The sequence below is a fragment of the Mytilus galloprovincialis genome, chromosome 10 (genome assembly GCF_965363235.1).
Source record: "Mytilus galloprovincialis chromosome 10, xbMytGall1.hap1.1, whole genome shotgun sequence".
NCBI lineage: Eukaryota > Metazoa > Mollusca > Bivalvia > Mytilida > Mytilidae > Mytilus > Mytilus galloprovincialis.
In genome coordinates, this window is record NC_134847.1 from 26,053,738 (window position 1) to 26,115,642 (window position 61,905).

The 61,905-nt window shown below is 31.1% G+C and overlaps 1 protein-coding gene across 15 annotated transcripts; it reads left to right on the forward strand.

The window, feature by feature from the left end:
* Positions 1 to 279: 279 nt before the first annotated feature.
* LOC143047268 (uncharacterized) lies at positions 280 to 57,984 on the forward strand. 15 transcript variants are annotated; one of them, XM_076220301.1, is made up of 20 exons: positions 280 to 377; positions 13,202 to 13,444; positions 23,948 to 24,022; positions 24,451 to 24,585; positions 27,310 to 27,418; positions 29,574 to 29,786; positions 39,332 to 39,442; positions 40,118 to 40,336; positions 42,105 to 42,128; positions 42,683 to 42,703; positions 43,508 to 43,624; positions 46,315 to 46,436; positions 47,276 to 47,447; positions 47,969 to 48,283; positions 50,116 to 50,169; positions 51,975 to 52,045; positions 52,588 to 52,692; positions 54,178 to 54,272; positions 54,993 to 55,062; positions 55,610 to 57,984. In XM_076220301.1, exons 1-20 carry the CDS (start codon positions 300 to 302, stop codon positions 55,838 to 55,840), a joined length of 2,580 nt encoding a protein of 859 aa, XP_076076416.1. In that variant the 5' UTR covers positions 280 to 299; the 3' UTR covers positions 55,841 to 57,984. The 15 variants fall into 15 exon arrangements, with proteins under 15 accessions (XP_076076416.1, XP_076076408.1, XP_076076411.1 ...); XM_076220293.1 differs by lacking the exon at positions 280 to 377 and adding an exon at positions 4,079 to 4,546; XM_076220296.1 differs by lacking the exons at positions 280 to 377; positions 50,116 to 50,169 and adding exons at positions 4,079 to 4,546; positions 51,130 to 51,147.
* Positions 57,985 to 61,905: the final 3,921 nt, after the last annotated feature.

The window sequence follows — 61,905 nt, forward strand, 5'->3', positions numbered from 1 at the left end:
ACTTCATCTTAAAACTCACTAATCATATAGTAACCGGATGTTTTATTCGCATAGAAACATTAGACAATCAATGTCTTGAATCTTATATGTATCTGAGATATGTCAACAAATTTAACAGTTTTCACAACATCGATCTTTCGTTAAACTTTCACCATTCAGGAATAAATCGTTAAAGTAAACAGTATTTGGTATTAAAAAGATTTACACATATCTACAAATTTCTCCCATTACAAGACAATTTAATCCCTTACTTTTCCATTTATCCTAGTATATCTTAAAATAGTCATAGCCGGCTAGTAATGGCCACGGAGGCTTGGAAAAATCATCTATATGTCCAGGATTTAAGACTTGCATCTGAACTCTTCGCACTTGAACAGGTATACTTTTTATCTAACATATTGACATTTCAGAACAAGTCGGTCTTTGCAACACACAAGGGTTCGCGTTTGATGTTGTTTCCTCTTATTAGTTTTGAAGTATATGTGGCCGTATACACAAATATACAATCTAATTAAAATATATCTCTGATTTGTAGTATTACGAAATCAGAAATCTATATTTCAATTAGATTGCACAAATATACAAATACAAGAAAATGAAATGCTTTTCACACACAACATCGAGAAGTTGCCAAACCTATTGGAATCGAATATTTTAAGAGTCTGTATTGCATACTTAGATATTTTTCAATTATTTTACATATTTCTATAAGTCAAAATATAGTTTAGCGATTGTTATTTTCGTACAGTAAAGTATGTTGAAAATATTGACAAAGTCATGTTTAAGTACTAAACACTTTGCACGAAATCACCCCTTCCCAAAACAAGTTCCAAGCAACAGAATACAAAGATTACTGAGGTTTTGGTTTAGAACATAATTCCTCATAAAGCTCTTTCAACTTTTTTGAGTTCTTATGTACATCCATGGCTTTCAAATATCCGGCGTTGTTCGTTCTTTGGTGTAGGTATATTCAGAAAGCGCTTCGGACGTATGACATTTATAAAGTGTTACATGTTTTCATTTTTTTAATAATTAGATAAGTTTTGGATTTTATATAGATATTGCAGGTTTTAGTCGTAAAAATGCATTTATAATATCGTAAGATGTTCGAATACATATATATATAAAAAAAAAAGTGATATAATTGCCAATGAGACAACTCTCCACAAGAGACCAAAATGATACAGAAATTAACAACTCATGATAGGTAGGTATTCAACAATGAGCAATGCCCATTCAACATAGTGTTACTTCAAAAGGCCCCGAAATGACATATGTAAAACAATTCAAACGAGAATTTTACCGGCCTAATGTATGTACAAAAAACGAACGAAAAACAAATAGGTAATATAAAAAAAGAAGATGTGGTATGATTGCCAATGAGACAACTATCCACAAAAGACCAAAATGACACAGACATTAAAACAACTATAGGTCACCGTACGGCCTTCAACAATGAGCAAAGCCCATACAGCATAGTCAGCTATAAAAGGCCCTGATAAGACAATGTAAAACAATTAAAACGAGAAAACTAACAGCCTTATTTATGTAAAAAAATTATCGAAAAAAACAAACTTAATATGTAACACATAAACAACCACTGAATTACAGGCTCCTGACTTGGGAAAGGCACATACATACATACATACAGAATGTGGCGGGATTAAACATGTGAGCGGGATCCCAAACCTCAACCGAACCTGGGACAGTGGTGTAACAGTACAACATAAGAACGAGCTATGCGTATGCCAAAACAATGTTCAGACCTTATATATAGACGGTACTGACCTTATAGAGTACTGATATGAATATTATGATATTGTGCAATTGATGCTCGTTCACACATACGTTTAACTCGAATGATTTCGAATTAAATGCGAATCGACTTCGCTAATCGCATTCACATTCTCTTTTTTTTTTATTCGTTAAAAAGAATTATAGTTAATTCGCCGCTTTATTCGAATTAAACTGTGGAATGGACACATACTTAATTGTAATTCGAATTAAATTTTAATAAATAAATTGATAATGGGAATTTAAAGTTAAACGGTGGTTCAGACAGTAGCGCGAATTTCACGACGCCCACTGCAATTTGCATTAGAATCTACGTTCGGACGTATTTAAATTTTAACGTTTCGAATGCGAATTAAACTTATTCGAATCAATTAATGAGAATCGAATTCGAATTACGTGTAAACGCAACAGTAAGGCTGATTATACTTTGAGAAAATCGTCGTAGTGTGAGATGTATAAGAAAAAAATAATCAGGATTACCAGGATTATGAATAATTTTGTGCGTCAGCCGCGTCAGGTTTCGTCTACAAAAGACTCACCAGTGACGCTTGAATGAAAAGAAAAGTTAATAGGCCATATAAAGTACGAAGTTGAAGAGCAAATATACTGAGGACCAAACAAATCCAAAAGGTGTTGCCAAATACAGCTCAGTAAAATTCAGTGTGAAATATTCTCGTACATATCGTGATGCCCTGGAAGGTCAATGCATCCACGATAATTAACCTTAGTGTTTACAGAAACATTGAAAAAATCCACCAACATATTAAGCTGTAGTCTAGAGGTCAAAATTCTGACTACATGTTACATACATTATTTAATGTATAATATCTCTGTACCATAGATTTTTGTTTGTGAGAATAAAAATACATATAGATCTACAATGACAGATGGTCAAACTATGTTTAGCTCTAAATAATTCGAATTAGTCTATCGTCGATTGTGATACGCCACCAATAACAATTCTACATTTGAAATAAAAAGTAAAAACAAAAATTAAATATGTGATATAGTCAGAGCAAGCCACAAAAACGTTTGCGAACTTGACGTGGAACAGACTCAGTAACGTACGTGTGGACCAGTTTTTAAGGAACTTATACTCTTAGTCATGATAGATTCCAAATAATGTAAAGAGTCACATGATTATGTCTTTTAAATAATTCTTGGTGACCGAATATCATTTCATTGTATAAAGTCCTGGGTTTATATTCTTATCAGGGGTTTGCTTCAAATCATACAAACTGGATCTCTTTTTATTCATGCAAATTATCAGAAAAATATCTTGCCCCCATCAATTCATATCAAGTTCTGAATTTCCAACGGCCTTTTCTTTGGATTTCCAAAAAAGTAAAACTATTAATTCCACGTTTGGCCAATATAAATAATTGTATTTCTTTTGACAGTTGTATTTCTTACACCAAGTTGCTTCAATGTGTCTAGTGGTTCAGTTAATTTTAATATTCAGTAAAATAGTAGCAATGTACTATATAGTCAAGATACTTCAGTTACGTTCATGTATACAAGTCCTATACCAGAAAGTAGTATGCTGGTACACGACAAATGATGAAACAACATTTCAAGTTACTTGATACTATTTTATGGATAGCAATGGACCTAAATGTGAATTCTATTTTTCTTAAAATCCATTTACATAAAAATACTGCGAATTTGGCTATCCATTAAAGGAACAATATATATTGATACAAGAATAATTTCAGCATATTATCACTCAATTGCTAAAGTAAACGGCCATATTTACGTTCGTACAATCTCAAAATTTAAATTTCACGATTAATTAAAAGACATAAGGGAGCTACCATTTAATTTTATGGGGGGGGCTAGGATGAAATTTGAAAAAAATAGGCAGGACAGGAGTTTTCAGTAAAAAAAAAGGCAGGATGAGACACTTGCAAAAAAAAAAAGTCAGGACGACAATTTAGGTAAAAAAAAGGTCAGTATAAACTAAAAAAAAAAAAAGGCAGGACCGAACAGAGTGAAAAAAAAAGGCAGGACAGAGATTACAGCTAAAAAAAATGCAGGACAAAATTTTTCCTCCTAGCCCCCCCCATAAAAATCAAATGGTAGCTCCCTAAGTACCACTTATTAAAGTGTGCATAATAATTGCAAAAAACTTTGTGAAAATTTAATCACTATTGATTGCGGATTTCAAGGCCCATTAACGGATAGATTACTTGGCTTATTTAATTTCTTTTATCACATTTAAAACTTTTTTCATTTTTATTAAGTTGTTTGGAAAGATTATAAGTAACATAAATATTTACAACTCAACCGATTGAATACTGAGATTTCGTTAAAAAGGAAAAAAGTATTGACATCGTTCTTTTACTGAACACCATTTCCCCGCGGAAACGTCACAGCACGCGATGAAAAACTGGAAAATCTAACCGGAAGAGGAGCACGTTTTCACATGTCACCTTGGGAAAAACGACGTTAGAAGATGATTCTGTGTTATTTTAGATGAGTGAAAAAGTTTTATAGGTATATGGCGTTCATATCAGCACCCACACTTTGTGAAATAACTTATGATATATCCGAAGAAGAGAAACGTTACACACCTTTTCGATATCAATGCCGGTCCGCTCCTGGGACACGGACAAATGTTCAAAGCCCTTCAGGGTACAGTGAAGTAACTAATTATAGTCTTCCAACAGGATTGACCGTAACCTACTATGAATATCTTCGTTCTCTCTATGATTCAAGGATACACAGTGCAAACAAGGCAAGTAAACGACAGGTTCGCTACTAAAATAGTTTTTACTCAATACTACAATAAGATATGACTGTCCACTTTCAGTTTTATGAATGAACTGCATTAGATAATTTGGGATCATTTGGGGGGAAGAAGGAAATTATGACGTAACGGGGGCGGATCCAGTATTTTAAAAAAGGGGGAATTTCCAGCCCAAGATAAAAAGGGGGTGTTCCAACTGGTTCCAGAGCATTTGTCCGAAAGTTTGTTGGTCCGAAGGGTCAATGGTCCGAAAGGTCATTGGTCCAAAGGGTCATTGGTCCGAAAAGCCGTCTATTTACTATAAAGATTTGACAAATCCGTAGAGGGGAGTAGGGTATGCAGAGAACAAAATATTCCGATTTCTCCGGTTAATTCGGCCATAATTCGGGATTATACGGCCTCATTTCGGGTGCATCCTCATTTCGGCTCAACTCGGCCAACCTTTCGGACCAACGAACTGATCCCGTTCCAACTATATGTTTATGTCCCGGTTCAAATGCATTGATCCTCCCCCAAAAAAAAGGGGGTCGGACTTCAATCCCCAGTCCCAGAATCACCCCCCCTGGATCCATCACTGCATCATTTTTTGTGGGGAGGTGCTTAATTTTAAGGACTCTTCACTTATTCTAAGAGTTTATTAAATTGCGATACATGTAGTTTAAGAGTTGATCTGACATCAGTGGCGTATCCAGAAATTTTCATAAGTGAGGGCCCGCTCTGGTCATGCCTCAGTGATTCCCTTTATAATAAAAAAAATATTTCCCAGAAAAGGGGGGCCAGGCATATTCAATTATTTATATGATTGTTTTGAGAGTTGATTATGATAAATTAAATTAACAATCTCTTCTTGTTTTAGATGGTCACAACTGTATTGGTCATATTCAATTTTCAATCATACTTTTATAAGGGCTGAACATTTCAATCAACTGTTTAAATCTCATTTGCAAGACTCGGTTATATATATAAATACCATCATATTAGGATCATTTGAGAGTATATCAATCCAATGAGTTGTCAGGACAGATAAATAAGATACTTTTATTTTATTTGTTTGTGTTGTTAGGTTGTATACCCATCAATGTGCATCTAAAATATCCTGGATATGAAATTTTATATCAATAGAATTATCAAATTGTTGACCTATGAAAAAACTGATATTGAAATTTTCAGGATTTGTTTGGAAAGAGCAAACATGGTTTTATCTTCTGCCAAATCATTAATTTAACTTGCATGTACAGTGTTTTTAGACTTCTTATCAATAAAACCTTTTGAGTTTTTACAAATGTGACTTGCAAAAGTTGAAAACTATATTTAATTATAATGAAAAATCAGATAGTTTTATTACAGCAATATTAGGATTTTGCTTCTCATTTCTAAATTAGACATATATATATATATCATGTAAATAAAATATTCAAGGATCACAAATCTATGGACTCTACGGTTATTTTTGAAATAAGCAGAAAAATTAAATTCATTTGACTTGATGAAATGTGTGTTCACATTTTTATATTGACTACATTGTATGTTGCTTTGGACTGTTCATTTATTCTTAAGTTATTAAGAACATCATTTTGTTTTATTGAAAAATCACATGGCTATGAATTTGAAAAAAAGATACAATGTATATATATATTGCCTTTTATAGTTTGCTGTTCGGTGAAAGCCAAGACTCCGTACTTTGACCTATAATCATGATAATGGTTTACTTTTACAAATTGTGACTTGGATGGAGAGTTGTCTACTTGTCACTCATATTATATATTCTTATATCTACATGTATTATATATAGACATCTAACAAATAATATCAACCAGCAAATTTAGTGTGTAAGTAACTGACTGAATCATCTTGAATAGACAATACTTTGCAGATAAGATTTTTTTTAATAAAAGTCTTAGTCATTTTCTATAAATATGTTACATTTTAATTCTATTCATGTGCAAAGGCTCCTAGCTTAGACATGTATTTACATTTGACTTTAAATTCAACTGGACAGTATTCATATATTTAATTGCAAGTTGTTCATGATTTAATATCATATATGTACATAAAGTCGGCTTAAGAAGTTCTTACACCTTTCTTTAGGCGCTTTATGATTGAACAATGGTCAGATTTAATACATTTACTGTAGAATAATTGTGTAATGTTTAAATAAAAACCTTGAAGTGCCCTGTAAATATTTAAACTTTTAAATTGATGTGATTATAAATGAAAAAGCAATGAATTATATGTGTAATTATCAAAACAAATACACCTTCTGTATATTTTAATGTTTAATTGGTGTATTTGATTTTGAACATTTTTAGTTTTTATTTAAAGTTCGTGTTCAGTTTTGAATGATCTTGTAGTGCTTTCATTTTTGGTCTTTTTTTTATTATTATGAAATTGAATTTATATAATGAAGTGTCACTTTAATTTTTAGTCTGGTTCATATATATGGTGTGGGGTAAAACATGTCAAATGGTGCAAAAGATAATATCAGTTTTCAGTTTTAATTAAAAAATATCCTTCTGATTTCTTCTTTTCTTTAATGAAATACATTTAGTGCATTAAAGATGGATTATGTTGATAGTACCGTACCGTCTTGTAGTCTTTCTGATTGTAAAAAAAGAAAAAAAAAGAAAATGAATTTGTGACATTTAAAGAAACAATAAGAAATTTTAAAAGTTTAAAAAATTTGTAAATTGAAATGTACTTGTTTTCTATTATCAGGTTTGATTGAATAAGATTAGTTACAAATGACAAAGTATTTTGTAGTATATCCCTGTTTACTTGTACCTACATGAAATAGTTGATATACATCCTGGTCTTTGTAGAAGTATTTTGACTGTTATTTTAATTTGATAACTGAGGTCATTTTTCAAAAGGCTGGTGTGAGCTAATATTGCCTTTAATAGGTTTGCATAGATCTATAGATGGAGCTAGGTTATAAATGATAGATGAGAGAAAACTGTATAAACTTATGACTCTACTTTTCATCTTTGAATTTATACTGTAGAGACAAAAACTAATTATTAAATGGAGGAAAAATTAACAACAAGACAAGATTTTGGCTCTCATGCAAGTTCACAAATATTCTTGTTGCACTGATTTAGTAATTTTTGTTGTTGCAAAAAAGCTTGGTGAGCAACCAGCTTCATTTTAATTTCTTCTTTAATCATTAAATCTAGAACTTAAAATTGATAACTACATGTATAACTACAAGTCAGAAAAGCAATCGTTAAGGAACAAAATAAGCTATAAATATTGAAAGGTTATTGCTCTTATTATTCTTTTGAGACATTTAATTTTTTATAGGACCTCAAAAATTAAAAAATAATTTTGGACGTATATTGGCATCATATTTCGACAGCGTCCTCAGCATCGTCAGCATCGTCCTAAGACACTTAGTTTTCAGACATTGACTAAATTAGTTTAAGTGAATATAGATCTCTATGAAATTTAAAGACAAGGTTTGAAACCACAAAAAAAAAGATTGGGATTGATTTTGTGGGTTATGGTCCCAACAGTTTAGAAACAAGGGGCCCAAAAGGGTCAAAATAAGTATTTTTCTAGTTTCCAGACAATAACTTGTGTGTTAGTGCATGGATCTTTCTGAAATTGTACCACAAGGTTCAATACCAAAAGGTTGGGAATGATCTTGGGGGTTATGGCTTAAACTGTTCAGGAATTAGGGGCCAAAAAGGGTTCAAAACAATACTTTTGAAGTTTTCTAATACTTTGTATTAATTGCTTATTTCTTGACCAATTTCAATGGGCTTTTATTCTTGAATTTTTTGGGTTCATTGTTAGATGAATCTTACTGTGTAGAAAGTTTTTGGAATTTGGGCCAAGTTTTTAAATTGGTCCACATGAGGTCCGAAGTGTCCAAAATTAAACTTTGTTTGATTTCATCAAAAATTGAATTTTTGAGGTTCTTTGATAGGCTGAATCTAAACATGTATTTAGATTTTTGATTATGGGCCCAGTTTTCCAGTGGTGTTAAGTGGGGTCCAATATTAAACTTTGTTTGTTTTCAACAAAAATTGAATATATGGGGTTCTTTGATATGCTTATTCTAACCATGTATTTAGATTTTTTATTTTTTGGGCCCCATTATTAAATTGGTCTAAACTTTAAACTGAGGTCAAAAGGGTCCAATATTAAAGTTTGTTTGATTTCATCAAAAATCTAATTTTTGGGGTTCTTTGATATGCCAAATCTAAACATGTATACAAATGTATTTAATTTTTTGATTATGGGCCCAGTTTTCAAGTTTCCAAATTTGGGTCCAAAATTAAACTTTTTGTTTGATTTAAAAAAAAGTTGAATGTAAGAGGGTTCTTTGATATGCTGAATGTAAACATGTATTTAGATTTTTGATTATGGGCCCAGTTTTCAAGTTGGTCCAAATTGGGGTCCAAATTTAACTTTGATTTCAACAAATATTGAATGTATGGGGTTCTTTGATTTGCTCAATCTGACCATATATTTTGAATTTTGATTTTTGGGTCCTGTTATTAAGTTGGTCCACATTGAGGTCAGAAGGTCCAAAATTAAACTTTGTTTGATTTCATAAAAAATAGAATTCTTGGGATTCTTTGATATTCTGAATCAATCCACATGTATTTAGATTTTTGATATTCGACCATAATAGGTAAAAAAAAAACAATTTTAAGTTCATAAGACCTCATTCATTCTGTGCCAGAAACCTATGTTGTGTCAAATATTTAATCACAATCCAAATTCAGAACTGTATCAAGCTTGAATGTTGTTTCCACACTGGCCCCAATTGTTCAGAGTTGGACCTCTGCTGTCATATCAAGCTGTGCCCACTGGGCATTTTATTTAAAATGGCGGGAAATTGAGGCTGATTCAGACTTTTACCTTATAATTTCCATTTGTATTATTTGGGACTCAAATCAAAAGTAAAGTAAAAAAATAATTTGCGTAAATTTTGGTAAATTATATGAACTTTTATTAGCTACTATTATACAAAAAGAAAAATGGGTATCATGGGGCAAAGTATTTCACCAATATAAATATATATCATAATCAGGTTATATAAGAAAAAAACAAAGAAGTCAGAACATTTGACAAAAATTCTTAAACCTCAACTAAGTACATCATTAAGTCATGTTCATTGCCTCAAGATAGCTAGCTGTGAACACTGTTATGGTTATACATGTCATGAGAATTAATTATTGTATTTATTGAATAGAATAAATGAAGGTTGTAGTTTTTTTCTTGAGAGAAACTTCATGTACAGAAGAACATGATTTAAAATTTTTCTCAAATGGAAATTCTTAATATGTAATTTTAATTGGACAATTTAGCTTTTGAAGTAACAATGAGTTGAAAAAGGAAATAATTATCCCACAATTATGTTTGTCATTGTTAAAAATCTTTAAAAATTTGTCCTTTGTTTAAAATGCTTTTGACTTTAAAAAGTGAATAAAAAACATTTTGAGAAACAAGACATGATTAGGAGTAATACTTCGCCAAGCTTTCAATATTTTTATATAATAAATCCTGGACATATTGAATTTTGTGCCGATCCTGATTTTCCTCAGTTTGAAACAAAGGTAAGAGACTTCTCCATTTGAGTTCCACATTAGACCACATGTATACATGTACAGTGTATGTGGTTGTCAATGTTTTCTCCATTTGATTTCCACATTAGACCACATGTATACAAGTACATGTACAGTGTATGTGGTTGTCAATGTTTTCTCCATTTGATTTCCACATTAGACCACATGTATACATGTACATGTACAGTGTATGTGGTTGTCAATGGTTCATGTCTTATATTTGTTTTATGTAAAGAAAATTTCTATAGAGTTAATTGTCACGAAATAGAAGTTCCTTCATAATATTAGTTCCGAAGGGAATAAATATTACAGTAGATGTTCCTAACGGAATAAATAGTATAGAATATTTCCAACAGGAACAGGTATTATGACATTGTTTGTAACAAAGTTTCCACTGGAACTTAGTTTTCTTGGTTAGATTGTTTCATGTTTATATGTCACATACATGTGATGGACTGTAAAATTCAGATCAGGAGATTTGGAAATTTTGGTCAGGAGATTGGACCTCAGATCAGGAGGTTTTTTATCGACATATTTTTCGTTGTAAAACTAACCGTATGATGTGTTTTTTTCTTCAATCTTCCTTGTGAATGGCATTAGTTAAAGTCTGCATATATTAAGGAATAATTGAGAAGAATCTTTTTTTCTTTTATTTTACATTGTTGATTGCTGATGAGAATATTTTTTTCTTTTGTTTTACATTGTTGATTGCTGATGAGATTATTTTTTTCTTTTGTTTTACATTGTTGATTGCTCATGAGAATCTTTTTTTCTTTTGTTTTACATTGTTGATTGCTGATGAGAATCTTTTTTTATTTGTTTTTCATTGGCATTGGCTTGAGATATAAGAGAGATTTATGCTATACATTTATTACATAATAAAAATAATAAATTAACAAACATTGTTGAACTTTGTCAAATATTTCTGTTGTTTTGAAACTGGTGTCTTTGAAGATAACTGTCGTTTTGGCATTTTGAACACATATAATGGTGTACAAAATAATCAATTTTCTTATATAATTTTTCAGTCAGCTTGTGTAGCAAACAGCTCACATTGAGCTGAAACCATTCCTTTTTCCAGTATTTTCATCTCGAGATTTGCATATACAATAAGTGTTTTTCTCGGCATCAAAAAACTTCCGATAAATTTTTGGACAACAACATTCCATTTTCCATCAATGCCGGTATTTATCGGTATTTGCTTTTAATCATCCTTGGCGTGTGCCATAAACAGAAGCCACATCGAGTAATTGATATACAAACACCTTATGATTGTTCGATCAAACTATTATCACTTGTTAATTAGCCTTTAGCAAGAATTAAAATCTCCACATGTTGCGTAATCAGGTAATGTCAGTTACACCGGATACGTTCGATAAACCTCGTGTTTTTACGACTTAAAAAATCTCGGGTTTTTACGATCTCAATGATAAATTTTGTAAACAAAATAGTAAAAATGGCGACTGAAAATTTTCATTCATGAAATTTTTTCTACACGGGATTTTTTTCTCTTCGACGGGAGGACGGGAGGGGACCCCTGAAAACGGGAGTTTTGTACTCCCGTCGGGAGGTTCACATGTATGATGTCAAGGCTATTTATAGTCATCTGTATGGTATGGGTTTTTTCTCATTATTAAAGGCTGTACATTTGTTATTAATTTTTTACATCAACTTATTTGAACTTTTGGTGGTTAGTTGTCACATTGGCAATCATACCAGTTTTTTAAATTGTTATTTGGATGGAGAGTTGTCTCATTGGCACTCACACCACATCTGCCTTTATCCAGTTATCCTAGTTTTAGCTCACCTTGGCCAAGGGTCAAAGTGAGCTTTTCTTATCACTTAGCGTCCGTCACAATTTTTGACTTGTTTCTCTGAAACTAAAGCAAAAGTATAATGATTGCATCATTTCTAAATAAAAATATCAGGTGAGTGACACAGGCTCCTTGGAGCCTCTAGTTACACAATGTGATTCAATTGAAAAACTTCTCTTTATGGTGATTTATTTAAAGCCCCCCCCCCCCCTGAATGGTGGTTGCCCTATAGTGATCATGGTGAGACTGTCTGTCCATCTGTAACAAATTGTGTCTGCTATATATCTAGAGAACCTTTATAATTTCATACTTTATTCTTGACATGTATATTAACCAACACCATGAGAGGGTGTGTCATAATGTCTGTACAACTTCCTAAGTCAAAGTTCAAGGTCAAAAACTTTGGTTTCAGTTGACAATTCATATCCTATGGGAAAGTTTGTGTCCACTCTATATAGTGAAATCGATTATGATTTCAAAGTTAATACTTGACATGTATATCAACCAACACCAGAGGGTGTGTCATTTCATGTATGTATGTACAACTTCCTAGGTCAAAGGTCAAGGTCACAAACTGGGTTCAGTTGACAACCCCATGTCCTATGGCAAAAATAAAAAAAAATATTACCACATTTTATACACAAAGAGGCCTACAGAGATGTCTAGCATAGCAGTGTTATAAATCAAAGTGCCATAACTCTTAATTACTAACAATTCACTCTGGTTCACAGTGATTCACTCAACACCAGAAAGAATAAATACTTGATTTAATCCTCTTGTGTCAACTGTACATCACAGTGATAAATCTTGTAAGGACTGATGGTATTCTTAATGAAAAATTATTAAGAAAAGCAGTTTGAAAATCAGGAGTGTCCAATTTAAACGCTTTGTCTGATTTTGCTGCTCAACATTATGTAAGACATATTTGAATTTAAAATCATCAATAAAATTGAGAATGGAAATGGGGAATGTGCCAAAGAGACAACAACCTGACCATAGAGCACACAACAGCAGAAGGTCACCAACAGGTCTTCAATGCAACAAGAAATTCTCGCACCCGGAGGCCCATCTTCAGTTTTCCTGAACACATCTTTTGAAAGATGAATGTGTGAAAGTGAAAATATTTTGTATTTATATCCACAGGTTTTCAGCTTCAATAACTAGTCTGTTCAGTTTGTCGCTGGATATGAAACAGTCATCCATGAGATTTCATAAGTTTACTGTTTTTGTTGTATCTAAAGACAATATTGTTTTTTTTTTAATTACAGAAGGCATACAGACACAGCAGTGCACATCCTTCCTCAGGATCTCATGTAGGAACATCTATAAGTGGTAATACCACAGATGGCTCACGTAGGACTGGACGACCTAAGACTGCTCTACCTTACGTATCTCCCACATTACCCACAGTTCCACAGTCTCCTTGGAGAGAAGCATGGGAAGATGGTCATTCACAAGATGATAAGCTAGTGTGGTCAGATGCCCTCAATAAATGGCTGCCAGAAAACCAGGTATGATTGAGTTGTAATTCCAAGCAAAATTTATTTTCTTTGACTCAGTCACTGTTATTTTTGGCTAAAAGATATATCCATACATTTAATCATGTTTAAACAATATTAAATCAGTGAGAAAAATAAAAAAAATAAAAAGTCTACCAAACATAAAAAAATTGTCAACATGCAGCCATCTATTAGTTACAGAAGAAACCATACATTTGTTACTCAGTTACAATTTGTTAGTTGAAGAAGTCAACTATAACAAATACTTTTTGAACAACAATGTGTTGGAAAATCCTTTTTGGTTCTGGTGACTGTTCAAGTTCAAACTCTTTCCATCATGTATCGTTTTTGTAGAAAAAAACCTATTTTTCTAAAAAAAAAAATAATAGGGATGTATTATTAAAAGCAGCTATTTATTTAGTAAAATGCATTTGATAAAATGGGTTTTAATGAAAACAGATTAAATATTGCTAGCTTACTGCAAATGTAATCTAAAACCATTGAAATTCTTAATACATTAAAACTTTCAAGTGTGTTTTACTAGATTAAACAGATCTGCCTTCTGTTATCCTCTAAGATAATAACCAGGATAGCTGTCTTTAACTTGGATCTTTCGGCCAGAATGAGTGATAACAGAGATAACAGAAACCAGTTTTTAAGGAATAATTGAATCAAACTTTCTTACACAGTGATTTTGATGCTGTCATAATACAAAATGTATTTGTTTTTAAGGATTTCCTCATTAGGCCAAAAAAAATTATCATACCTGTCAACTCACCCGTTTTTTGCGGGTGACACCCGTTATTTTCACCTCTCACCCGGGAGTTTTTCTTTACCCGGCGGGTTCCGGGAATTTCTAACATTACCCGTTTCACCCGGATTTCTGACCGGAATTGTTTCCGGTCTTTAGAAGTAATACGACCTTCGGTTTTATCGGTCTTTTTCAATGTAACCAAAAGTCAAAATGTAGGACTGTTTACCTGAGCTACGTAACGATATTTTATTAGATGAACTTCCACTTTGCACTTCCCCTGAAACTGACATTGGTACATTTTGGGGAGAAATGTCCAAGTTGCATGACATTTTTCTTAACAAGCCAAGATTTTTTGTTTTGTCAAAACTTGCTAAAACATTACTGGTTTTGCCAAACAGCAATGTAGACAGTGAGAGGGCATTTTCTTTAGTAAAGAAAATAGCTACAGAGTTTAGGGCTGATCTTAATAAGGATACACTGTGTGCTCTTCTTTCTTGTAAAATGAATACACATTTGCATTGCTATGAACTGAAACCAAGTGCAGTTCTTTTTAAGAATGCCAAGTCTGCTACTATGGAATATAACAATAGTCTGAAATAAACTTGTATACATGTTCTAACTGTTTCATATACATATTGTCTATATAAATTATATGTAAACATATTTTTGTTCTTCACTTGAGCCCGCAAAATGTCGTACGCGTTATGACCTGAGATTTTTTTTCTCAATGCAGGTCATGACCTGACTTTTCATTTCCAGAGGTTGACAGGTATGAATTATTCTGTTTCATGTCTGCCTACTCCTTTACACATTTTATGAACATTTTTGGTTAAGCAAAGTTAAAAGCCAAGACATTTCCATATACCATGTACATGTATGTCTATGTGAAAAAAAAAGAAAACATGATTTATCATGGAGGCAGAAAACAAGTACCGGTATAATATTTTGTATGTAAGACCTGCAAACAACAAAAATCGCAAAGAAAACATTTAGGGAAGGCATCTTGAGATAGAATAATTCAATAAAAGGGAAGGTAGGTTAACACAAAACACATTTTATTTTTAAAATTTGGCCTTACTAAGTGACTGCTACTGTTTTGCAGATTACCAATTGACAAGACATTGACAATTTATTTAACTCAATTGATTAATTGTTAAAAAGACAAAATCATGTACTGAACACAATTTATCAAAAACGATTAGCTTCGTGAGTACAAGATAAAGAATGCTTAAAATTGATAAATGTCAACATTTTGGGGATAAAAGAAAGATTTTGTTGACATTTTTGGATAAAAGAAAGATGATCAGTTATCATGTTCCGATCACTTGGAAGTAATACTACCAATAAAATATTTTTAAAGCGATTGAATGATTTAAATTCTAATAAGACTTTTGTGATATGTTGTTAGGCGCATTCTGTTGTATTTGTTTTAGAATAGTTTTGTATTTGCACTCTTATGTAAATGAGTTCGTTTTGTGTAAGGGTCATAGAAAATAAAGACCAGACGACGGTCAAATATGTAATAATGCAGGTGTGTGTTTTCATGGTGGGAGATGTGAATTAAAATTATGCATTTCACATGTTAATTAATCTTTATTTATTGCATATTTATTCTGACGAAATTTGAATGATTAACGAATCTGGGAAAGAAAGTGGTTGTGCCTTTTGAAGGTTTTGCATGTTTTGTGTCGAGAATATTTTATTATATATAACAAGTGGTATGGTTATAGAATTATGCAATGAAGAAGACAATATTATTTGAATATACAATATTTATGAGCTGAAAATGGAAATATTTGCTAAAAAGGCTGTAATATTATGTATTTTAAAGGGGATGAAAAGAAATTATTTTTACTTTTTTTTCCTCACAATTTTAACTTTTTTGGCCTTTTTAAATTTGAAGACTAAACTTTATATTTCTAAAGCACATTTTATATACATATTATTTGAAAGCAACATTTTTTCCAAATTAAATTAAATACTCAGATTTCAAAATAAATAAGAAGAAAAAAGTGTACACAATCTAAGTATGGTAAATATATGGATAAATAAATGCAAATAAATCTGTTAAGTTAAAAACAACATAAAAAATACTGTTCTTTGAAAATTATAGAACTCATACACTTAACATGTATTTAAATAGTAACCAGTACTTTGGTTTTAAATTGGTTTAAGACTAATTGACATTTTACAAACTGCGCTTCTTTAAACAATGGCATACTAAGTATTTGCAAATCCTTATAATTTATTTAAAGAATGATCTATTTATATTTAAAATGTTGAATTTCTCTTAAAAAATTTATGTGATGTTTTCTTAGCTATTCATTCATTGAACTAATCCTTTAAAACATCATAAAAAGGGTTCTACTACTTAAGGGTTACCAGGCTCGTTCATTTTTTGGACCAAGCAGTAATTAATTTTCCCTTCATTGCATAAATTATTTTTTCCCCTTTACCAATCCCAAGAACCATTAGTACCCAAATCAAATTTCAATTTATGTAAAATTTATTTAAATCAATTAAAATTCAATCCTAAAAAAAGACGGATTTCAGATAACGAGATAATTGTTTTATGAGATCTCATAGAAATAACAGACCGTTATTGTGACAAAATTAATTTCTTATAGATGTGACGAATGTTTATTTTCACATAGAAACACTTAAATATGTCTTCAAAATCAAAGCTAGTACATACAATATCTTTTTCATCTCGGACAACAAATAAATTTAAATGAAAAGGAAATTAAAAGTTTGCATTTCAAATTTATTTAATGTTAGGAGCAAACAATATGAAGAAATGAGAAAAAGTGAAATTAAAAGAATGACATTACAATGAATCTAAACTAAATAAAATTTTATTGTTTGATTTAGTTCTGTGATACCACAAAAATTTTTGATCATTCACAATCGAGGATTTGAGATCTATTGTGTGCGAGTCTTTGAGGAAAAAGATAATTAAGTGATAAAATTTTGATATTAATCAAGATTCCAGTGTCATCCTTTGTAGGGGACTTACGAAATATCAATGTCTTTAATCCGTACTATCTTTATGTGTGTTGGAACATCTCGTCCGTTGTTTAGGATTGTATAGTGAAAGTTAATAATACAAACACTAACTTTGTTTTGACAATAGCATTTGAGTGGCTTTTCATTACTGCGGTACCATCGTTTACTTTTCACTAGTGATATTAAGGGTCTGAGAACAAATACATGGACACCGATTTAAATTTAAAAAAAATGCTGGTTTAATAATTCAAGTGTTACAAATAGTGGTTTCATGCATTAGGAACATGTTCCATTTGTTAAAGGAATATTAGATTGATATCTCACTTTTTGACTGGCAAGCAAGTTTTTTTCTATTGTCATTTTAAATCATAATGGGAAAGGGAGTTAATTGCGAATCGAAAGAGGAAGGTTGGATTCCTACTAAGCACAGACACAAACATCCAACTAAAATGAAGAAGAAAACTTTTGGGTCAACGGAAAATGTCCAGATTAGACAATGCGGGACGCTTGATGGTATTCAGATTAATGGACAGAAGATGACCACTCCTCGGACGCTGAATGGAAATGAATATGAAGACGATAGCATTGAGGTTGTTAAAAAAGAGCAACAGTTTTCTTCTTCCTTGGTCACATCTATGCTTTTAGCCAGTATAAAGGAATTAGCTTCAGAAAAATATAAGAGTGATACGGATTTAACAATTGATCATATGCCCTGTGCAGTCTATGAAAGGGTACAGTACTTGCTTTCTTTTTCTGCTTGTTTTCTCCTTTTCTTCATTTTGCAAACTTTTTTTCTTGCATTGCATTTTTTCTGCCCAGTACAGTGAAGGCACAATATATGTAATTTGCCAGTATTTCTGTATAGGAATTTAATTTTTTTTTTATAGCATTTATACTTTCAGTAACAAAAAATATGAATAAATTGGAATTTCATAATTAACAAGTTGTATTTTTTTTCTTTTATTATTAATAAGATGATTCATCAAATTTTATAAAGTTTGAAAAAAATAAAAAGAAGTATGAAAAAAGAATTGCAAAGCATTTCAATTTGAAAATTTCTTCTCTAAATTGGACGGTGAAATGGCTTTTTTAATGAACATGCTGTTCTTCATTATTGTTTAGACTCTAAATTTGGTCAAAATGTTTTGCCACAGTGTTGTCCAGTTTGTTGTCTGAATTCCTTTTCTAAGCTATGAATTTGGATTGTGCTTTTGGTATCCCCCCTCCCCCCCCCCCCCTTGTTTTTATGCAAAAAGAATAGCAATAAATAATAGCCCTGCTCCTTTTTTTATAATATAAATTAATTTCAAAAAAGATTTTCCTAACTTGTTAATAATAAAATCAATGTGGAGTATAGGTCAATTAAACAGCAACTAAACAACATTAAAGACCAAAAGACATCTAAACACCAACATAAAATCTTCAACAAAGACAATTTTCATCACAATTTGTGAAGCCTTAAAATCTGCCTTATCAAAAAAAAAAAAAGAGTGAATAAATAAAGTAAAGGCCAACAAAGTTTGCTTTCAAACCAAAATCTACCCCTTATCCTTTCTATTCCTTTTCAGAAGTGCAAACAATTAGTAAACTCAACAATTGATTCAATGGTTACTTTGATTTCCAAGTTACAGAAGTCTGTTTGTTTTCAAATGTTTCAATATATATATTGAACCTAGAACTATTTATTGTGAAAAGATTTTAATATTAAGGGTATATAAAATTATATAAACTTTAAACTCATTATAAATATTGAGTGGAATTTAATTTGATACATTTAAGACTATTAATGTTTCAAATTGGTGTTGAAATTGAAATTTAACAGTTTGAAAAGGAAGCCTATTAAATCTTGTTTGTCCTTAGGTTGAAGCTCATCTCTATCTTAATTTAAAGTCATCAAATAATTAAAAGATTTCATAAAGGTCAATAAAGACATGGGCTGTCTGCAGATGGTCATAACAATTCTATGAAAAAGTGCAATTTAGGTGGAAATAATAGTTTTTTGTTTGATATTTTTAAAGTGCATGTGAGTAAATTCTCCTGGGAAAATAGTTTCTTAAAATAGGGGTTTTATCAAATTAAATTTATTGACATTTTTTAGCTGACCTTGACTGAAAGGTCAATTGAGCTTTTCTCATCACTTAGCTTCCATATTCTTTGTGATTGTCTTCTGTTAACTTTTACAAAATCTTCTCTGAAACAACTGGGCCAAATTTGGCCATAATCATCACTAGGGTATCCAGTTAAAAAAATGTGCCCGGTGACCCCCACCAACCAACACGGATGACATGGTAAAATGTAGTTTTTGGCTTATATCTCTGAAACTAAATCATTTAGATAAATCTGATATGTCGGTAGACATTTTCATCAGGTAAAGACCTATCCGCCCTTAAATTTTCTGAAGAATCTGACAACCGATTGGTGGGTTGCTGCCCCTGAATTGGTAATTATAAGGAAATTTTGCAGTTTTTGGTTATTATCTTAAATAAAATTATAGATAGAGAGAGATAAACTGTAAACAGCTATAATGTTCAGCAAAGTAAGATCTGCAAATCTCCAAATTTTCAGTCGACCCCTTTTAAGTTATAGTCAATTTTTAACAATTTTACGCAAATTTTTGTAATTTTTAAAATCTTCTTCTCTGAAAACTGAGACAATTTTAACCATACTTTGCCATAATCATTATTAGGGTATCTAGTTTAAAAAATGTGTCTGATGACCCTGCCTTCCGACCATCATGGCCCACATGGTTAAAAATAGAATCTAGGGGTAATTAGCACAGCATTTGGTTTATATCTCTGAAACTGATGCATTTTGAGCAAATCTGACAGGTGGCAAAAATGTTCATCAGATTTAGAGTTATCTGCCTTGAAATTTTCAGACTAAACCGACAACCTGTAGTTGGGTTGCTGTCCCTGAGTTTGTAATTTTACAGAAATTTTGCAGTTTTAAGCCCACCTTGTCCAAAGGGCAAAAATTTTCTCAATTGAAACTACATAAACAGATCCAACCAAACCTGGCCACAATCATCATAAGGGTACCTAGTTTAAAAAATATGACTGATGACTTCGCCTTCCAACCATCATGGCCGACTTTGTTAAAAAATAGAACATATGGATAAAATGCAGTTTTTGGCTTATATCTCTGAAGCTAAAGCATTAAGAGCAAATCTGACAGGTGGCAAAAATATTCATCAGATTTAGATTTATCTGCCCTGAAAATTGTGGACTAATCTGACAACCTTTGTTTGAGTTGCTGCCCCTGAGTTAGTAATTTTACGGAAATTTTGCAGATTTTGGTTATTATCTTGGATGTCATTAGAATATTTAATATCTAATACTATTTTAAAATTATGATTAACCTTAATTTACATGATTTCCAAAGCATCAGTAAATACAGGTCAGCTACACAGGCTCTTGAGAGCCTCTAGTTTTGGTTTCCTCAGCAAAGTTCAAAAAGGTATTTATATATACTGTTCAGAAGTCTGCTGTCTTCCAAAAAAGCATTTTTGATGTTTGCCAGCCTGGTTTTTATAGGCTGGTAAAAAACGTGGGTATATGGGGGAAAAAGTGTAAAATTTTGGGAAACAATTTACCAAAAAACATGATTTGGGAAATGAGCTACTCAGAGCATTCCTAAAAGCTCAGAGCATTCCTATGTCACCCCCTTTTTCATATTGGGTAATCAATATTGATATGGAATACTTTTTTCTTCTTCTAAAGTTGGGAGTGTAAAAAAACTTTTCTTGTACAACAGCTTTTATATATATCAAGAAGAAACTGCATGTAAATTATAAAAAAGAATTTTTTCCTGTTTCTGATTTGAAATAAGTTTATATATAGACACTTGATACTGGTAATAATAACAACATTTATGTTTTCTCTTAATATCCCCATAATAAACCATTTTAGATTGAGTTTGTTCATGAAAAAAAATGAATATAAGCTTTTTAGTGTAACTCATCAAGATCAAGAGGAACAGGTTTTAATGCCCCTGTTCCTTCCATTTTGAAATATTGACAGTCCTAGAATTAAATGAGATTTCTGTCAGACTTATATAAATAAAAGGAGAAAGACAGTTTTGTGCACATCAAACACAGCTACCCAATAACAACAATAGACATCTAGATGTATATTATGGTCACAATTGGTCTTGAACAACAAACAACTGTCTACTAAATGATATGTTAAATTCTAAATCATACTGAATTAAAAAGAATGTGAATAAATTATAACACGATACAATGAAAGATCTCCCATGAATCAAAATCAGCCCCACAGACTTTCTTTTCCTTTTCAAAAATCCAAACAATGCAATGCTTCTACTCAAAGTATTTAACAGTTGCTTTGATGAAGTTTGTTTGTACTTAAAATGTTTCAATATATTAACCCTAAAAATGTTTATTGTTACACGATTTTATTATTAAAGGTATAGAACAATTATGTAAACTTGGTAAACCATATACTCATTTTAAAAACTGAGTGAAATTTGATTTGATACATTTAAGCCTATTAACAGCAAATTGCTGTTTAAATTGAAATTTAACAGGCTGAAAGGGAAACCCTTTAAATCTCGTTTGTCTGTAGCTCAAAGCTCATCTCTCTCTTGATTTAAAGTAACCAAATAATTAAATGATGTCTTGAAAGGTCAATAAATACAGGGGTTATTTGATAGAGTGTCATTTTAGCTCTTGAAGGTGTCAAAAGGACAATTTGGGGTGAAATTTTCCATTTTTTGTTTACTTTTTCACAACAGTATGTGAAAAATGATGCTGAGAAAAGTTATGTTGAACTGTTATTCAAAAATACTTTAATGGCATATTTTTTTCTTAGCAAACATCATTAAAAATTTAAAAGTTGCTAAAAAGTACAGTTCACATAGTAATAATACTGTTCTCAACAAAAAACAAAAGCCAATAATTTGAAATAAGTCAATTCACGTAAAACAATATTTTAGAAATTGTCCCTATAATATATATTGACACTTAATAATGATATCACTTTGGATTTTTATTGTGAAACTCAATGAATTGGATATTTGAAAAATTAACTTTTTTTCAACTTGTCGTGCATTGTTAAAGGTAACTTATACACCTTATTTTATGTATTTGCAAGTCTTAAAATCAACCCATTGAGATAAAAAAAAATCTTAAGGTGGTACCTAACACTACAGGGAGATAACTCTGTAAAATCAGCTAAACGTTTTAATGACGTTATGTTGTTAAGGGAATATTAAGCTTCTAAATGATCAAAAATAGTGTTTGTCAAACTGCTATATAACCAGTGTAATTTTTCTGAAAAAACAGTTGGTTCAAATTATTTGATTTTTTTATATTTTTGTCAAAGGGACAAAGTATATACTTTGTCAAAATTTATGAAATTTAAACGAGCCAAATTAATTTTAGTGAAAGTGTTGGGTACCACCTTAAATATTTTTTTGTCATTTCATCTTATTACTGTAAATTTTTTTAGGTATCCATTTTTTCATTGCTATAACATTACATTTGAAAGACAAAATCATTCATTGTTTGAAATTCTTCACTATCTGTTTAACATATTTTCTTCACTCAATAATATACTTTTTGAGTTTAGACAATGGGGTTCTGGATTTAACTTCATCTAATTCAGTTCACCATTTCAGAATCTTCAAAGGAGAATGACTCTTCTATTGATTTGCATTTTTTCCCAAATTAGAATAACATACATCATAGATTTTCCATTATTTATGACAATGTTGACTTATAATGTTTTTTAAGTTTTACCCAGTAGGCTTCAGATGCTGAAAATTTGAATTGGAAATAATTTCTGTTCATTATATATATATCTAATGTTATGATTATTTGATATATTTCATAGGCAGAATTTGAATTAATGGTTGGTATATTAGTATCATGAGAGATTTTGTGTATAGCCATCAGATGGCCGACCCTCTTTTTGCCATTATGAAAAATTAATATCTTCAACTCATGTTGTAGTAATCCATCTAATTTTAGTTGTAGATGTAACAATAGGTAGATAGATTTAGATTTAGATTTAGAAAACATATTATATTCTTGCTTAATTTAGATCACATAGATCAGTTTTCTTCTTTTCTAGTGAAAGAGAGGTGTGCACAAGGGAGAGAATATTTTGATTTAAATGGAGAGACACACTAAGGTTTCATCTTTGCAAAATTGTCATCATATGGATTTTAAAGCTATACAAACTTTTCTGTTATCTGTTTTAGTATGTCGGTGACTTACATGTTTGCTGTATTTTTTTCATATCTCATAAATCTTCATAAACATTGGGTACACCATACATTGGAAGTTTTTGTCATCTAACTGTCTAATGGAAAAGCAGAGTGTATCTTTCATCACTAAGGGAGATAATTTGTAATGTACCGTTAAATATTATCTCCCCTTTATAGATCCATTTGGTATTTCTAATCCAGTAATTTGAAGGGGGAAATTGTGATACACCAATCCTTATACAGCTATTTCCATTTTCAGCATTACTATTGCTTATGTTTTCACAATATACATGCAAGAATCTTCCAGTATCTTTTTAAAACTGTGTGTTTGAAGTGGACATATGTTCTATAAAAGAGGTCACATTAACTTGAAACTTGGTACACATAAACTGTCATGTTTATTTTATTGAACTACATGTGCGAAATTTGGGTTTTGACCAAGATTTCAATGTTCATTGTGTCCGATTATCTTTCTTTATGATTTTAGTTTATAACCAATAGCTGATTATAATGAGATTTCATTTCAGTTAAACAGCAGACCGTATGTAAGTTTTGTAGGGACAGCACCAACAGTGGAGAAACTGTATACCAATCTAAGAGAGGTAACCAGATAATTTCTTCCATTACTCATTTGCTTCAAATATTTAATACCTTTATGCTAACTCCCTGTTTAATAACTATTGCCAGTTATATTAGTGTAACATTATTTCAATGACAAATTACTAATTTTGGTTTAATGGTGTTTCAATTGATTTCTAGAGTGTACAGGTTATGTTTTTCAATTTGTATCATCTCTATGCATCTACCCTATCAGTTTGTTCATCTGTCCTCCATGATGTTAAATTTTTGGTTAATGGTAATTTCTCCATATATGCTGTGTCCATTTAATTTAGATAAAAAATAAATCCTATGCAAACTTTGATATCTTAGTCCATCAAATTTTTCAACAGCTTACTAAACTGGAAATATATATACTTTGAAGATGTCCTCTGTAGGGGAAAAAATGTATTATACCTCAATCATTTTGCAGCAGAAACATGAAGGACCTGATGGTGCTTGTTGTGACAGATATGACGATCATATGAAATCATATGAACAAAAAGCCAAACATGGAATGGCTCCTAAGCAACTACATCCAGAAAATTCTTTTATAAATCGTCTAATGGTAGGAGGAGCTAATGCATGCACATTTTTGTTTTGTTCACAGAGAGTGGTTACCAGATCTAACAGGACACCAGTACTTGTGCAATTCAAGCATATAAAACAGAATTCATTTTGTTGGAAATGTAAAAGAACAATTAAAATTTAGTTATTGAAAATGCAGTAAAACTTTAATCCTACATCCTATCATATTTGACATGACTTTTTATCTTTAAATGTCCATATTTTGGGATTTTAGTAAAAACCATTGTCAAAAGCAACCAAAATTATCACTTACCAATAGTTCAAACCAAATCAAATTTCTGTTCTTATGAAACTAGATAGAGGCAATAGAATTTTTTTTAACCTGAAACTTGTGCAATTAATCAAAATGGAGCAAATAGTATCATATAATGAATGCACAGATTCTTATTTCAAAAATAAAGATTATAGTTAGATAGAATCATTGGTGATAACTATTCAAATTCAGGTGTTTTGTTTTTATTTGTTGCAATGATTTAAAAAAAAGTAATGGTACAAACAATATGTGACCTGCTTATGACAAACCAAGTTAAAATCTTGGTCACGGCACCATAAATATGGTGATGATTTCTAATTATCTGACTCCAACAGCTATTCAGTTATATGTTGTAAAATTGAGAATGGAAATGGGGAATGTGCCAAAGAGACAACCCCGACCATAGAAAAAAACAACAGCAGAAGGTCACCAACAGGTCTTCAATGTAGCGAGAAATTCCCGCACCCGGAATGTACTTGTTTCCCACAAAAACAAAAGAGATGTCACCCATATGACATTGATCTTGCATATTTGATAGATCTGTCACCTTTTATGTTGGTATGTAATAATTGGAATTTTACAATCATAATCTGATGACATGCACAAGTCTGGTGTTCTGATTGGTCAGTTACTTTAAGATTGAATGTGGTTATTTCACTGGATTTTTTTTTAGTTTATTGATTGCATGTTTTTGATTTTAGGTAGATGTTGTATTATCACACATTTTACAGAGGGACCTTTTATAGATTATTCAAACTTTTATCCTTTTGTTGATTAAAAAAATGTTTAACAATTTTATTGCAGTATACTTTTGTACTAGTTGATATTAATTGCTTAGAAATGTTATTGCTTTATAGACATACCACTTGCACTATTGTAGCTAGAGTCTAGGCAAAATTATTTAGTCATAAGCAAAAAAATTAGTATTTAGCAACAATAATTTATGATTAGCAAAAATAATTAGTGATAGCAAAAATAATTAGTGATTAGCCAAAATATTAGTAGTGACTAGATATAGTTTATATTGTTATTTTCTACACAACTATGGCCTGTTTGTAGATCATGCTTTTTTTCAGGAACAAATGATATTTCTCTAATTAATGTACCTTAAATATGCATCTTTGGAATCTGTTGTTTGATCAAGAAGTGTGTATGACATTTATTTCAAAAATACACGTAACATAAATAACTAGAATGAGGACATTTTCATTTTTGAAAAAAGGGGTTTTATACCCCTACTTGTCTGTCCGTCCCATGAATATTTTTAGTCGCATCATTCTCAGATACTACATTACAAGGATTTCTGAAATTTGGTTCCAGGGTTTATATGATTATGTCAGCTATTCTGTGTGATGTGTTTTCAAAATAATCGCTCAACAACTTCCTGTTTACCTTATACCTTTAGTGGGGGGTCTCATCACGATTCACAAGTTTATTTTTTTGTCAATACAATTTTACAGAAAAAAAATTTCTATGATCATGGATCACCAAAATATATAAAAAAAAATCTGTAGAAAAACGAATCATTTAGTGAAAATGCGCCGATCATGAAGAACGAAAATAACCCATCAGACCCCTCAACTATGATGGTTCCTGAAATTTCGGGAAGATAATCTCAACTTTACTACTTGGAACACTTGATACTTGGAATTTTAAGGTCTTTTCCTATATAATGATTAATAGTTTAAAACTTGAGTTCATGTTAAAGTTAGAATGGAGAATCTTAATTTATTGATTTTATCTTTTAAGAAATTAGAAGGATTTTGATAACAAAAAAAGGTTGGTTTCATACCGAAAGAAATATATAACTGCCCTGCAATCTTCTTTTTTTTCAAAATTGATCATTTTTATATAAATGGGAACTAATACACAGGAGAAATGCAAATTGGACTCCATGTTCTCAAATTGAGAGTTTTTGTAGTAAAGCCACTGTTAATTTCTCATGCATACAATGTATTTGTATTTGGATTAAGTAGAATTTTCATTTTGACAAAGTTTGATAAAGTGATTTATTCTTCCTTGATAAGAGAATCTCACAAGTTCTACCATATGTTTCTTTTTTTAATGTATATAACTTATTTTATGAAAGCTTAAGCTGATAAAAATATTAAATTTTTTTGTAGCAAATATTATAATATTTATGTTAAATTAAAGAAGGATTTCATTGAAAAAAGTAAAACCTTTTGTTTGAAAACTGCAGCTAATAAAAATACAAGTAATACATTTATACTTTAAAAATGATGTCCATTTGTAAAGAATGCTTATGCAGATAAAGCAGTTCTGAGAACAATGTATTTATTGATTTCAGATTTCTCTAAAGTCAGTAAAATTTTTAAAGTTTTCAAATTATAGAATTTTAGTAGATTCAAAGTATGAAATCCAATTTATTAAATTTGCAATTTAAATCTATAAATGGCTAATGTTATATAAAATCTTTGAATGCTTTTTCAGGCTTTGAGGAAAAAAGAAGCTCTACGCAAAAAGGCTCAAGAACAGTTGGAACAGCGACGTCAAAGAAAGGCACATTCGTCACCTCTGCATTCATCTATTAATGAAAGGAGTAAGGCTATTTTTTTGTTAAAAGTGAAGTATACATAGATTGAGTTATTTTGGTTTGTTATGAAAGTTTGTATTCATTTAGCATAATTTTGAGCTGTATCTGAATATTGAAAAGGATGCATGTGGATTCACCTTTTGATTTCTGTAGACAACCAAAAGGATAGAAAGTATTGGCAATGTATTTTTCTTTCATACACCATCCTAGGAGGGGATAGGACCTTATTTGGGACTCCGGGATCGGGTGTTTTTAAGCTCTGGATTTCGGGATTGACCCTTTCGAGATGTCGGGATTTAAATTATTTAAATTCGGGACCTCAGGATTTCGTGTTTTTAAGCCCGAGATTTTGGGATCAGCACCCCTCCTACCCCCCCCCCCCCTTTTCATCCTAGTCACATACTGTAATTATTACTAACTTTACTGTGACAATTAGTTTTGAATATTTAAAGGTTTGGTAATAATATTGGTCATTTAGAAAAATCTGAAATGTCAAACTAGTTAAATTAAAGACACACTCTCTAACGTAAAATTATGATGGTATATTTTATTAGTTAGAATTATCTCCCCTACACCTGCATGATTTAATCATTTCTGACATTCTCCTGAATAATGAAAGTTTATGGAGTATAAAAAAAGCATGAATTTGAAAACCTATTAAAACCAAGTTATTATATTAATATTTATTTTTGTTCAGCTTTTTAGCTCACCTGTCCCGAAGGGACAAGTGAGCTTATGCCATCACTTGGCATCCGTCGTTGTCCGTCGTCTGTCGTCGTCTGTCGTCTGTCGTCGTCTGTCGTCGTCTGTCGTCGTAAACTATTTCAAGAATCTTCTCCTCTGAAACTACTGGGCCAAATACTTTCAAACTTTAACTGAATGTTCCTTAGGGTATCTAATTTATAAATTGTATCCGAAGTTTTGATCTATCAACAAACATGGTCGCCATTGCTAAAAATAGAACATAGGGGTCAAATGCAGTTTTTGGCTTATAACTCAAAAACCAAAGCATTTAGAGCAAATCTGACATGAGGTAATATTGTTTATCAGGTCAAGATCTATCTGCCCTGAAATTTTCAGATGAATCAGACAACCCGTTGTTGGGTTGCTGCCCCTGAATTGGTAATTTTAAGGAAATTTTGCTGTTTTTGGTTATTATCTTGAATATTATTATAGATAGAGATAAACTGTAAACAGGAATAATGTTCAGCAAAGTAAGATTTACAAATAAGTCAGCATGACGGAAATGGTCAGTTAACCCTTTTAGGAGTTGTTGCCCTTTATAGTCAATTTTTAACCATTTTTCGTAAATCTTAGTAATCTTTTACAAAAATCTTCTCCTCTGAAACTACTGGGCCAAATACTTCCAAACTTTAACTGAATGTTCCTTAGGGTATCTAGTTTGTAAATTGTATCCGAAGTTATGATCTATCAACAAACATGGTCGCCATTGCTAAAAATAGAACATAGGGGTCAAATGCAGTTTTTGGCTTATAACTCAAAAACCAAAGCATTTAGAGCAAATCTGACGTGGGTAATATTGTTTATCAGGTCAAGATCTATCTGCCCTGAAATTTTCAGATGAATCAGACAACCTGTTGTTGGGTTGCTGCCCCTGAATTGATAATTTTAAGGAAATTTTGCTGTTTTTGTTTATTATCTTGAATATAATTATAGATAGAAATAAACTGTAAACAGCAATAATGTTAAGCAAAGTAAGATCTTCAATTAAGTCAAATTGACCAAAATTGTCAATTGACCACTTAAGGAGTTATTGCCCTTTAAAGACTTTTTTCACAATTTGTTCATCATGTTGACTTACTTTAAAAAATCTTCTCCTTTGAAACAGCTGTATCAATTTCAGCCAAACTTAGGCTGAATGAGTTTCAGAGTATCTAGTATAAATTTTATATTTTATTTCCTTGTATATCAAGAAACATAGCTCCTATGGCTAAAATAGAACATAGGAGAAAATGATTATTTTTTTTGGCTTTTGAAGAAAATAGGACGATCCAAAAAACATTTAAATAAATTGAAAAGCCAAAATAATCATTGATGAGAGATTTAACCAAAAGAATTAAGGTGAGTGATTCAGGCTCTTGAGAGCCTCTTGTTATTCATTATTATAACTTTTGACATGTACACTTCAAAATTTTCTTAGGACAAAAGGTGAGATTTCAAATGCCTCGGTCAACAAAAGTATCCCCCAGATCTCCAAGAGATTCAGCAGTTAAAGAAGATCAAGATTTCAATAAACAATGGGATGATGAAGCCAACATGGAGGATGTGAAGAAAGAAGTGGCGATAACTCCAGAAGAAACAGACGTCAAAGGGTCCAGTAGTTCAGAAACGGATGGGGATCAAAGCTCTAAAGGTACTGTTCATATATATGTTAGAATATAAACGAAACTGCACACAAAAGTAATGAGATGAGGTGGTATTGCCAATGAAACAATTACGGTGTACTTTTCTTTAATTATCTGTAAAATCTGTGGTTTTATTTTTGACTTACCAAATTAAAGAAAGAATGGCTGATGACTGAAGACTTTTTGAAAGGATATGCAGATTCTCCTAAATAAAGTCAGAAGCCAATCCAATATTTGTTGAGTTAATTCTTAAAAGTATAGAAAATGTTACTTTCTCCCTTAAACAAAAGTTGATGAGGGGATATCGTAGTTTGTGTATTTAGTAACACATCTATCAGTTTTTACTTTTCATCAAATTTTACATCATATCCTATTTTTGCTGATTGGAACAAAAGGCGAAGACCACTATACCTCTGGGGAAAGAGAATGGGTTTGTCTCGTGAAATTCCCAAGAGGAATGTTGTCTCCACTATTTTAGGATTTTGAGTTCTTTATATACATGGTCAAATGATGGTTGATATAATGTTTCATTTAGAACATTTAAATATTTGTCTTCTTTTTTTAGCAAATTGATGATTATTTATTACTGAAATGGCAGAAACCATCCAAGTTCTATATGAAGCTACCCTTCATTGTTTTATTGAATATTTCATATCCTCAGTTTATGAGTTAAAATGTGTAAATAATCTTTTTTTTTATTTTGTAAAGGGAGTTAAAGTTATTAAAGTATCATGTTTTACAAATCATGTTTATATAAGTTATCAATTTTTAGATAAAAGTGTAATCAGTTGGTAAAGTATTTAATCAGTGAGGAAATTAAGCCTATAAGTTTTTTTTAGCTCACCTGGCCCAAAGGGCAAGTGAGCTTTTCTCATCACTTGGCGTCCGGCATCCGGCGTCTGGCGTCCGTAAACTTTTACAAAAATCTTCTCCTCTGAAAATACTGGGCCAAATTTAACCACACGTGGCCAAAATCATTATTAGGGTATCTAGTTTAAAAATAGAACATAGGGGTAAAATGCAGTTTTTAGCTTATAACTCAAAAACCAAAGCATTTAGAGCAAATCTGACATGGGGGTAAAATTGTTTATCAGGTCAAGATCTGTCTGCCCTGAAATTTTCAGATAAATTGGATAACCTGTTGTTAGGTTGCTGCCACTGAATTGGTAATTTTAAGGAAATTTTGCTGCTTTTGGTTATTATCATGAATATAATTATAGATAGAGATAAACTGTACACAGCAAAAATGTTCAGCAAAGTAAGATTTACAAATAAGTCAACAAGACCGAAATGGTCAGTTGACCCCTTTAGGAGTTATTGCCCTTTATAGTCAATTTTTAACCATTTTCTGTAAATCTTAGTTATCTTTTACAAAAATCTTCATCTCTGAAACTACTGGGCCAAATTATTCTAAACTTGGCCACATTTATCATTGGGGTATCTTGTTTAAAAATTGTGTCCGGTGACCCGGCCAACCAACCAAGATGGCCACCATGGCTAAAAATAGAACATAGGGGTAAAATCAGTTTGTGGCTTATAACTCAAAAACCAAAGCATTTAGAGCAATTCTGATCGAGGTTAAATGGTTTATCAGGTCAAGATCTATCTGCCCTGAAATTGTCAGATGAATCGGACAACCCATTGTTGGGTTGCTGCCCCTGAATTGGTAATATTAAGGAAATTTCGCTGATTTTGGTTATCTTCAATATTATTATAGATAAAGAGAAACTATAAACAGTAATTATGTACAGCAAAGTAAAACCTAAATAATTCATCATGACCAAAAAGGTCAATTGACCCCTTAAGGAGTTATTGCCCTTTATAGTCAATTTTTAACAATATAAAATTTGTAAATTTTCACTAACATTATCTACTGTAACTACTGGGCCAAGTTCATTATAGAGATAATTGCAAGCAGCAAGAATGTTCAGTAAAGTAAGATCTACAAACATATCACCATCACAAAAACACAATTTTGTTATGAATCCATATGTGTCCTTTGTTAAGTATTCACATAGACAAAGGTGAGTGACACAGGCTCTTTAGAGCCTCTAGTTATCTTCTTCATGCCCTTACATATGATACTTTACGCAGAATTTCAAAATTTAGAAATTACTAGAACACACCCGTGATATCGCGGGTCCGTGACTGAATTAAAGTATATAACTATGCGTAAGCCTTATTTTAATTAGTATTGGTATTGTCATCTGATAAAGTCATGCCGATTATAAGATACACATTTTTCTCTGCTTTCAAATCTTTCTGTTTGAACCCGTCCACCTGGAACTCATAACATTAATTATTTGGGAAAAAAGGTCCTGGAATGAAGTATTTTTTAATCAACAGCATTGTCCTATATTAGTTATGAATAAAATTGAATTCTTTGATGCCCGCTAATAAATTGAAAACTGTACCTATTATACGCTTTATTTTAAGTCCAGATTTTTAGTATTCGTATTGTTATCTAAGAAAGTCTTGCTGATTAAAATACTACAATAGGGAACAATTTGACAATGATTGAATTTGGTAGTGTCAACCCTTTGATTATGACCCGTGTATATAGCAAAATCCTCAATACACTGTTTGGTGGTGCGCCTGTAAATGCGGAATGTACAGATAAGGTAATAGGTAATAGGTGATTATACTATTGGTATCGGTATCGGACTCGATCCGGAACTTGTATTACTGGCAATATTAATTATGTGGAAAACAAAAGGGTCTGGAGTGGTGTAATTTTTAATCTACACCATTGTCCTATATTAGCTATATGTAAAGTTGAATTCTTTGATTTGTCGTTTTTACCCGATGACGGCTGACAAATTGGACCTCGTAATTTTAGTATTATAGATATATCTTTATCAATATATTTAAACTAAAATGAAAAAATAATCAAGAAAGTTATCATACCTGTACAAAACACATTTTAAGAATTCTTATGGGGCAAACTCTTTTTATACTCCTGTCAGTCTGTTCTATTTGAAATTTAATCACATTTTCCCCAGGAACTTGTCAAGAAGATTCAGGGCCAAATAGAAACACATTTCTTGCTTGTAATATGCTCTATAATCCAAACCCCTGCTTGGTAATTTATAGAACTTTGAAGTTACAATTAAGTTGTGACAACATCAGTTTCAATCTTTGTTCATTGGGTGGCATTTTCCGTTTTATGTTACTGATGACAAAATTACATCAAGTTTCGGGTGGATGGGAAGGTTAGATGGTGAATGTATATAGAAAATGTCTCGCCTTTCTTCCCTTTGTCGGTCAGCCCCACATTAATCTGTCTGCCCTTCTTTCTTTTAGTGTTTGGCACATTACTTTTATACAATTTAGTTGATCTAACTTGGTATAATGGTTTGGAGGAGGGGGTTATATATCAAAATCAGATCCCCTTTGACCCCTATGAAAGTAAAACCATGTCTGATGTGTGACCTGCACATAACCTTTAGACCAGAGAATTTAAGTTGTCCAAACTTGGTGTGCTGATGCATCATATATTAGGGGGGTCATTATATCAAAGTCAGGAACAGACTGACCTGTACTTTGAATTCTTACACACTGTCAAGGAATTTGAATGGCTGAAAACAAAAATATGTTAATACTATATTTTACATCAGCAACTAAAACCATGTACACTGATTTCTAAATTTATTGGTGGAGGAAGCTGGAGTTCTTTGAGGGAATTTAGTACTACTATGCAGACAGCTGAAGTTTATAGTAATTTTTACATGAATTATATGGATGTTGTCAGCAGTATATATTGTTGCATTTCTAAACAAAAACTTTTTTACTGCAGATATTTATAATAAAACAGAGAGCTTAGTTTCTCCAATGGTACTTGTCCTCTGTCAAGGAAAAGTCCTAAGTTCTAAGAGCTTTTCCTGACAGAAGGCAAGTATCGAGAAGAACATGATCTCTAATAATTGGTGATTTGTGGTTATTTATATATAAGCCCTACAACATTTGTAAAGGTTATCTGATTTGTAATATTTGAATATTTAGGAGATAACTGTATTGTATTTTAAGCTCCGACGGCATCAATTGGGGATTTGATGGTTGCAAATTAAGTTTACTGGCGACGCGTTAGCGGAGACAGTAAAGGGGTATTTGCGACCATCAAATCCCAAATTGATGCAGTTGGAGCTTAAAATACAATATTGTTAACTCCATTCTAATGAAACTGACAGAAAACAACGTTAAAACATGTTTAAAACATATTTAAAATCTGTCATATGCCGTCTGCGCTTGCACGTATGTCCCATAGCATCAATTGTCAATTGATGCCATGTAAGAAAGTGACGTTATCCAATCAAAATGAACGTTACAAACGTTGTTGCATTAGAATCTCATTTGATTTGTTTCAAATAAATATTCTGATTTTGTTAGAATTTTTTTTTCTTTGAATTTTACTTGAATATTTCATATTTACAATTAATCAGTCATACCATATATCTTATAAAGACATCTACTTTAGATTTGATCGAAGAGAATCTAATGTTTTAAAAGCTTTATATTTCATATCATTGAAAAGGGAGATAAAAATGTGATGTTATCTCTCTTGTCCTAAATTAGCCCACCTGTTTTAAGTACCTGTAATGGACAGAAGATTTTTGAATTTCATGATGACAATTGTAGATTTTATGTGGATTTGGACTTACACTTTGTCCACATTCAGGGAGTGGATGTATTTGGATAGTCCTCTTTTGTCTATGCTATTCTTTGGATTTGTTGTTTCTTTTTGGTCTTTAAGGTATTAAAAGCACCAAAAGTTGTTACAATACATTAATATTTTGAGTTCTTTTTTGGAAAAAGGTTATGGTTTAATATGATAGTTTGGTATGTGTGATTAACACATGCTTCTTTTCTGCTTTCCATAAAGTTTCCTGTTAAAGATTTAAGAGATTTGGAGAAGATGTGCCTAAGTTGAAAAACTTGTCTACTCCATTTGTCCTTTTTGAACAATAAAATATGTTTAAACTATCATATTGCTCTTACATTGAACAAAAGGCGAAGACCACTGTACCTCTGGGGAATGATAAAGTATTTAGAGTAAATTTGAGTAAAGGAAGATGTCCCCAGAGGAACGAGGTCTCCATTCTATTAAGATTTTGAGGTCTTTATAAATATGGTCTAATAACAGTTGATATAATGTTTTATTTGGAACATTTCCATATTAGTCTCCCTTTTTTAGCAAATTAATGGTCATTTTCTACTGAAATGTCAATATCACCAAAGTTCTATATGGAGTTACTCTTCAGTATTTTACTGAATATTTTCATAGCTGCATATTAAAAAGTTGTAATATGTAAATAAACTACATTTTGTTATTTTGCAAAGGGAGTTAAAAATTACAGGTATATGTTTTACCATTCATGTTTATACAAGTTATTGATTTTAAGATAAAAGTGATATAAGTTTGTAAAAGTATGTAATCAGTTAGGTAATAAGCAAATAAAAGCAAAAAACCCTTAAATACCTTTTATGGCTCTGTACAGAATGTTTAGTGACAAGAATATATCCACAATTAAATTTTTCAAAAAATTATTTAATTTGTCACAGCTTTTAAAAAATCCAGTTTGTTTTTTTTAGCATCCCCATATACCTTTTGGTCTCTCCTATGTAACTTTTTTTTATCACAGTTTTGTAAGGAACTACCAGTTGGTAGAAAGCTTGCTGTTATCAGACTATACTGTGTAGTGTGTTTTCACGTTTGTTGCTTCTTCAAATTCTTATATATATTCCTTTATTAAACGACCATGTAGCATTTTCACATAATTTTCGTATTAGACCTCCTTGAAATTTGGTATAAAGCTTTGTGTGAGAATGCTATAATATAACATTAATTTTCATATCCACAAACTTTACCAAAAACAGGAATATTATTAGTGAGCAAGAGTTCTGTATTCAACTTGTTCAATTTGCTTTCAATGTAAATGATAACTGAGCTGATGAAAATTTTCAACCAGTATTGCAAGAGACAGATGGAAGAACAGGTGAAAGATCAGACACACAGTCTGAAAAACATAATACCCTACTCAAAATGCTCCAATAAGTGTGGCATAATAAAAACGAAGACCAATATTCCTTTGGGGAATAGTTCATTGAAACTTATTATGTGGACCCATTTTATCGAATTTTATGAAATCCCCAAAGGAACAAGACCTCCACTTTACTAGATTTTTATGAAATCCCCAAAGGGACAAGACCCCCACTTTACTAGAATTTTATGAATCCCCAAAGGAACAAGGCCTCCACTATACTAGAGGTTGAAGCTCTTATATATATGATCAGATCATAATTGAGTTGAAGCTTCATTCCAAACATTTGAATATTTGACTCAGATTTTTGGCAAATGTTAGTTCAATTTATATGAAATTCTCACTTTATCCCAAATTCTGTAGAGTTCTACATACTAGTTTATGAATGAATGTTAATAATCTTCTTTTGTCAGGCTAAATGTGTAAATAAATTGATTTGCTATTTTTTAAAGGGAGTTAAAAATGATGCATCCATGTCGCATCTCTTTCATTGATGCAAAATATTGATTTTTTAGGTAAAAATGTAATGAATTAGTTTATAGTCTGTTTGAGTTTCTTCTAACATTTGAAAGGAGTAAGTTCGGTAAGGGTCATATTTGGCCCCAATTATAAAGTTCATAGTTAAAAGACAATAATTGTTTTAAGTTGCCTTAAAGACATATGAGAAAGTTAAACAGAACTGTTTTTGTCAAAGTTCAATTCAAACACGTTGATTTTGACATCCCAAAATGGTCAAGATAAGGGATTTTGGTGAAATTTGACAAAATCAGCTGGATTTCAACCAAATAAAGGACCAGGAAACATAGAGCGCAGGCGTCGACAAGCTTAATATTCAAAGAAAACATATGAAATGTCTTCACAAACATTATTTTAAAAGATCTTTGTTGTCGACGTATGCGCTCTATGTTTCCTGTCCAATAATCTATGGAAATTTACCCATTTTCATTGATTTTTTCGTGAAAAATCAATATGAGTACATCTTGTGACGTCATAATAAAACACAGAAACGTAAAATTTTCAACAAAATGGCTTATATCCTAGCTAGTCAATGTATTAGATATAATTTACCATGATATTGGTCAAATTTGAATTTGAAATTTACGCTAAAAAAGGGGGCCATTTTAGGACCTTATCGAACATACTCCTTTACATGTTATATATTAAAAAGATCTCTTTCATTGATTTTTTTTTTATCAACTAAAAGAATTTTAGAAAGGAAACAAAAAAATACAAGAATTTGAAAAAATACTGAATATTTAGTACATACATGATTGATAAAAAAAATAATAATGGGTTTGACCTGAATAATACAGTTCACTGAACAATGAAATAATATAGTGTGAAATAAGCCCATTCTCTAAGTTTCAAGCTCTTGTTTTAGGTAGTCTACCATCAAGTCATAATCACTTCAAAACAAACTAAGAACACACAGTATATGTTTTCAAAATTCACTGACCATAAATGTGATAATGAGGGTGACCTGCATTGTGTCCTATGGACATATATTCTTATTTTATGTAAAATTAAAAGATGGTTTACCTTATTCTTTTTGATATGTTTTCTGTCCTTCAATGTTACTTCAGTAATTTATCATGCTTTCTCAGTCCTTCTAATTACTGTAAATTGGGATTTTGTCATTTTAGAACAATGCAATTTTAATTTTTGTGATTTTTAGAAAAATCCTGTTAGATTCATTTATAAAAAAGAAGATGTGGTATGATTGCCAATAAGACAACTCACCACAAGAGACAAAATGACACAGAAATTAACAAATATAGGTCACTGTACGGCCTTCAACCTTCAACTATGAGCAAAGCCCATACCGCATATTTAAGCTATTATAACCCTGTCTCATTTTTTTGCAATATTAAAAACATCACAATAATTTCTGAAATTACAGTATTAAAGATATAATGTAATCTCGTCACTTGACAGGAATGTCATGTTGGTGATAAAACTAATAATGCGCTATCAGGGGCGGATCCAGCCATTTTAAAAAGGGGGGGGTTCCCAACCCAGAGTAAAGGGGGGTTTCCAGCTATATGCTCCCATTCAAATGCATTGATCGACCAAAAAAAAGGGGGGGTTCCAACCCCCAGAACCCCCCCTCTGGATCTGCGCCTGGCTATGATTGTGTCTGTGTAATAAAAAGAGTGGTCTCTATTCTCTTCTTTCACTGGAAAACTTATTTTTTGTGACTAGGTTTTGATAAAAATAAAGATACTTCCGATAAATTTTTTGTTGTCAGGTGGTGGTACAATGTATTTAAAATATTATTTATCCTTAGTAGTTATGAACAGTTTTAGATAAACTAAATTGCCAACTTGCAGTCTTATGAATGAATAGATAATTTTGTGGATGTTACAATCTTTCCTTATGTACACAATATTATTCTTGAAAAAACATTCAAAACTTTTTAACCAGTTTAACTGTTATAAAAGAAAAACAAAGACCATGTTTCTCCATGGGTATTTGCATTACTAACTTCAGTGATCAATGAAGACATTGAAGTTAGTAATGCAATATCAATGTGGACCCTGATCTCCACTTGTAGGTGACTTTCACCTATTTATATAAATGCTCTTCAACGTGTCTCAAGATAATCTGATTTTGGATATTTGAATACCGGTACTCTCAATTGTTTTGTTTCAAATAGTTGTCTAGTTTCAAAAAAAAATTATTTTGAAACTTATCTATTATATGAATATTTGATATACAATTGATCTATATAAAGGAAATATTATGAAAATGGATGTTTATAAGAGATTTTAAGAGATGTTTACGTTTACCAACTATCTTTATAGCAGACCTTTGAAGAAGGGAGATAATATTTGGCATGACAATCTTATTCCTCTACAATAGATAAGTTGTTGTATTCAATTTACCTATTGTGTATATCATAAGTTTAAGAAAATTGCCAGGAGATTTCAGAACAATATATATTAAACTTCCAATTTTAGCCTCATTCTTTCTTAAAAACAAGCATTTTAGTAATTTCTTTAATTTTATGATTTAATAATATATTTGGTAATACTAGGTTAAAGTAAGTAGATTTAATATTAAGAATGAAACTGGGGAATGTGTCAAAGAGACAACAACCCCACCAAAGAGCAGATAACAACCATGGCCAACAATGGGTCTACAATGCAGTGAGAAACTCCCACACCCATAGGAGTGCTTCATCTGGCCCCTAAACAAATATGGATACCACTTCAGTGAGTGATAATTGACGTCATACTAAACTCTGAAATATTCTAAAGAAACTAAAATTAAAAGTCATACAAGACTAACAAAGCCAAGGGGCTTCTGACTTTGGACAGGAGCAAAATGTGGTGTGGTTAAACATGTCATTGGACATTTCTTGTGATGCATGTGTTAAAAAACTACCAAAACTGACAACAAAAGTAAGAAAAATACAAAAAAAATTGTATAATCAAAATATTTGTTGTGTTTACATTGATTTCTGAAAGACTAAATGCTTGTTAGTTTACATGAATGTATGCTGTATTTTTCAGATGTAAAAGAAGAGTCTAAGCCATTAGAGAAATCCCAATCAGAAATAGATAGAGAGAATGCCAAAAAATTACTGGCTGAATTGGAAGCAAAGAAGAAAAGAGAAAAACAAGGTATAAAAGATAGAACTTGAAATATGAGGGACAAAAACTTTTCATATCTAGTTGTGATACATATTGATAATGAACATAAAGACATGATTTGAAAATTAGGGGCCATATTTTAACCTTATCATACATACTCTTATATGGCTGAAAAATTCTTTATGGTGTGATAATCATTCTCACAAACATTGAATTGGTCTATGGCTGTTGTCTTATGCAAATTATGTAGCTGAGTGCAAAAGGAAGCAACAACTAATATTACTACAATGAATGAGTGAAATTATGACACATGAATGATGAGATTTATTAAATGCTATGACTCACTTTAAATGTTGAAAATCGAGTTGAATTTCATTGAATTTTAGGGGCAATTTTTACTCACTTCTTTTGAAAATAAAAACAACTAAAGCTACTGTTAAAGATACTGGTATTCATCCCTGTCTTGACTTCATTGAAATAAACAAATGTCTTATTTTAGAATTTAAACTATGGTCCTCAATGATTACTTTGCTAGGTAGTGTCCTTGTATGAGACGTCTGGATTAATTTGAACACCAAAAACAGTGATAATCTCCTAATACAACACATCATTTAGATTTCTCAGTTATAGCTTATATCACCTTATATTTTTCCTTATTATTTAATTTCCATTTTTCAATAAAATAGTTATTTTAACCATTTTAAGTTGTGATAGTACCGATACCAGTTGAGGCTATCAAACCTCCTCAAGTTCAAATAATGCAGGAAAGTGAAATAATTGAGGAGGAAGATGAGGACGAGGAGCAGGAGGGGGAAGTAAAAAAGGAGATTGATGATAAAACTCCTCCTACTAAACTTCCCATGATGCCTCACTCAAAAGCTGGTAAAACTTTGACTTCCCAGCATGCAGCAAAACCAAAGGGAGGTAACCACAGTCCTTACTTGGTGTTGTTTGGTGTAACACTTGTCATATGTGTGTTCCCCACTATGTTTTCTCACTGTGCTGTCTATTAATAGCATGTAATACATGTGTAAAAATAATTCATGCAAATTGAATGTACAATGCTTTTGTATATTGCAAGGGCAACAATCATTGTGGTGCAGGTTTCTGGTCAGCTGTAAGCCTTTGTTATATACACCATTGCACTACTCTGCTTAAAAATAATTGCTGGTGAAAAGTTGATGTTGTGTGTACGAGTGTTTCAGCTAACAATTGACAATTTAATACATATCGGTGTTTTGAACCCATATATGAATACTCTGACATCTATCCTATAATTTCCTTATATATTCCCTTGTTATCCTACATGTAATTTAATTAATGAACCTTCTCCACAATAAAACCAAGAAAATCATTATAGTTTTGATCTATTTCCCCTTATCATAGAATCCTGTAGGAAAATAGTTCTGAGTTTTATATTTGTAATTATCAGGGTATGATTCTTAAGTGTTTTTTTTTCTCTTCTTTTTTCACATACATGTACGTAATGTATAAATTAGTAATTATTCATTTCACCTTTTTGTAACAAAATACAATACTGGGGTATGATAATTCATTGGGAATGGAGTTATATTATTGAGATAAGCTGAATATTTGCCGTCCAAAAGTTTACTTGTGGTGTGAAGTTCACCTCACTGTCTAAACTTGAGTTCCTGATTAGTTTGCCTTTCCATGTTGGTAAAAAACTTAATTGTTTAAATTTACTTTATCTATAGAAGCATAAGAGGACAAACTTATCTGCGGGAATGATTTGAAGTGAATTGGTGTCCCATAAATTTGGTGAGGGGTATGGGTAATTTTTTTAAGCCCCTGTTGGGTCCAGGGCAGAACTCCCATTTTATTTTTTACTTGAATACTTAAATCTGCTGGAAGGTAAACATGTTGATTTGACAAGGTTTACCTTTTTTTGACCTCATTTTCTTGGATTATTACTTATTAAATGGACAGAATCCTATCTGAAGTTCCATCTTTAGATCCAAGTGTGTTTGATGATATATGTAACCAAACCTATGGTAATGGTAATCTTTCCATATCCTGACAACAGTTCTTATATTTTGTTGGACAATTGAATTCGTGGAAAAAGACATCCATGAAAAACCATGAGAAACCACTAATTGGTATCCAAGAAATAAAAGTACTTTCACAGTATTTTATTCTGATAAAACTTTGCTGTTGTTTGTAGTGACTGTACTGAAGTACATGTATTGTTTTCTAGATTAAATTTTACTCAAAATTTGAATTTTAGGTTCACATGGTAATTAATATCATTTAATTTTCTGTCCGTTCTTATGAGCTTTATACATTTCACAAGATTTTCTTTGAATAGTAGAAAAATTTCCATACATTAATTTTTAGGTTACTGGTATTTCAGAGATAGAATGAAATCTTCTAGAACCAGAAATTAAGTGTAATAATGTACAGAATTTCATGTCTTCAGCAGGTTTAATTTTGATGAAAAGTCTCATTATTGAGAGAGAAAACAATTCCAAATTGGTCATGATTTCTAATTTAGAAAATAGCAAATTTTGAAATATAGAAAAGCAAACAGATTTTGTCTAGCAGTGACTCTTTTCTAAAATAAGAAACATTCAAATTTTAAGGAAAAAACAAAATAGAAAAGGATTTTAGCTTTCTTTAAACAGCCATATTATTTTATAATTTAATAAAGTTATGTTTTTTTCACCTCAATCAGTCAGATGGTTGGATCAGGTGAACGGTAAGTGGAAAAAGTTCTTGAAAATACTTCAGTAGAAAAATTGGTGAAAAAGACTTTCTTACATCCACTTGATTTAAAACTCTTACATTTCCTCACATTTGTTTTTGTATTAAAAGATCATTTATTTCTTCAAAATAAGGATTTTTTAGCTTTGAAAATATCAACCTTGCTTTTATATCCATTTTAATTGCAACTATTCCATAATAGATATTAAAAAAAATATCAAAATATTAATATTTTTAAATTGCTATTGTAGAAGGGAGATAACTCTAATATTTTTGGGATTTTTATTTTTTTATTTTTGTTGTTTAAATGCATTTTCTTTGCTTACTAATAAAACTAATATGAAATTTGCGATTAAATTTATATAATGATATTTGAAAAAGAATAATTAGATGAAGATAATGATACTATGAATTAAATTATTCTTAGAAAGTTAAAATTCAAATGAATTATTGCGAGATATTCAAGTTATAGTCTTGTGTTTTAAAACAGAAACAGTTAAAATGATGTTTTATGATAACTATATTATAATATGTTACTTTATTTTTCAGAACAAAAGAAGATTAAAAAAGGTAAAGAAATGAATTCATCATGATCTTGCAAAAATAGTACAAGATAAAAGATATGCAAACGGACAAACATAAGAAATTTGTTTAAAAATCATCCTAAATATTAAAATATACAGGTGTACACTCCATAGTTTAAATAGAATTTGAACCACTAGCAATGACCAAGAATAGAAGATTCCATTTGTTTCATGTTTTTGTCATATAGTATTCAGAGTTTTGTCCCTTGCCCAGTTTCTAATCTGAAAAAAAATGTTTCGAAAAAATTAGGGGATCAGTGAGTTCATGGTTATCTTATGCTATAGCTTTTGTTATGTAGGATATTGACCCTTTTTATCATACAAATAATAGCTTTTCAAGAAGGGTCGCGGTCTCTTAGCTAATGAAAATGGAAAGTGTTCTCGCTTTGTAAGTTAATTTATTCAGAATAGCCTTGCATACCAATCAACAAATTTTATCACACACGTGATGTCACACGTTAAGTAGTATATTGTGTAACCTTGTGTGTGTTTACAAAGCTCCAGGAGATTTGGCTATTTATAGATAAAAGTTACCTGTGTTCCAATATGCATGATTAATGACCAGGCAAAATCTAATTGCTAAAATAAAGAGGACAAATTTGATACTCTACGGGATTGAAAGACATCTACTAGGTTTGGATTGTCCTAACCAATCAATGAACTTAAATTATTCACGTCCCGTAATATCTTCCAATCGGGTAGTAAGAAGCATTCAGTTTCAGTCTGTTGTCTTTCAATTCTTAATAACGTCTCCGAGGAGACGTTAATAAACATTTTTATCTTTTTATAGCTCCTAAAAAGGAGGTGGAGGTGAAACCAAAAGAGCCTAAAGAAGTCAAACCAAGTCGTTCTAAAACGAAAGTGCCAAAAGTCAAAACTAAAAGTAAAGATCATGTGAAAGAGGAAAGTAAGTACAATATGACACATTCTGCCTCTATTGAGGAGAGTTCAGGTCAGTAATAATGTACGACCGTCAGAAGTATTCAAATTGAAAGTGGACTGGCATGATTGTTAGTCATAAAAAAGGCATGAAAGGATAACAGAAATGTTTATTTGTTATACTGTCTCGCACAGTCTCTATTCTTTTATTATTTTTGGTACCAATTTTTGTTGTTTGAGGTAAATTTGCAATTTCCTGTATTTTGATTTCTTGGTTTTGCCTGTCTGCATATGTTCATTTTGATAATTTGTATTTCGTGGAAATTGTGGTTGCCATTTATCCATGAAATGCACTAAAAATTGGAATTCATTGAATTATAATGAACTCACAGTAACATATGGATTTTCTATATGTTCCAATTTTTCCAATGAAATAAAAGTTTTTTATTGACCTGTTTAGAAACCATTGAAACAATTGTCTATAAGTTTTGCCTAAATCAACAAGAATTAATACCTTCATAAATCATGGATCTTATAGAACTTATAGTATATTGGTTAAAATATTTTTGGTAAAAAAGTTGCTCATGAAAATTTGAACGAAAAAATTGATGAATATACAACCTTGATTAATGTCAAATCAAATTCTTAAAGGTCGTCAAAAATCCTAAAATGTATTGAAAGTTTATAATTAAGCAATTGTATAGAGAATAGTTTTTTTTGCTGTATTCAATACAAACAAATTGAAATGATGTAGTTGTTGTATGCTTGCCTACCGTGGATACTGAGGGGTCATTCAAGACTATCAAATACCCAAAGTCAGGGACAAGCAAGATGCAAGACCTTGAAGATGAACAACCAAGTTTTGTTGATGACTACAAAGTTCCTTCCAATATTGTTGACAACAAAGCTGTCCCTTTTGTTGCAAAAAAAGATGAAAGCTTGGAATTCAGATCATCCCAATTTGAAAAAAATGTCAAAACTGTACATGTCCCTAGTCAGTTAGACAATTTGCAAGATGGACAAAAGATGGATGATTCTTTGAGAAATAATGTGAACCCTTTGGAGAAGGATTCTCATTCAGAACCAAAAGTGAAAAAAAGAGTCAGAATTCTGGAAATTGCTGTGGAAGAACCTGAAATGTGTGTCTATGTAGACCCAACTAAATCATCAGACAAACATGAGAATGTTGTTTCCATGCCGTGTCTAAAGGAAGTGTTGGTAAAGGGAGGTAATTCACCAATGTTGTCAACTCTGTAATGTGAAGTATCCAGCCTGATGGAATTGTTTGTTGTTACTTCATATACAATTGTATTTTATATTTCTTTATGTGTTGTAAAAGCTCTTTTTATATATTAGGATTAAATTGATATGTATTATTTTTATGAAAAACTTTTTTAGCTCAGCCTTCAAATGATTAAGAGACAAATATTACATTTGAATACATCCATTTAATATAATCAAATTTGTTTATGCCCCACCTTAGGAGCATTACATTTTTCAAACTCTTCATCTATTCATCCATCTGTCCTTCCAAAGACTGGGTTTGAGTGTGGGGTAATTGCTCCAAGGAGGATTCAGAAAATTGCGAGTTTTAATTTTTTTAAGGGGTTCAATTTTTTTTTTTTTAATTTTTAAAAGTTTCAAGAAGAATCTTTAGTTACACAATATTGTGCAATAGATTTGTAAAATCTTGACATTTATTTTCTCTCAGAAACCTATATTGTATCAAAAATTTGATCGAAATCCAAATCAGACAGAATCAAGCTTGAATATTATGTCCAAATTTGCCACAACTGTTTAAGGTTCAACCTCTGCGGTTGTATCAGGATGCGCTCAGAGAAGCATTTATTTGCTCATTTTAATGGTTGATTATGAATTTAAACTCTGTGATATAATGACAATTAACTAAGATTTCAGTCCATACTTTACATATGAATTAATTGTTCTGTAAATATATATATATATATATATAGACTGTTTGTATTAGACAATTGTTTGTTTATTTTTATTAATCTGAAATAAAAACTATGTAGTGAATGTTGCATGAATTGTCTATATTTTCAATTATTTCAACTCTCATGAATAAATATTTATATATTTTGTTGTTTTTATATCAGATAGTTAAAGGATAGATTTTGATCCTAAATCAGTTGTTAATCGAAAACATAATATTATTTCTCTTGTTAAATAAGATTTATAAGATTTGGATATTGTGTCTTCTGTCGTAAACGCCTTATAACCATTTAATTACATTTGTACAAGCTCAAGTAGATAAATGAATTTCCAGTTTAAAAGTTTGTCTCCTGCGTAGAATTATTTTTAGTTTTAATTGTTATGTTGTATTTTATTATAATTACACCAAGTGAATACAAGGTATATTTAATCTTAAAGATTTTTTATGGACGATTTTGAGTAGTTTGTTAATTATACTACTTTTAATTAAAATCACATTGGTACTTTTAATGTTTAGATGTTTGAAATCAGATGCTATTTTTTAATGCCTTTGAATCATGATTTGAACTTTGTAAGTACTGCATGGACTTTTTCTTTTATAGCTGATATTTCATTTGTATATATAAAAAAAAGAAGTCTCAGATTTATATTTTAAATATATTGTTTATATTGTTTGCCTGTTAGATTACAGTAAAAAATCTGACTAAAATTAAAATAGATTACAGTAAAAAATCTGACTTAAAATATTTTAATTTATCATTGTAGAAGACGATTTGGAAGAAACTGGTACCTTGATCAGTGAGGACACAACACATTCTTTAGCTACTATAGAGGATACAAAGACTGGTCCCCTTTCACTGACTGTCTCAGCTGACACAACTCCACAGGTTAGATATAGTGGGCACAATTCCTTGGAAATAATAAACAATAGTTAATTTTTTTTACTTTTTCAAGTTCACGAAAGAAAAGGCTAAAAATTGGATATCATTTTATTTAAGTCTACAATTGTAAAACTTATAGACATTTGTTTGCTGATGGAATTCAAATATTGGGAAAATGCAATTTTATTACAAGATAGTTTTTGGAAATAAATATCTGATTGCTTGTTTTTCCAATACAAGCATGTGATTGATTAATTGTTGGTGTTTAACACTACTTTCAGCACTGTTGACATATCATGGCAGCCAGTTTGATGGAATAAAACTGGAAATCCTTGGGAATTTATATTTATTAGCACTAGAAAACATAAAAATGATAAAGATATGTCTGATTTTATCATGGGAAAAAGATGTTGTAGAAAGTATTTTATGTGAACAGTATTTTGTGGTATGAATTTGAGAGTTCTAGTTTGTAAGCGGAAAATGTACAATGAAACACTGGAAAGATGCTGACAAAAAACCAACCGTCTCTCTCTATACTGAGATATCAATGTTATTTCTGTTTTAGCCAAAATTAAACCTTGAGTTTTGTTGAATGTGTAGTTTATTGGAAGTTGTATTTTTTGCATTCTTATATAGTAAAAACATTGGATTCATTTTGTAATTCCACAGTATTTAATCTTGTCTATTTGCATGACAACATGAATAGGCTGTTTAATAATTTTACATAAATGTATATAGTGTTTAGGAACTCAATTTGCCTTGAACAATTCCATTTTAATTTAAAGTATGATTATTTTACAAAATTAAAATTTTGGTTTTATTTTTATAATTTCTATATTTTATAGCGAGAAGATAGTCCCTCACCACAGGCTAAAAGGAGAACAGTGGTTAAGAAAGTTTTTGTTCCAAAAGTCAAACCTAAAGTAGAAAGAGAATCTACACCAACTCCTGAATTGGAGGAAGAGAAATCTTTGACACCTGAATTAGAAGAACCAGAAGTAGAAGAGACACCTATTGGTAAAATTTAACTAAACTTAAAGTTTATATTTCTGGTATTCCTAGGAAACGTTAATAAATTTTGGATTAACTTATTGCAATTTTAGAGAGAACTTGTTGTACTTATTCACTCTTTAAGATTTCATTTTGACCCCAACAATGGAAAAGTTTATCATTTTTAAGACTATAAATTATAAAAGGGTCTAAAAAGAACAGCCAAAGGGGTTTAAAAATAAACTTTGAAGGAGGGAGTTGCATCCTGAGTCTTTGCATATTTTGTGAACTGGAAATTTAATTCATTGAAATCATGCCTTTAATGATTTACTGGTTAGAATTCAGTTGTTACAATAATGGACTGGATATCTATGAGCAGAGGCACTAACTGAATGGAAGTGAAAAGCAATAATAGCAATTCTTTATTTTGGTTATATTTCTTCAACTGGTAAGGCTATACAGGGTGTAATATTTTAAAATATAAACCCTGTTTATTGTCAGATAGTGATATAAACGAAGCTCAATGAAATTGATTTTTCACATTACAGTAGAAGAGCCAGCACTTCCAGTTGTAGAACTTGACGAGCCACCATTGCCAGATCCTTCGCTATATAAATGTAAAGATTCCAAATCTTCAACGAAAAATAAATCTATATTAAAACCAATACTTAAACTTGAACAAAAACTGAAGAAACAAAGACAGTTTAAACGGGATACATCTTATGAAGAAGAATTACGGCGACAAGAAGAAGCTGAGAGACGAAGACAGAAGCAAATGGAGATGCTTGAAAAGATGAAGAATAGGAATAAACGAACAGGTGGAGAGGCTGAAGCTGAGGAAGAGGCTAGGAATTTTGATAATTGTAAGTTAATGTATTAATCTGAATAAGCTGGTCCTAACATCCTAGTGACTTTAATTTGGCTAGTGGTTATAGGGTAGATAATTGTTCTAGACTAGTGTTATTGATGAAGATTGATTTTGATAATAAACTTGTCGTCCACTTTCAGTTAAACAGGTTGATGATACCAGGCTGTATTTTTAAGTTAGAAATTATTTTTGCACATGACTGGAACTTTGGATATTATAAACTCAGAAATTATTTGGAGTTTTTTTTTATATCTATCTGGAAATGTTTTTTTAAAAATTGCAATAATAAATGCACACAATAACTTCAGTCTAACAATTGTGACATGGACTTGGACTTAATCTAGGATTGAATGTATAAAAAAGAAGCATGTTGACAATTGACAAAAAAAAAACATTGACACTCTAATAAGTGTATTCTTAGATATAAATTTTGATAAATTACTTACCATGTTCAAATTTATGGGCTAAAATTAAAGTTACTGTTAACACATCTTTAATTTTAAAAAGTAAACAGTTTTAATTACAAGTATTGAAAGTTATAGCAGCTTTTTAGAAAAAGTGACCAGTTTTGTTGGTTTTTGATTTTGGCTAATAAAATTAACATAGACTTGTGCCTGCTTGCATTGGAATGCATTACAAGATTTTTGGACTAGAAAAGTAGAAAAGATCCATTGACCATAGGAGATAAAGAAAACCATTTTGATTAATTCTTTTAATTATTTTAACCATGATTAGGTTAAATTAATTATCTTGCCTCAGAAACCATTTATTTCAAGTGAACATGAATATTCTCCTTCTACCATATATATGTAGTTTAGAAACTAGTCGAGTATAAGTATTTTTATCTAAACAACTAAAATTGGAAAAAAAAAATGGTAGAAAAGGGGAGATAATCAAATATATTTTTTTATATGATAAAAGATTTCAGAAAACCAGTTCAAAAAAAGAAAACTTTAAATAAGTTTGAAAAAGATGGTAAGTGCAAGTGTGAGTTCTGGCTTGTGGGGTTTTAAAACTAAGGCTTGAAAATGTACTTAAGTGTCACTTAAGAGTCCATATACATATTGTGAGCTGGCTTTTTTCTTGGATGTTTTTAGTGAAATCACCTTTGAACAATTCTTGTTGACTTTTAACTGATGGCACCATGTCATATTCAAGCTTATGTGTGATTCATTTGTGATATATTGGGTTTTTCAATTTGAACTAGAGATTGTGCGCCTAACTTTCTTCTTTGTATAAATGGTAAGTTTGTTTGAAGCTTGAAAATTTTATAAGCAGTATACATGGGTGTATTCTGCAACTGAATATATAGAAGAAGAAAAATCTTTATAAACAAAAGTATGATATTCGGTGTTTTGCTATGAACAACAAGTTGCATTGTATATATTTAAATATCAATTTTCTAGTTGTAGTCTTGCAGAACAACATGATTTAATTATTTTACTTCATAACAATGAATGTAGGATATGTCAATCTTCACATTTTCCAACATGCTACCTTCAAGTAACTTTGTATGCATCAAATGGATATAAAAAATTAATTCTGATCCTTCTGATCCTATATTTATTTTAAATGTTATAACCAACCACCCATGTCATTCAGGTATACTTAATATGATCTTGGTTATTATTGAGTAAATTCTTTCATTTTTAAATGTGATAAGCACATCACAAGAACTAAAGAAATTGTCCTCCTGTCTAAGAGAACTTGTAAACAAATATTAGACTTGTCTTTTTCTTTCATTAATATCTTCAAAGATTACTTCATTAAAAAATGTTTTAAAAAAAGGGGAGATAATTAGATATAAATCTTCTTTATGATGGAAAGGTTTCAGAAAAGCTGTTCAAAAACAGAAAGCTATAAGTCTGTTCCAAGATGATGGTGAGTGTGTGAGTTGAGGCTTTAAGGTGTTTTAAAACTTCAAAAAGCTCTCAACTGGTGTTTGATCTGACTTAACTTGAGTTTTCAATAAAAAAAAAAAAGCTTTAAACTATATATATATATCCATGAATTCTTCTATTTGGTGATTTTGAATTGATGGCAGCATGCCATAGATCTACTTTGTGTGAATCTTTTCTGTTGATTTATTGTATAATCTTATTTCTCACAGATTCAAAAAATGTATGCTTAGCCATAATCTTGGTTTGAAAGGTATGTTTGGAACTCGAAAATCCAGATAAAAGAATTTACTATTTACAAATTTATGCAACTATCACGAACAGTTAGCTAAAGTTAGAAAGCAGGGAAAAAAGGATGGTTGGGAACAAGCATTTTAATATGGAAAAATTCAAACAAACAAATAGAGGTTATGAAACATGTTTTCGTTCATTATCACTGAACTAGTATATATTTGTTTAGGGGCCAGTTGAAGGACGCCTCCGGGTGCGGGAATTTCTCGCTACATTGAAGACCTGTTGGTGACCTTCTGCTGTTCTTTTTTATTTGGTCGGGTTGTTGTCTCTTTGACACATTCCCCATTTCCATTCTCAATTTTATTTTGTCGTGCCTGCAACTTTAGTTGCAGAAAGCTTGACAAATACTTGCTAACCTCTGACAATGAGAAATCATGTCTTGACATGACATGACATGTCAAAAAGTGTGTGAAAATGTGTGACGTAGATGCAGAAGTTTTAATATGAATGTGGTAATGTTCATAATTTCACATTGCTATTACCAGATCAATACTGGGTAGTTCATCAGAAGATAGCTGGTATTATATATGAGAACTTATGTCACTTTTACAGTTCTCAGAGAATATTTCCTAACAGCTTCATTGTTTAAATTAATGCTTCTGAATTTGACTCTGCATTTTAGACAAATATGTGCAATTGTATCTTTCAGATAGCATGTTCACAATGTGTAAATATTGTCATCAACTTAACATTTTTTTAAAGAAAATATGTGGCAGATACACTTCCATACAAATGAATTATATCTATTAGAGTGTCAAACAATTGTTTTCGCTTTTGGGAATTTTATTGTTATTAATTTTACCCATTTTTTAATTTTTTTTAATTGCCACATATTTACTTGAAGAATTGTTGAAGAATATTGTGATTTTGAATACTGACTTCACTCTAAAGGCGACCAGTACTTTGCTGATCAATTTGATCAGTTTAATGCAAGAACCGTCACACACATATTCTAAAACATAATAAATATCTTAATTTCATTTTTGCTTGATATGTTTGCTGACAATTGTTTGTTACACAGCCATGTATGTTGGCCATGTAACTTCATAGTTTTTTGTAAAAATTCTATGCCACATGCAATAACTGATGATATTACACTGCCATGTTTGATGCTGAATCTAATGAGGTTTGATTTGATTTTTTTCTATCTCTTGACTTTTTAATTTGAATCACAGTCGCACTGCAGTTTTTGGTTGGAGTCACCACACAAGTCATATATAACTTAATTTGTGTTTCTAGAAAATGTACAGATTAAATTTTATGGATTATTATGTTTGTATGAACAAAATATTTTTTTCAAAACTTGTTTGATTTTGAAGTCATGATGACCTTCTTAATTGTACTTTATGTTCCATTGGGAGGTAACAGAACACCAAAGTTATATTTAAGCATTATTTTGATAAAATCATTCATAAACTGATGAAAAAAAGAGCTTCAAAAATATTGATTTTTTTTTCATATGCTTTTGTAACAAATTCTCATACTTACTTTTAGATGGATTCTTAGCAAAGTACTGTATATTCAACAAACTAACCTTGGATGCTTACAGAAGGACATTTGATTCTGTAAGTTAGCTATGTTTTAATTATTTATTTTCATTCAATATAAATAAAAGGAGACATTGCTACAAGAAACAACAGGGAGACATTGGCTAGCACGAAACCAGCGGTGGATCCAACCATTTAAAAAAGGGGGGGGGGGGGGTGTTCCCAACCCAGGACAAAGGGGGGCGTTCCAACTGTATGTACCCATTCAAATGCATTGATCGGCCAAAAAAAAAGGGGGGTTCCAACCTCCGGAACCCCCCCCCCCCCACCTTGGATCCGTCAATGGAAACAACATATACATCAAACAAAGGTCATCCAGTTCACTATATATATGAGAACCACAATATGTTTAAAATGTAGATTTTTTCCTGTTTTAAAAATGTTATGATCTCCCAAACAACTATTTTGTTGATTTTGATTTCGCCTTTTAAAATCACAATAAAAACAAATCGGTTCAATCTTTAGATGAAAAACAGCAATAAATTTGCTTTGAGTTTCTGTAAAGTGTGTGTATGGATTTTGTGTCATGAAATAATACCCAATCTTCTTTTTATTCATAGGTTGATGAAGAAAGAAAAGGGTGGATAAAAGGTGTGGATGTGATGATAGGTTTACGTGGAATCAATCAGAAAATCTCCTATGAGGAAGAGGAATATTTATACAGGGTTTGTACAAATATTTGTGACTGTAAATTCAGAAATTATTGTGAGGTTTTTATTATTGAGAATAATGCATTCTAATATCTGAGACATATATCTGCATCCATAGTTTTCAGAAATCACAATAATTCATCTTGCATTTTGGTCCATTCTTCAAAAATTACAATAATAATGGCACACAAATATTTCAGAATTTACAGTACGTATTATTATACTACATTCATTCAGGGATATGTTACAGTCACCTTGTCTGTTGGTCTGTCTAAAATTTTAATGATAAATATTTCATTTGTTCTTTTCTCAAGTATTATCAAACAGAAAGATTTCATGGGTGGTCAGCTGACAGTTGTAATTTACTATTGACATCTGTCTGATACCTACTTCCAGCTGTTTGCTGAAACATTGATGAATTATTGAGAATAATGCTACTGAATGAGTAACATAATAATAAGAACTTGCATTCTTGTGTGAAAGAACTTGGAACCATTTTGTCACTCATTTCACCAGAAATACTGAATGACTTCATATTTTGGTCAGTAGCTTGAAAGTGATAGGATGAAATGTGTGGGCTTTTTTTCCAGATCTGACAGACACTTGACTCATCCTGCCTACAGATACTTTGAATTATAAGTAGGGGTATGCTAAGCAAGACAATGCATGGATTCTTGTTCTAATAGGGATTATATGTTCATTACATTGTGAAACTTTAATTTGGTGTTTATTTGTAATGTAGCAAACTGTTATTAGTAATTTCCAACCTAACAACACAAAACTGCCTATATAACTTATATTGATTTCATAAGAAAAGCTAATAGCGAATGGCTTCCTTACAATGATTTGTGGGATGCCCTGAATCTATACAAAACATTAAACATTATGAGACTTATATATGAGACTTGTGGAGACAGGCAAAGTTGGCTTTAGATGAATTTGGCTATTTATTTTAGGTATTTTTAACATATAGCTCTTCAACGATTTTCGGTACTTATACATCTTCGGATTTCAAATGTTTGGCTTTGAGCGTTCCTGATGAAGGTAAATCCAGAAAAGCGCTTCGGACGCAATAAATTATTAAACGTGTTGTTTTCCATTTTTTATATATATCTGAAACCTACACCAAATTCTCTAATCAAGATCATAGTGTATTTTGGCCTTCAATTATGTATTTTGAAAATAAATTGTGATATCACAATTTTACCATTATAATGAGGAAACACATTTCAGACTCAAATTCATAATATGTCCACGGTATATCCATTACAACTCACAATTGATATATTTTTCACAAAATAAAAAATTGAGTTGTCTCCCATTAGACAATTTTTTTTTTTTTATTGTTAAATAGTAATCAGAAGTTTTCTTACTTGATAATGTCTGAGAACAAGAACATTTATCATTTAAGCCCTAATTTTATTTTTTTATACCTTTACTTTATATAAACAAAAATGATAGAAAATTATCCTGCATTTTTTTTTGTGTGTTTACTTTCAGGTAATGGAAATAACAGGGTACAATATTTCACAAGGTGCAGATTTTAAATTGTTTGCTGTTATGGCTGCTCTTTCGTTAAAAATCAGTTCTTTAGAGTAAGTACATGTATATTATTATACTTCACGTTAAAATACCATATTTTGAAGGCTAATACAAGGGTGTTAATTTACTCTATAACATGGCGAAATTTTTTTTTAATGTCACCCTCTCACCCAGACCAATCAAAATCTATAATTTAAAGGACAAAGAATTGAATTTACATCAAGTTATTAAAGACTATGCTTAAGTTATACGTTTTGGATCATTCTATTATTTGACTGTCAAAATACAAATAATAAAACATCTTGCCTCACTTCTGTTGATTTTTCTTATACCTGTAATGTTGTTATGTATGTGACGTCATAGAAAATACTTTTAAATAAAATTCATCTGGAAAAGACAATAATGATAGGACATTCAGTATAATAAATCAAATAACACATAGCTGAGAGGGTGATAGAGCAGATTGGTACCCCTTGAAAAAGCATTGTCAACCTTGGCTTCGCCGCGTTGACCATATTTTCTTGGGGTACCAATCTGCTCTATCACCCTCTCAGCTATGTTTTATTTATATAATATTCTACATAAAGCTTCAAATTTTAAGAGTTTTAGATAAGCTTATATAAATTTAATATCTGTTCAATTTTTAAGGTATTCAGCTAGATCTTTTTTTTCCAGTTCAAAGCTAGATTTTTGCTCAAGTTATTCATTAAATGCAGATTTTGACCATCCAAAATATCTATATTGATTTTACACAAACTAATTCTTCATTTTAGTTCCTGGATGAGGAATATGATAGGCAGCATGGATTTTAAGATGTTGGATACTAAAATGTACATGTGTAAGGTAAGAATAACATATACAAATTTACTTACTTTTTCATAATGACTTATCAAAAAATTGCCAGATTTTAAAACTTATACAATAGGTTAATATCAGCTATATCTTAGACAAGTTCTGTAATGGTGGATGATCGACTTTTTTTAAAAGAGTTATGCCTCTAAGAAATATTGAATTTATGGTAAATGGCCTCGTTGGTGCTCTCACAGATACAATTCTTACCTGATTTTATAAAAATTATACAATAGGTTAATATCAGCAATATCTCAAACAAGTTCTGTAATAGTGGATGATCGACTTTTTTTTAAAAGAGTTATATGAAATATAAACATTTTAGCTTAAGTTTTAAAGCACAACACACAAGATGAAAGAGATTCAAAATCATCAGGCCTTAAAAATCTTCAGGTTACTTTTTGTTTTTCTCAATTTTTATATTTTATTAAATTTACATTTTATGGGCAAAGGGAAATAACTCAATTCACACTATTGCTTAAATGTTGTGTAAAATATGTTATACCTCTAGAATAACTTGATGTTTGTTTCTTTTTGCCAGAAATTGTGGGAATGTAATGTAGATCCAGACACAAACAAGATTTCAATAGACCAACTGTGTATAGAACTTAGAGCTGGTGGAATTAGTCAGAAACACGAGATAGAAGTGCGAGAGAAATTAGGACATTTAAAAGCATTGGATTTGTTAGACTTTCTGACTTATATACCTTTATTTATTCTAATCCATGAATCGGTAGTTGACAATCCATTTGATGAGAGACGAGATAAATGATAAAGAGGAGAAAAGCATTAGCACCATTGAATTCATTTGTTATTATTCCAATCCATGAATCGGTAGTTGACAATTAATCCATCTGATGATAAAGATGATGGAAGCATTAGTGCTATTGAATTCTTTGTTATTTATTCTAATCTGTGAATCTGTAGTTGACAATCCATTTGATGAGAGACTAAATAAATGATAAATATGAGACCGAGAAGCATATAAGCAAAATTTATTTCTTTTGTAATTCCTATTGGATGAGAAATAATAGTAAAATGATCACAGCAGTAGCAGCACCTTTGGAGATTCATCTGACAAATCATTTAGAAATGAAATGATAAATGTTAAAAAATACACAACAGTAGCAGCACCTTCGGAATTCAACAAGGACAATGAGGAAAGAAGTTTGAAATTTAAACGGAAACCAAAAAAGAACGTATAAGATTATTAGCAAAAAGAAAAAAAGATGCTAGGGTTTGTTTAACAAAATATAAACAACCTTACGTCAAAGATAGAATATACATTGTTGAAGATGTTAAATATTGGCTTCATTTTGTTGTATTATTTTAAAATGTTACACAGCATACTTTGGACTCTTGATTTGTGAATGTAAATTTTAAAGAAGCATAAAATGCATATCCTGTCACATTAGTAGGGAGTAATTGTTTTACATGCATGTCCTGTCACATTAGTAGGGAGTAATTGTTTTACATGCATGTCCTGTCACATTAGTAGGGAGTAATTGTTTTACAGTCAGTAGTGCTTTCTTTCCTCATGTTAATGGTTGAAGATGTGATGTATAGTAGTAGGTTATGAGGAAGCCTGTTGTGTGAAAAGGTGTTCAAATGACATAAATTATATTCTTGTTTTTAATTTGAAAAACATGCATGGAAGAAAAAATGTTTTAAAAATTTATCCTAAAACTTTTATCCTATAAAGAACTGTTATATCTATATTTTATTTGATTCCTGAAATTGTCCAAGTTGTATGTGTTAAGTTATATATGTGTATTGGTAAAAATGCATAATGTAGATCTTTCTTTGTGATATTTAATGACAATTGTGCAATATGAAATATGGAGAAACAATATAATTTGATATATTTTATAGGTACTATAAGGTTCATGAAAGGTCTATACTACCCCTAGAATCCAAAAAATCTACAGATAAGTCAATTCAGATGGCTGAATTACTACCCCTTAAATAAAAAAATCTACAGATAAGTCCATTCAGATGGCTGAATTACTACCCCTAAAATCCAAAAAATCTACAGATAAGTCAATTCAGATGGCTGAATTACTACCCCTAAAATCCAAAAAATCTACAGATAAGTCAATTCAGATGGCTGAATTACTACCCCTTAAATAAAAAAAAATCACAGGTAAGTCAATTAAGATGGCTGAATTATTCCAACAACTCCTTATTGTGGTTATTGCCCTTTAATGAAGATTTATCCCATTTATTTTGGATTTTACCTATTATTTTGATATCTATCTGAATTAATAATTAACACAAAAATTAGGTTTTGGCACAATGAGGGTTTCATTTTGAAGTTAAGATGAAAGAAGAAGCATTACTTTAGCTGACTGCTGAGTTTTAGTTTAGAAAAAAATTAGTCGCATTCATAAAAAAAAAAATTCGTTTTTTGTCAGGTGTGTATCATACCTTTGCTAAAATGTGATTTTACTCGACATGCAAACTTTACATAGGTTAAAAGCTTTTTTAATAGAATTATGAAATGTAAATCTAATTGAAATTTTAATATGAGATATCCTCTTTATCAACATGACTCAACTATTTGCCACTGGCCATTATAAGCAAGCAAGCATGCAAGCAACAACCAATAATATAATATATCAAATGTCTGAATACATCCATATTCTGAATAGCAAATCAAACAGAAAAAATGTTCCATATATGAAAATTTGTACAATTTAGAATTGAACAACTGCTTATTTTTGTTAAATATTGCATTCTTTAAAGTTTAAGGTCAAAGAAAGACCTTTACTGTTCCTATTCCAAAATAATGATCACCTGTGATAGTATTAAACTGTGATAATATTCAATCAGAAAATGTATTGACTTGAAGAGTATTATTATGATTTATGTTGATCATAGGAACCGTAAAAAAATAGATAATAAAAAATACTTGTATTTTTGTGTTGCTATTTTAATTTCTTGTGTCAGTAATCTCTTTTGGTGCTCTGGAAAAACCACTGAATGGAATGAAATCAAATTGGCATGAATGCACCTTATGAGATGCAATCCCATAAGGATTGTTACTTCGCTGACAATTTGTTATCTTTTAGGTGTAATACCACCAAATCATGGTACGTCACATCTGGTTGTATACGAAAGTAGGTCTAAACAAGAATGTGTCCAAAGTACACGGATGCCCCACTCGCATTATCATTTTCCATGTTCAATGGACCGTGAAATTGGGTAAAAAATCTAATTTGGCCTTAAAAGTAAAAAATTCAACCAAAAGGGAACATGTGTACTAAGTTTCAAGTTGATTGGACTTTAACTTCATTGAAAACTACCTTGACCAAAATCTTTAACCTGAAACTCACACTTTTAATTTCTATGTTCAGTGGACCATGAAAATGGGGTCAAAAGATTAATTTTGTTTTAAAATAAGTAAGATCATATCATAAGGAACATGTGTACTAAGTTTCAAGTTGATTGGACTTTATATAGCTTCTTCAAAAACTACCTTGACCAAAAACTTTAACCTGAAATGGGACGGACGGACGAACAGACTGACTGACAGACAGACAGACGCACAGACCAGAAAACATAATGCCCCTCTACTATCGTAGGTGGGGCATAAAAAATAATCCCTTGAATTTGACAGTTGTAGGTAATTAATCCTACATTTTATTGCAGTAAAAACATTTCTGTGTCATAAACATGTCTTGGGTATTTCAAAACACCATCATTTTTTATTTGGGTTTTCTATAGAAAATTTTGTAATCTTGAGTTACATGGTGACTAAACCTTGTACACAGATAAAATAAGGGGAGACATTTGATTGGTTAACTTCCAATGATGGTTATTTTCTTATATGCAATGAAATGTTATGTGAATTTTTTTCTATAGTACTGGACAGGATAAAACTTTACTCATGCCAAATATTTCTTTATTTGAAACAAAGATAAATTCTGCACATTTTTTTGAAAAGTGCAAATTTAACAAAGACTAGTAGGGGAAAATCAATGGTGGTATTACACCTAGAAGGCTGCTCTTTGGTCGGGTAGTTGTCTCTTTGACACATTCCATATTCCCATTCTCAATCTTGTTCAAATACATTGTGACTTGGATGGAGAGTTGTGTCATGGGCACTCATAAAAGTAACTTTCAAATTTCAACATTCCTTTAGTGTGAATGAATATGAATTAATGTCTATATTAATGGGTGTTACATGTGAAGCTGGATCTGTTTAACCTTCCAAAGATAATCCCCAGTTTTGGTGGGGTAAATTCGTGTTGCTCTGCCTTTAGTTTATATGTTGTGTTTATGTCTGTTTATCTTTTTGTGTTTTTTTTTAGTCCTGTTTATTTTCTACTTCTGACTTTAAATGTCCCTTTGATATCTTTCGTCTACATGTATCTTTTAATGTTGTCAACTATAGAAAAACAGCATAGGCTGAATGAGTGACATTATTTTCAATTGTAATTAATATTATGAAATAAAATTCACAGCTATGCAAGAGGGATTTAACTTTCAATGATAAATTAAGCGACATGATATTTGCAACAGTGTGGACAAATTTGATTTTGAAAACCATAGGACATGACTACGACCAACTTGGTCAGGGCACTCTGCAAATCACATATAAATGTAGGCTACATGTAGTTGATAGATGCCTCCAGATGCAGGATTTTCTCGCTGCATTGAAGACCTATTGATGACCTTCTGCTGTTGTCTGTTCTATGGTTGGGTTGTTGTCTCTCTGACACATTCCCTATTTCCATTCTCAATTTAACTACTTTTCCGCCACTTGTTTCACATCTATTTGTATTTATTGATTTTAAATTCTATGAGATGTATGATACTAAACAGCATATTTCAGTATTGTAGTCGGGTAAGAAAGGCTTTGTATGACGTGATTTTGTTAAATTTACATAAAAAATAAGTATATTCAAGTTTCTATTCTTGTTCCTGGGTTTCCTCAGTTATCGGTTGTTGTCAATACATCATTGTCCCATTATGTTTCTTTTACGTTTTCTTTCCCTTATAGAAGAAAAGATACAACGAAAATTATCAATGCAGAACATCGCATTAAGAAACACCACATCACAAATCTTGATTCAAAGCAATTAAAAAAAAGAAAAAACGATGAAAAGCATTACCCCAAAACAATATTACTTTACAACCTAGAATCGAGGCCGATGTCCATTTTTTTAAGCCATATGTATTGCTGGGTTACTTATTGACATTGATCAATCTTTTTTAGCTCACCTGGCCCAAAGGGCCAAGTGAGCTTTTCCCATCACTTGGCGTCCGTCGTCCGTCGTCGTCGTCCGTCGTCGTTAACTTTTACAAAAATCTTCTCCTCTGAAACTACTGGGCCAAATTAAACCAAACTTGGCCACAATCATCATTGGGGTATCTAGTTTAAAAAATGTGTGGCGTGAACTGGCCAACCAACCAAGATGGCCACCATGGCTAAAAATAGAACATAGGTGTAAAATGCAGTTTTTGGCTTATAACTCAAAAACCAAAGCATTTAGAGCAAATCTGACATGCGGTATAAGTGTTTATCAGGTAAAGATGTATCTGTCCTGAAATTTTCAGATGAATTGAACAACCTGTTGTTGGGTTGCTTCCCCTGAATTTGTAATTTTAAGGAAATTTTGCTGTTTTTGGTTATTATCTTGAATATTATTATAGATAGAGATAAACTGTAAACAACAATAATGTTCAGCAAAGTAAGATTTACAAATAAGTCAGCATGACCAAAATGGTCAGTTGACCCTTGAAGGAGTTATTTCCCTTTATAGTCAATTTTTAACCATTTTTTTGTAAATCTTAGTAATCTTTAACTTAAATCTTCTCCTCTGAAACTACTAGGCCAAATTAAACTAAACTTGGCCACAATCATCATTGGAGTAACTTGTTTAAAAAATGTGTGGCGTGACCTGGCCAATCAACCAAAATGGCTGCCATGGCTAATAATAGAACATAGGGGTAAAATGCAGTTTTTGGCTTATAACTCAAAAACCTAAGCATTAAGAGAAAATCTGACAGGGTTTAATTGTTTATCAGGTCAAGATCTATCTGCCCTGATGTTTTCACATCGATCGGATAACCCGTTGTTAGGTTACTGTCCTGAATTGGTAATTTTAAGGAAATTTTGCCGTTTTTTGTTATTATCTTGAATATTATTATAGATAGAGATAAACTGTGTACAGCAATTACGTTCAGCAAAATAAGATCTACAAATAAGTTTACATGACCAAAATAGTCAATTGACCCCTTAAGGAGTTATTGCCCTTTATAGTTAATTTTTGACATTTTTCATAAATTTTTGTAAATTTTTAGAAAATATTTTCCACTGTAATTACTGGGCCAAGTTCATTATAGATAGAGATAATTGTAGCAACAAGAATGTTCAGTAAAGTAAGATCTACAAACACATCACCATCACTAAAACACAATTATGTCATGAATTTATCTGTGTCCATTGTTTAATATGCACAAGACCAAGGTGAGCGACACAGGCTCTTTAGAGGCTCTAGTTTTTTATTAAGAGCCTGTGTTGCTCACCTTGGTCTTGTGCATATTAAACAATGGACACAGATAAATTCATGACATAATTGTGTTTTAGTGATGGTGATGTGTTTGTAGATCTTACTTTACTGAACATTCTTGTTGCTACAATTATCTCCATCTATAATGAACTAAAAGTCAAACATACTTTACCCAATCACATGAACGACGTTCACATGAGCTTATCAAATATTTCAACAAGAGTGCACACACTGAAATGTCTCGCCTTCTTTAATAATCATTGATATTATATTGACAGTTCTAAATATGAAGCTTTATTACAACTGTCACTTAACTTAA

Coding starts and splice junctions, on each gene's coding strand:
- LOC143047268 (XM_076220293.1), top strand. CDS start 4,295: ATGGCGTTCATATCAGCACCCACACTTTGTGAAATAACTTATGATATA. Junction 24,586..27,309: donor CTTTTATAAATCGTCTAATG/GTAGGAGGAGCT, acceptor ATGCTTTTTCAG/GCTTTGAGGAAAAAAGAAGC. Junction 29,787..39,331: donor TGGGGATCAAAGCTCTAAAG/GTACTGTTCATA, acceptor TGTATTTTTCAG/ATGTAAAAGAAGAGTCTAAG.